At 35.6% G+C, this 72,089-nt stretch overlaps 3 protein-coding genes across 4 annotated transcripts; 2 read left to right on the forward strand and 1 right to left on the reverse strand.

The window, feature by feature from the left end:
* The first annotated feature begins 17,204 nt into the window (after positions 1-17,204).
* Positions 17,205-23,957, forward strand: LOC126691640 (cation/H(+) antiporter 20-like). The gene is made up of 4 exons (XM_050386683.1): positions 17,205-17,466; positions 17,749-18,762; positions 21,347-22,240; positions 22,348-23,957. Exons 1-4 carry the CDS (start codon positions 17,287-17,289, stop codon positions 22,717-22,719), a joined length of 2,460 nt encoding a protein of 819 aa, XP_050242640.1. The 5' UTR covers positions 17,205-17,286; the 3' UTR covers positions 22,720-23,957.
* Positions 23,958-36,962: 13,005 nt separating this feature from the next.
* LOC126691638 (cation/H(+) antiporter 20-like) lies at positions 36,963-48,225 on the forward strand. Its single transcript, XM_050386682.1, has 4 exons — positions 36,963-37,195; positions 37,466-38,482; positions 46,352-47,245; positions 47,355-48,225. Exons 1-4 carry the CDS (start codon positions 37,016-37,018, stop codon positions 47,724-47,726), a joined length of 2,463 nt encoding a protein of 820 aa, XP_050242639.1. The 5' UTR covers positions 36,963-37,015; the 3' UTR covers positions 47,727-48,225.
* A 686-nt stretch (positions 48,226-48,911) lies between these two features.
* Positions 48,912-55,244, reverse strand: LOC126691641 (probable ADP-ribosylation factor GTPase-activating protein AGD6). 2 transcript variants are annotated; one of them, XM_050386684.1, is made up of 5 exons: positions 55,060-55,244; positions 54,089-54,928; positions 53,902-53,991; positions 49,635-50,136; positions 48,912-49,347 (listed from the first exon to the last, which is right to left on the reverse strand). In XM_050386684.1, the coding sequence occupies exons 2-4, from the start codon at positions 54,893-54,895 to the stop codon at positions 49,636-49,638; spliced, it is 1,398 nt and encodes a 465-aa protein (XP_050242641.1). In that variant the 5' UTR covers positions 54,896-54,928; positions 55,060-55,244; the 3' UTR covers positions 48,912-49,347; position 49,635. The 2 variants fall into 2 exon arrangements, with proteins under 2 accessions (XP_050242641.1, XP_050242642.1); XM_050386685.1 differs by having other exon boundaries at positions 54,089-54,931; positions 55,060-55,227.
* Between the last annotated feature and the right edge of the window lie 16,845 nt (positions 55,245-72,089).

The raw sequence follows: 72,089 nt of genomic DNA on the forward strand, positions 1-72,089 counted from the left end.
GTGCTTGGACTTTCTAATGGGTTGTGATCCTATGACTTGAACTTGCATTTGGAGTTGATTTAGGGCTTGAATATTCTTGATTTGTCACTGGTTTAATAATCTTAAACATTTTAGGCCTTTGAGTGGAGGCGATTACCCAATTCCATGTTGCTGATTCAGCGAAGATAACATCATGAAAAATCACCAACTTATTGGTTTTGGGGTTGAACAGGAGCTAGCCTTTTGATTCATTGTTGTGGCTGCCAAAGATATTCATCTCTCTTTTTTATCAAACTTTTCTCTTTCTTGCTTTGGAATTTGAGCATAAGCAATACATCCAGAGTCCAAACACTTTTGTTGATGGACCTAGGGTTTATGTCCATGCCAAGCTTGATATAAGTCTTGTTCAGAATGGCCTTTGTAGAAGGCCAATTTAAAATATATATAGCAATGTTAATTGCTTCTGCCCAAAAACTATTTGAAATTCCTTTCCGTTTCAACATGCTTCATGTCATTTCTACAATTGTATGATTCTTGTATTATGCCATGCCCTTTTGCTATGGAGTGTGTCATATTGTGAGTTGTCTTTGCTCTTTGCAATATTTTAGCTTGGGTTCATAAATAAATTCTCTGCCACGATTTGTTTTGAGAGACTTTATTGGTCCGCACCACTTTGTTTTGTTTTTTTTTTTCTTTTTTTTAAAAAAAAAAATTATAGAAGTGCTTCAAACTAGAGAAGAAACTTAGTGTGCATTTGAAACGCATGTTTTCCATGCATTCCTGTATTTTGCTGAAAAACAGTAGGTCCCATGCACTGTTTACAGGACACATAAGTATTTTTTTCAACAAAAAAAATTTTAAATTTGGGTCCCATGCACGGTACTATTCACACATTTAAAAATTAATTTGCTATAATGTTTTCAGTTTTCAGTTTTTAACAATAAGCGGTATCTAAACAGACCCTTAAAGCCTTTAATTTTTGTTTAATAAAATAGACCCATTCGAGTATAGTCATCAACAAATAAAAGAAAGTATCTATTATCATTGAGTGATGGGGTGCTCAGGCTCTGCATGCAGTATTTGGAAATAGGAGCATGTGCATTTTCCATAAATGCATCCTTCACAAACTTGATTTACTTTGTGTTGAGGGACGTTTTGTGGCAAGGGCCAAAAAATGGGTGAACGGCTCAAACCTCCCATTGGGTTCTTTAGAAGTGATTATTTGTAGAGAGTATTAAGCTCAAAATTCCAATATTTAGTAAATAAAGGCTGATGGTGCTTTAATAAGAAGGAAATCAAAATGCCAATAAGTAAAATGAAGTAAAAAGTATAAAAATAATAGATTTGAAACTTCAACCCATAGTTAGCGAGAAGAGGAAATTAAGAGAGATTGTGAGGAAGAGAGGGAAGGTTCCCTTGTACCTATATTTCCACCCCAAACTTCGAAATTGTAAGAATGTTAGTTGGCTGAATAGCCTTTTGCTTTAAAGTTTCAGCTCTAAAGATAAAATGTGTTTGGTTTTGTTTTGAGCTGAAGGGAGAGTTTTATAGTAGTCTTTAGGTGTCCTTAATGATTGGTTTTTAGGCTAAAAGATAAGACTATGGACCTCCAAGGTGCAAGTTGACGTTTGGTTTAGATTTGTTTTAGTTGGGTAAAAGAGTTAGCTTGCTTTATGCAAAATTTTGGAAAGATTTGACTAAGCCTCCATTGGCTCCTCATTTTAAGTTGTTTCAGACTCTTGGGAGGCTCACCTAAGTGAGGGCTAGCAGCCAGAGTTGGCCAATGAGAGCCAACTATTTTTAAAGGGAAAAATGGGTTCAGGTAGAAACTTTGGGCCACAATCACCAGAGCATAAAAACTCTTTTGGAGTGGAAATTTCGGGTATAAGACCTCTTCCATGAGCTTGAGATGCTACCAGTGTCCCTTGCCCACTTGGTAGCACGCCTAGGTTGGGCACATGCAAAAAGTTCGAAAGAAAATGACCCCTACCCTTCAAACTACACTTATTCAATTTCCCTAATATGTTTCATGGGCTTGGGCCATACTTAAAGAATTAAATATAATGGTACTTTTGCCACTATGGAAATTTTCTTCTTGTCTATAATGGTACCTTCAACATCATCAAAATTTATTTTGTAGCCTTATTTTAATAGTTGTCCAAGACTTAATTGATTTGCAGATAATCTAGGAACATAATGCACATCAGAGAGTTATCTCCTTTTGATTCAACAACTACAGATTTTCCTTTGATGTCGTGAAATTCTACTTCTCCAAGCTTTTACTTTGTATGTGAAGCCTTCGTCAAGACTCACGAAAAAATTATATGTTCTCTGTCATATGATTACTGCAAGTACTATCTAGATACCATATATATTTATATTCTTGTTGAATAGACACGCATGAGAAAAATACTTATCTTCAACTTCCTTATAAGTGAAGTGGCTTCATTTTCTTCTTTTGCATCTTTGTACTAATAGACTCTTTGGAGTGAATTGGGATTTTACATTTAGTGCGTTGAAAACAACAATTTTTGGACTCATGTCCTAATTTTTATTATTATTTATCTTTACAAATAATGCATTAAGAGTCAAAGTGACCTTAAGAATTTCTCTTACTAGAAAATTTTCTTTTTCATCTGCCTCAACCTCTAAAACTTTGTTTTCCATATCCTCTAAATTGGCTCCTTTGTTGAGAGGAGCTACTGGCTTTGATTTATTTTTTATTTCTATTTTTATTTTTTGCAATTTAAACTTTAGATTGGAATGCTTGTTTTAGAGGTTGGGTAGAAAATCTGCCCATCTTTTTTTCATGTGCTTCAAGGGATTCATAAAGCTCATCTAATGTAAGCTTTGATAGATCTTTAGCTTCTTCAATTGTAGCAACCAGATGCTCAAATTTCAATGAGAAGCTTCCTAATATTTTTTCTACAATTTTTTTTTTTATCAGCCACACTGGAAAAAGGTATCTAAACCCTTGTTGTTTTATTTTAATTAGGTTTAAGTCTGATGAGAATAATATTCTACAACTAGCAATTCATTTATTTTCAAACAGATCCATTTACTATCTATTATTTGATTGACTAATCCTTTATATTGGAATGGGTAAAGTGTAAAATAATTTATTTTATCTCCATAGCCTTTAGAGAAAAATTATTGCACAATTTCAATGCCTTTCATTTGAAAATTATCAAATTTTCTCCAAAGATTTTGTAGTTTAATAGAAACTACTTTATTATAGTCACAAAATTGTTTTTTTTTTTTTTTTTTTTTTAAATTCCCGATGCTTTTTCAGATTTAGTTGCACTCGAGATTCTAGGAAAAATAGTTTTACTTACCCCTTTTTGGATGAAGAGTAGAACCCTTGTATCTCTTTGCTTATATTCTTACTACTTTGCCATGTTTCCTGAACTTGCTGGTTCTTTGTAGCCTTCTTCAATTGAGTGTTTTCATTTGTGTGCTCTCACTAGTGAAAGATGGAAACAATTCATTGGGTATAATTGTAGGTGGATGTACTTTAACTCGCTGCCATGGTTATAACTTATGTAGGAAGATTTAGGACAATAGGGGCTCGCTCTAATACCAAAATTGTTGGGTGCAAGGTTTGAAATAACAACTCAAGTGGGTAAGAATTTAAGCAAAATATTGAACTAGCAGTTTTTAAAAATTTAGATGGTAAAGAGCACCGGGTAGCAACAATAGAATAGCAATTATAGCATTGCAAAGAAATGAAAGGCAAAGCAGTTGCAATACTCTGATTTGAGTGAATGTTATTATTGTGGTATCCTCAATTATTGTGTATTGTCAAATGAATCATTTGATATAAAAATTAAAAATAAATAAATAAATAAATGGAACATGGTATAAAATTAGTTTTCGATTGAAATCTAATTTTAATTTTTATTTTTATTGAATATTTTCTCTATTTCAGCTTTCATACTATAATAATATATATGATTAATTTTTGCGATACTTTTTAGGCAAAATTACTATTGGGAATTAAATTTGCAAAGCGATACATCTTACATGAGAGGGTGTCTTTATCAAGGATGTCAATACCGTACAGGAGGCCGTACCGATTTGGCCACCGGTACGGTATATTTCGGATACCGATTAATACCAGTGTACCGTTTCAGGTTTACCGCTATTTTTTATATTTAATATATATATATATATATTAGTTGTATATCCATTAGTAAAGGCCCATATGATTTGTTTATAATATTTAAAATTATCAACTCATATCTTATTTATTGATTTAAGCTCTAGCTAAAATGTTAATTCATTATACTAGTAATATATAATATAAAGTATTCTCGGCAAAAAAAAAAAAAAATCTATATATATATATATATAATATAATATTTATAATAGAATTGATATTGATACTTATAAATAAAATAAAATAAATTGATATCGATGTATTAAAATACTAAAATAAGCCTCAAATAAGTAGTCTTGATCATTGTACTTGTAGTGCTCTGATGTGTGGCAGAGCACACATAAATAGTTATAATGTTATATTAATTAAAAAAAAAAGAAAAAAAGAAAGAGGTAGAGTTTGAATTTTTGACTGATGTTCACGTGAGTTGTAAGTGACTTGTCACTTATCAAGCACACAAAACAACAAAAAGTTAAAAGATTAAAATAAAAGGAAACATAAAAGGTAGAATAAGATGAAGAAACGTGTGTATAAGCCTCTGAGCAGACAAAAAAGAAGAAGCAGCAGCAGCAATAGAAGCTGAAGAGAAGATCGCCAAATGGGTTGCTACAGGCAACGTGGTGGCGACAACAGCACTGTGTTAATGACGGCAGTGACCCAAGAGTAAGAGCAAGTTAGTAAGTTATTGAGAAAGGAGAGAGATATTAGATCTAAAATTTTTTTGTTTGTTATTTCGGTCCGGTATGAAGTTTTCGGCCGAAATCCGGTTTGCTTCCCGGTATGACCGAAACGACCCGGTATAGCCGGTATTTAAACCGGTATGAAACAAACACATTTCTGTACCGTTTCAGGCGCCGGTGCGAAATATTTCGGCCATATCGGTTGGTACGGTACGAGATTAACATCCTTGGTCTTTATTGCAATCATTATTTTATTATTATTAATATATAGATATAAAATACTTAAGGTGAAACTACACTATTGGTCCCGAAGTTTACCCTGTAAGTGCAATTGGTTCCTTAAATTTCAAGTGAGTGCTATTAATTCCTCAAGTTTTGAAAATAAGCGACATTAGTCCTTCTATTAACAAAACAGTGTCTAGGCATTTTTCTTAATGATGTGGCAATTTTTTAATGAAAAAATTACAAAATTTATTTTACACATAAGAAACTCATTAACACGAAATTTTGTACCTAATCAAACCTAATGATTAGGTTTGGCTAATGACAAACCCAGTGCTATGGTGAAGAACTTCAGGAGGACCAATGGAGAACTGGGTTTAATTGGCTAAATTAAACAATAAACCAATGCTTGTTTCTTCAAGAGCTTAATTATCTAGTCAAAGTTCTCACCTGAAGCCTGATTCATCAACTCCACGCAGTTGTTGGTGAACTACCAAGTCATCGTCGTCGATTCAGTGGATATCTTATTTGAATCATGTAGACCAATTTGTTTGGGGACAATGTGGGAGAGCAATTCTAATTTTAAAATTTTGATTTGACATTTTTTCTTGATTAGTTTGTTTTGATTTCTTTGTAAAAAGCCCATATTTATATTTAGAGCTGTGTAGGGCATCGCTGCCACTACCGTCGCTCTTTGGCTCATCATCAGGGACGTAGCTATGCTTGGACCAAAGGGGGCAATGGCCCCCCTTGGCCCAGTAGGAAAAAGCAAAATCTAAATATATAAAGCATGGTTTTGAATTTTCATGCTTCATTTTTGTTCAATACTTCCTGCTTTCACAGAAAATACACTTTTTTTTATTCAAATTTTCATTAAATTTTGATTCTTTTTGTGAGTTTCTATCTAGGTTCTAAATGATTTATAAAATTTATCTTAAAGCATTAGCATAGGATAATTGTAGCTTAAGTGTTTGATGAAGTTCCCAAAAAAGTTTGGGATAATTAAACACACACACACACACACACACACACACACATACATATGTATATATTCTTTTATAAGTAGTTTGGATAAAAGAAAAACATGGTTGTCTTTGGGTTAATCTATGGCTATGATATGAAGGTTTAGGCTATAACAAATTTTTTAAGCATTTGGGTTTGAGTGTATCTCGCCCCTCTCACTCGAAATCCTCGCTTCGTCCCTACTCATCATAGTTCCTTTCTATTTACCTTTCAATATTTTTATATTTAAAGCTAAACACTGTAGTGGTGAAGGCCAATCTCCAATGAACCCACCCGTGTTCTTTCTTCTAATTTCTTGATTTTTTTTTAAAAAAAAAAAAAATATATATATATATATATATATATATATATATATATATATATATATATATATGGGGGTTAATGGGTTTTTGACATGTAATATAAATTTTGCAATTTTTTAATAAAAATGGTTATATTATTAAAAAAAAAATGCTAAACCACTATTCCGTTAGTGCCACATAAACAATTTTTTTAATGGTAGTTAATAGAAGGACTAATACAATTTTTTTTTTTTTTTTTTTAAAACTTGAGGGATCAATAGTGTTCACTTGAAATTTAAGGGACCAATTACCCTTACAGGATAAACTTTAAGGACTAACGGTGTAGTTTCACCAATATTTAATTTATAGCTATCACTCTTTAACAAAACCTCACTAAAGTTTTACAATACTAAAACACAAATTTTGCATGTTTCTCTTTATATATAGATATAAATATATATATATATATATATATATATATATATATATATAAATAAAGTTCTGGCACAAATTTTGCCTGCTACTATCATCTAAAAGTTCAATTACGAGGCCACTTTTGGTACATAGATTTGATACCACTTGAGCCAAACTGTTCCATGGTCACTCTATACGCACAGATAGCTGGTCATTTTTGTGTAAGAACTTTTTTCCTTCTTTCTTGTATATGTATTTGTTTCTTATAAAAAAGAAAAAAAAGAAAAAAAAAAAGAGGTAATTGTCTCACATTGCTTAAGAGAGTGTGTTCTGTGTAGTATAACTTACTTCACCCTCCCTTAAAAGTTACCATAGCCTTTGAGTGGAGTTGTGGTATGTATTTATGTTAAAACCTCTTTCCGTCTCTCGCATGTGTATGTTTGTTTCTAAAAAAAAATGAATAGGTAATTTTCCTACATTACTTAAAAGAATGTATTGTATGTAATATAATTTGGTCCACCTCCCCTTAAAAATTACCTCAGCTTTTGAATGGAGTTGTAGTGTATATTTATGTTAGAACCTATTTCCCTCTCTCTTGTGTGTGTTTGTTTCTCAAAAAAAAAAAAAAAAAAATATATATATATATATATATCAAATTCGTCATGTGTATATATATTATTATTTTTGTATATGAAGATAAAAAATGGTCAAATCCATTTTTAAATATTCAAATAATTATATACAAATGTAACAAGTAACAACCGTCTCATGATTACTAGAGTTGGAGATGTACCTTTTTATACAAAATTTCTTTTTCATTATATACTATATAATAAAAATTGGCCTAAAAATTATGATTAGTTAAAGTGAATATCATGTTTAATTGTCAAGTGATTGCAAAAAATTTCAGCAATTTTTAAGATATGATATCAAAAAGAAAGATTTGGCACTGGATCCCGATAAGATTGACCAGATTTGTTTGCATGAAAACTTATCTTTCAATATTTATCTCGAATCTAAAAATATTTTTGTATTGACGTTTTTAGCATGGAAAAGTAGCTTGGTACTTGAAGAATAACATGTCTATTTGATATTTTAATCGTTCCGATTCCTTATGTGTGTATCTTTGAATCTCATCTTGTTGGTAACTTCGGTGTGCTGGTAGATGACTTCATGTTCATATCATTTCCTCTAATATGTGTCTAAGTATGCATCTTCACTATTTGATCTTTAGTATGATGTCTTAGAAACTAAAAATGAGAGGAATTTGAAAAATTCAGCTGAATGGGATCCTTTCCCATATCTAGAAAATTCAACTATGATATTTTCATGTGGCTACAACTAAGTAACATTAGAATTGATGAGCTATTCCAATTAAATCAAGTATTTGAAATCCAAAATTGAATCTGATAAGAAAAAGAAGTTTGTTCACCTATGTTCAACTATCCTAGAAGGTTTCTACAACTCATAGAAAAGTTTAGTTTCGTTCTTATCCAAAGTTTTTTTTTTTTTTTTTTTTTTTTTTTTTTTTTTTTTTTTTTTTTTTTTTTTTTTTTTTCAGTTGACAGATGCATTGTTCTCATTATGACTGCCATTAAAAAGTGTTGGTGTACGAGTGTATTCCAAATCAAGGGAGTCAATACCGTACTGGAGACTGTACCGATATATTTCGGATACCGGTTAATACTGGTGTACCGTTTCGGGTTTACCGCTATTTTTTATATTTATAAATAAATAAATATATATATATATATATATATATATATATATATATATATATATATATGTATGTATGTGTGTGTGTGTATATTATAATAAATATAAAAGTTTACCATAAAACATTTCCTCAATTCAGAACTAATGATTCATGGTTTTAGACTTTAGTATCAATTAAAAGAAAAAAAATATATAAAAAATAGAAAGCTTAAAAGTTACTATTGCATACTAAGAAAACAAATAATACTAATAAGTTAATGCAAATAAGTTACTAATCTATTGTGGTTGCACGATTTTCCTGGCCCAACTTCTATTGATCAGGCCTTGGCCCAAAGCGCAACCCACAATAAATAGTTGTAGAGGATGGGTCAAAGAACTTAGCCTCAGTGAACCTATTCGGTCTGATACATGGACAGTATTGTTTGCAAAAATAAAAACACAAGAATGGACCTCTCACGTATGATTCTATTTCTTCAGTTTCTGATACAGTTTTTCCGTCCCTTCTTTTAGGGACTCCACTACATTATATAGTTCCCCTCCTCTCATCTCAACCTTACACCTGTTGATCATCTAAGCATCTACTGGAGCACCTGTCCCATCAGCCGCCCTCATCACTCCCCTTGTGAGTTGCAGAGGCCAAGGTGGTACTGTTCAGGGGTCTTTTCCTCATTAATGCGGCCAAGAGGGTGGTTGGGGCGCAATTAATGTGGTGGTAGCTTTCCCTCAGATATTTTGGATTTTATTCATTTTATATGTTGGGAGGATGAACTGAAGTGGCTGGGGAGAGTTCCTCGTCTGGGCTTCGTGATGTCCGAGGAGGAGTTACTCCTCTGACAGGTTTCCTTGGCGTTATTGGGATTGAGTAATGCTTCATATGTGGTTTTTCTTCGGACAAGACGCTCCTCAGACGGGCCTGAATGTGGAATAGCCCATTATTTTTGGGCCGGGCCCCATATCTATCCTAACAAAAATTCAAAAATTACAAAACTTAAAAAAAAAAAAAAAAAATTGTACCAGCCGGTATTTCCCGAAATTGGCCAGTACATGGCTGGTACGGTTGGTATTTAAACTGGTATGAAATGTTGATGTTTCGATACCGGTATACATACCTGCCAGTACCGGTACGGTATTGACTACCTTGTTCCAAATACTTTGTTTATTGCTCCCAATGTTCCCACATTGGTTTGGAGTAAGCTCCATATTGTGTTTATTACTCTTTAAAACTGGGTCCCACGGCATTATTCATACATTTAAAAATTATTTTATTACAGTATTTTCAATTTTCAGCAATAAGCGATATCCAAACATACCCTTTGGTTTTTTGGTTTTTTGTTTTTTTTTTTCAGCCCATTGAACATTAATGAGCCATCAGTCACTATTGGATCAACCCATTGGAAATTAGTTTACTTGTTTTAAGCTAACTTATTATTTTATTGTTACCGGTGGCTTGTTTAATGTACCATTAGAATACTTATCAACTAGAATATATTGCTATCTCTGTTTCAAATAGAACAATCGAGCTCTCCTACCTCCCTCCCTCCCTCCCTCCCCCCCCCCCCCCTCCTCTTTAAAAGTGCTATCTTCTCACCATTATACTTTCTCTTGGGCAATGGGGTTTTGCTCAATTGTGATTAAGGAAAGGCATTGAAAGGTTATTTTTGAATTTCCGTAAGTGGAAGTGTGTCCATTGCTAAGGTCTATAGTTTGATCTTGGGAGATTTTTTGGCTAAGAGAATTAGTCGCATCAAGGTTTAATACGAATGACATGAATCAACCTTTAAGAATAATGCTCTTTGCATGATTCCATAACTCATGAGATTGTTCCTAAACTCTTCTTTATTGTCCATTCTTGCTTATTATTTGGGATTTTTTTTTTGAGGAAATTATTTGGGATGTTATTTGTTAAATTAATTCTTGTTTTTCACTAAAATATTTACAGTAAAAGGAACTATGTTGACAAGGATGAGTATTTTTCCATCACTAACCTCTATGCAAGTCTTTTTTAACACTTTACTTGCTGACCATTAATATGAAATTGATGATACTTAAATTACTTAATAATCATTCATTTAATTATTATTTCTCAATAAAATTATATATTCTATAAATTATATATTTGATTAATTTTACAATAATTAACATAAATATCAGATTCTCATATAAAAATATCTGTAAATAAGAGGTGCTTTATAAATTAAAAAAAAAAAAAAAAAAAAAAAAAACCTAAAGAACCTACATCTTAGACAATCAAATATATACTTCAAACTTTTTCTTTTTATTTTTGGATGAGTTATTTCTTATTGGATGAAAGAAGAGTGGACAAGATTCGAACCATTGAATACCTCAACCATTATGCCAGCGACATAGCCAAAAATATTTGTTTGAAGGAGACAAGTTGCAGCACTAATATATTTATTAAGACAACTTCCCACACACACATATATACACACGTTTTTTTATTATATGCACACACCTTTTTATTTTATAAGATATATATACACACACCCAACAAAAAAAAAAAAAAAAGGCTTAGTTTTTTCAATCAAAATTATGTTTGATGGCGATTTTTCATAAAATAAAATTCATATTTACCATTTTCATAATGAAATTCTTAAAAAGTTTCATTTTCAATACAAATTATCAAATTTTATACTAAAGTAAGTAAAAAATCTTTCAATTAAACTAATGAAATTTTCAAAAACATGAATGATCCAAAACTTGGAGGAACAAGTTAGGCTCCAAATTTATTTGAAACTATCTTATTTTAACCCATTATGTGTCAACTAAAAAGACATTTCATGTGTAATTTTAGTGACAATATTTTTTTAATGAGTCAATGACTTATTAATCACCACATAACTGGTTGAAAATTATAAATTCAAACATGTTTAGTACCAAACTTTATCAAATATTTAACAGATATAAGAGCACATTTTACAATAAAAAATAAAATTATGAAAAATAAAGCTATGTCTCTATAATTATTGGACCATTTTTTAAGAGCATCATTGGACTAAGTGTGAATGAAAAATGAAAATTATTTCACTATTCAGCTTATTTTTGCTCTTATTCATGGGCCCCATTGCACTTTTTGGCACTATTCATGGGTCACACTATACTATTTCAACTAATTTTTATCTTTATTTACAGTATTTTCAACAATAATTTTTCAGTTTCAGCAAAATAAGTAGTATTCAAACACACCCTAATTCAAATACTTAGGGGGGAGGGAGCAACTCTTATTTTTGTAGTCTAAATTTTGAAGATATTAAAATAATTATATATATATATATATATATATATATATATTTATTTATTTATTGTAGGGACGCGTTTTAGACCCTAAACCCAAAGTCTAATTGGATCCAAGCCCAATAAGCCTAATACAATAAATTTGTAGAGAGTGAATTAGAAAACTAGGCTTTAATGAGTGAGATAACAGTTAGAATGAATTTTAAAAGATAATTAAACAGAAATGGACTGGAGTTATCTAAGTAAATTTGTCCTCGACACAATCTGAGGAGGTTTGTTATAGTATATATTGCTTGGAAATGGTTAAAGATGTGGTTCAAGCTGCTATAATGCTTTCTCTTACAAATTTCCGATCCCTCTCTCTCATTACTTCCTTCTTCTTTTATACTCTTTTCTCTTTTCATCTCCACCCTCCACATGCAGGCCAGATGATTAGTCTTGATACTTGTCCCATCAGCACATTCCTAGAATCTTTAGGTAGTAACTGTAAGACTGAAAGCCACTGTTCAAGTATCACCTCCACATTAATGTGGCCAGAGAGTTAACTGCAGACCAATTAATGCGGTGGTAGCAGCTTTCTCTTTAAATATTTTAGGACTCTCCTCTGTACTTTGTTTTTGCAATGCTTATCCGTGCTAGCAGAACTTCCTGGAACATCCCCTGGACAGCAGACCACCTAATCGGGCCTCGGCTTTGGTTAGCCGAGGTGACATTTGTCCTCGGCCTACCCTCTTGTGCCATTATGACCAAAACTGACCTCGTCATCTACTAACATGGACTCCCTTGACAATGTTTACTCATTCTCAGACGATCTCTAGTCCTAGGGTTGACGAAATTGTCTATAGACGAGATAAGCCTTACTAATGAGACCATTCCCCAGTGAAGAGCCTACCCCATACTCATGTCACTGACGAAGACATCTGGATCATCCAATGCCACCAATAACGTCTCGGACGGTTATAGGACCAATTGTACAGACCGTTGAGAGCACATTAAAAGCTCCATTACAAGGCAGGAGGCGTTACCAAAGGAAGACATTAACATCACAATGCCAAGCACAACGGCTAGAATCCAGAGCAACATATATAAAGCTCCCTACATTGCCACCACAAGGTACACAAAAAAACACATAGATACTCTAAAACAATACCGATTGCCATTTTACTGTTTTATTTCATTTTACAATATATTCTCCCGTTCTGACTTTGGCATCGGAGACGCTGTGACAGGCACCACACTGGTGACCATCGTTACGGAAGCAGTCTCGTCAACTTCACAGGTATCCAGGCAAGGATTTGGGTCCATCTGGGAACATTCGATTCAACTAACGAAGTCGCGCTTCATCAATATATATATATATATATATATATATATATATATAAATTTCAAAATTTTGGGCCCCCACCCTTGAACATAGCTCCGCCCAGTAATATTCCCTACAATAACAATCAAATATATACCTCAAAATTTTCTTTTTGGGTAATTATAGGTTTATATTGCATTAGCAATATCAATTTTACATTATAGACTAAACAAATGTGTATAATGTTATACACATTTGTTTAGTGTACAATATAAATTAAGAATTTTTCTTTCCTTTTATTTGAGGATGAGATTTGAATCACCGAGTACCTCAACCATTATGCCCTACAGTATCAAGGCAATGCCCACGGCCATAATTGGATGCCTGACTTTTACGTCCTAGGATAATTTCAATAGCCACCGTATCAGTTTTTAACAATTTATTAGTTAATCACTACCAATTTCTGGGACTTGACACTCTAGTGGGCAACTTTAAAAAATAAAAATAAATAAAATTCACGGCAATTTCATAAAAGGTTTCTACAACTCATAGAAAAGTTTAGTTTCGTTCTTATCCAAAGTTATTTGTTTCTTTTTTCTAGTTGACAGATGCATTGTTCTCATCATGGCCGCCACATTAAAAAGTGTTGGTGCAGGTGTGTATTCCAAATACTTTGTCTATTGTTTCCCACATTGGTTTGGAGTAAGCTCCATATTGTCTCGTGCTTTATCCATATCATGCTCTTAGCTCCACCTTGTCTCGTGCTTGTGAGGTTAAGATTTTTTCTTTTTCTCTTTTTCCAGCCCATTGAACATTAATGAGCCATCAGTGACTGTTGGATCAACACCCATTGGAGTTTTTTTTTTTTTTTTTTTTTTTTTTTTTAAGATAATTACAACATGCTGCTAATCCTGTAACTTGAACCTTTCCTAAAAGTGTTATCTTCTCACCCTTATACTTTCTCGTGGGCAATTGAAGTTTTGCTCAATTGTGATTAAGGAAAGGCATTAAAAGGTTGTTCTTGAACCTCCATAAGTGGAAGTGTGTCCATTGCAAAGGTCTATAATCTGATCTTGGGGTATTGTTTGGCTAAGAGAACTAATCGCATCGATGTTTATTACGAATGACATGAATCAACCTTAGCCAATATATGTGATGGTAAAAATAAGTTACTATAAATTATTGGATTACAGTGAAATAATATAATGGGAAAAAAGTTTAAAAAGATTAAATGGAAGCTTAGGGCCTGTTTAGTCTATCATCTCAAACTCATATTTTTTACATTTTAAACAACATTACACATATTTTCACACACTTTTTCATCCACGCGTATTCAAAAAACTACAAACAACCTTTCTCAAACTACTCTACCAAACACCCCCTTAAAGTGCCACATGGCAGGACCTCATGCATTCCTACATGAGGTCTAAACAAAATGTTTTCTCCAAATATTTAGCTAAAATTATTTGAATATATTTGCTTTCTTGGATTCTAATTATTTTTATATATAAAAATTTATTTGTGAACTCTTACAAAATTTTCATTATTTTTATTTTTATTTTGTTGAAAATAGATGTACTTTTTTTTTTGAGAACCCGAAAATACATATACTTATGTAATTCCCATATATTTGCACGGGTTTAGAAGCAAATATATATAAAAGCAGAGACCTCATGTGGGAATGCATGAGATCCTGCCATGTGGCACTCTAAGCTTCCATTTAGTCTTTCTAACCTCTTTTCCCATTAAATTATTTAACTGTAACTCAATAATTTATAGGAATATATTTTTACCATCACATATATGGGCTGAGGTTGATTCATGTCATAAACCTTGATGCGACTAGTTATATATATATATATATATATATATATATATATATATATATATATATATTGTAGGGACATGATTCTCAAACGGCCCAACAAGGACGTTGGGCCCGCACGTGAAGGATCCCTCACAATAAGATTTGTAGAGAGTGGGCTTGAAAGGCTAACGTTTGGTCACAGGGCGTTGGGCCAGACCGGACTTTAGGGAAACTCAGGTAAGAAAAGGCTTCAGCCTGGATATCCAAGCCTTACAGCTTTGTAACTTGAGGGATTGGACTCCTCGGATCATGTCCGAATAGCACTAATGCCTTTCTCCGGTTACCCGGCGGTGGGTTTTTCGTGGTGGTGTACATATATTATCCGGGCGTTCTCATTCCTGGAGTTTTTCCCAGGAAGTGAGATGGGGATCCCCTCCCCTCCCTCTTTATAATTAGTTTACCTTTCCTTTTATACTAGCCTACGTTTGTTGTCCCTCGTCCACGTGTAGGGTCAACTTTTCCAGGACTGATAATTGTCCCGTCAATCTAATCCCAGAATTGTTGGGGATGGTTAATAAAGCCTAAAAATCAGGTTCTGTTAGGTGTAAAGTCTTATCAGTGAAGGGTATTAAGGACAACTTCCCTGAGATATTTTAGATCTTCTTACGGATTTGTTCTTATAGCTCTCTTTTACCCCTTTTGTCAAGGGAGCTTTAGGCTTGCCGAGGACTAAACCGTCCTCGGCTGCATATCTGGGCCATCCTCGGCCTTATACTTTTAAGCTTGGGCCATAACTTTTTTCAGCTTGGGCTTGCGGGCTCCCCACGAGCAAGTGGGCCTAGCCCATAAACTATCGGGCCCCACATATATATATATATATATATATATATATATATTGATGTTCTTTGCATGATTTTATAGCATTGTAAAATTGTTCCTAAACTCTTCTTTATTGTCCGTTCTTGCTTATTATTTGGGATGTTATTTGTTAAATTAAAACTTGTTTTTCACTAAATATTTCCAATAAAAGGAACTATGTTGACAAGTATGAGTATTTTTCCATTACTAATCTCTATGCAAGTCTTTTTTAACACTTTACTTGCTGACCATTAATATAGAAATTGATGATACATAAATTACTTAATAATCATTCATTTAATTATTATGTCTCAATAAATTATATATTTGATTAATTTTACAATGATTAACATAAATATCAGATTCTCATACAAAAATATTTGTAAATAAGAGGCCATTTATAAATTTTATATATATAAAAAAAAAAATCCTAAGAACCTACATATCTTAGACAATCATATACATACTTCAAACTTTTTTTTTTTTTTGGATGAGTTATTTTTTATCAGATGAAAGAAGAGCAGGACGAGATTCGAACCATTGAATACCTCAACCAATATGCCCTACAATAATAGTCAAATATATACCTCAAAATTTTCATTTTTGGTAATTATAGGTTTATATTTATTAGCAATATAAATTTTATATTATAGACTAAAAAAATGTGTATAATGTTGTACACATTTGTTTAGTGTACAATGTAAATTAAGAATTTTTCTTTCTTTTTATTTGAGGATGAGATTCGAATCACTGAATACCTCAACCTATATGCCCTACAATAACAATAACAATCATAATTCATATATATATCAAAATTTTCTTTTTGGGTAATTATATGTTTATATTGTACTAACAATGTAAATTTTAAATTATAAACTAAATAAATGTGTACAATGCTAAGCACATTTGTTTAATTTACAATATAAATTAAGAATTTTCCTTTCTTTTTATTTGAGAATGAGATTTGAATCACCGAATACCTCAACCATTATGCCCTACAGTACAAGGCAATGCCCACGGCCATAATTGGATGCCTGACTTTTACGTCCTTGGATAATTTCAATAGCCACCATATCAGTTTTTAACAATTTATTAGTTAATCACTACCAATTTCTGGTACTTCACTCTCTAGTGGGCAACTTTTATTTTATTTTATTTTAATTTCACAACAATTTCATCGTTTATCACTAGAAGTAGTAAAATAGTACATGGGTTAGTCATGTCAGTTTCTTCTTAGGGTAATTTGACACTATATTATGCTTTGCACCACAGGTGTTTTTTTTTTTTTTTTTTCCTCAAAAAGATCATGTTTTATCCATCCATAATGGTTTAAACTCATGAGTGCCTATTGCATCCCACTCAGAAGATCAATGCCCATATAAATGACAAACTATCGTGTTATATATATCATACATCTAATGGTCCACCAACTATGTGTCTTCATGATTCCATTTCTCCCCCATATAAATTCATATCCACTTAATACCTCCTCCAATCTTCTATAAAACCCTAGACATCTCACACTTGTCTTCACCAAAATTGTTGACAAGAGCCCCCCTTCAACAAGTATCTAATTGTTTCATTTAGCAACCATGCATTCAAACTCAACCACCATTAAAACTTCTTCGGACGGAGTTTGGCAAGGTGATAATCCTTTAAACTATGCCTTCCCGTTGTTAATAGTCCAAACCACCTTAGTCCTCTTTGTCAGTCGCTTCCTTTCCTTTCTCCTCAAACCTCTCCGCCAACCCAAAGTCATTGCCGAAATCATAGTATGTTTTCAAATTAAGATTTCATTTTTCCATTTCATGCATGTTACAATTTTTCCAGAGTTCTTCTATAGATACAAATTTTGTTTTACATTTTGACACAACTTGCATATCGTATTACATCAATTACACATGAAAGCCACTATTGGTACTTGTAAAAATTATAATTTGGTTATTTTTACTTGACATGTGTACTAACTGTGACAAAGTGTGTGCAAAAATGTGCGTTTATAAACTTTTTAATTTTTCAGAGTTCATTTCTAATGAGTTTGCTATTGGTTTCAGGGGGGAATTTTGCTTGGACCCTCCGCACTAGGACGCAACAAGCAATTCGTCCACCTAGTTTTCCCTTCATGGAGCACTCCAATACTGGAATCGGTAGCAAGTATTGGCCTCCTCTTCTTTCTCTTCCTTGTGGGTCTTGAACTCGATTTAAGCTCCATTCGCCGCAGTGGCAAGCGAGCTTTCACAATAGCACTTGCCGGAATTTCCCTCCCATTCCTCTTTGGAGCCGGAATCACATTCCTCCTCCGCAAAGCCATCCACGGCGAAGACATAGTCGGTTACGGCCAACTCCTTATGTTCATGGGTGTAGCTCTCTCCATCACAGCCTTCCCAGTCCTAGCCCGCATATTGGCAGAACTCAAACTCTTAACAACTCAAGTAGGCGAAACTGCCATGGCTGCTGCAGCCTTCAACGACGTAGCTGCATGGATTTTACTTGCCCCAACTGTGGCAATATCTGGAAGTGGACACAAGAGTCCCTTAGTATTCATTTGGATTCTCATCTCCAGTCTTGCCTTTGTTGCTTTCATGTTGTTTCTAATCCGACCAATCATGAACTGGGTCGCGAGAAAGTGTTCCTCGGAGCATGATTTTGTTAACGAAGCCTATATATGTTTGACCTTAGTTGGGGTTATGGTGTCTGGGTTTATGACTGACCTTATTGGTATACATGCAATTTTTGGTGCATTTGTTTTTGGATTAACGATTCCAAAAGGTGGTGATTTTGCTGGGAGAGTGATAAAGAGGATTGAGGATTTTGTGTCGGGTTTGCTTCTTCCACTTTACTTTGCTTCCAGTGGGTTGAAGACAGATGTGGCTAAAATATATGGGGCTGAGGCTTGGGGGCTTTTGGTGCTTGTGATATCCACAGCTTGTGCGGGAAAGATTTTAGGAACATTTCTGGTGGCCATGCTCTGCATGATTCCTGTCAGGGATTCCTTGGCGCTAGGTGTGCTCATGAATACTAAGGGCTTGGTGGAGCTTATTGTTCTCAACATTGGCAAGGAAAAAAAGGTTAGTCAAGTATATATCTATATTTATATTAAGTCATGTTTATTATACACGTTAATGCATACATCTTTACACATACGCTATAAAGCAACTAAAATCATGTCACGATTTCAGTTTTTTTTTTTTTTTTTTTTTTTTTGCGTGCATTAACATAATGTGCAACAAGTTTTTGCTTATATGTATATATTCACACATCTTATATTCTTATATAAACATATAGGGTACAACTAATCTTATATAAACATATAAGTTACAACAACTAATTAGTGCTTAAAGTCTGCACACAATCCTCTATTTTTTAATTCAATGACCTAGTTTAACACACACACACACACATATATATATATATATATATATATATATATATATATCATTGTGTTTGGGCTAAACAAATTTTGGAAAGTGAATGATTCAACTTAAGAAAACAAAGTAAATGAGGAAAAACTTTGAGGTGGTTTTCTTGCCTATCAATATTTTTATAAATAATTCATGAGTTTTTGTACTAATTGTAAAGTACACCTGGGGGAATGAAGAAAACTAATCCAGGTTCTCCCCATTGCAAGGAGAATCAGCTAATGACACAGCGAGTTATGAAGTTCTCTTTTTTGCTCAAGAGTCATAAAGTTCTCGTTAATTGTATTAAAATTGATATACAACAATATATACATTAAGATCTAGCACAAATTTTGCCTGCCACTATCATCTAAAAGTTAATTTACGAGGCCACTTTTGGTACAAGGATTCGATACCACTTGAACCAAATTGTTCAATGGGGGTCACTCAACGAATATACTCACAGATAGCTAGTCAATCATGAAATTGTTCATTGTCATATTAAATAGTAAAAAAAACGAGAAATACAATTTATATTATTAATTTTGCATATGAAGATATACAAAGTGTTCAACTCCATTTTTAAATATTGAATAAATATATACAAATGTAACAACTGTCTCATTATTAAAAGAGTTGGAGATGTACCTTATACACAATTTTTTTTCTATAATGTAATTAACTTTACAATAATTAACATAGAGATCAGATTCTCATACACTTAAAAATATCTGTAAACAGGGGACCTTTTATAAAGTCCAAAAAAATATATACCTCAAACTTTTATTTTTATTTTTGGATGAGTTATTTTTTACCAGATAAAAGAAGAGCAAGATGAGAATATTCCTTGAGGCAATGCCCACGACCATTTTTTTTTTTTTGCTAAATGACAAAGGATGTCTTCAGTGTAAACTCATCGACTCAACGCCACATGATGACGATGGATAAATACCATGTGTACCATCAAGCCACACCCCTACAGTGGTGCCCATGACCATAATTGGATGACTGACTTGTCCGTCCTTGTATAATTTCATAGCCACCATATCAGTTTTTAACAATTTATTAGTTAATCACACTACCAATTATTACCGGAACTTGATGACTCTCTATAGTGGGCAACTTGTTTTTTTATATGTCACCTCAATTTCTTTGTTTATCACTGGAAGTAGTCAATGGAGAATCACGGAATGGTGATTGTTCTGAAAGTCTAATAAAAAAAAATAATTATATGGGTCACGGTCAGTTTCTTTTAGGGTAATTTGACACTATACAAGTATACTGGTCTTTTGAGTGTTATGCATATTATGCTTTGAACCACAGGTTTTAATATGATAATATGTCTAATTCATCCATAATGGTGAATCTCATGAATTTTTTAAAAACTCATCGTATGTTCTTTCTCAGTGGCGCTCCTTGCCATTATTCCAAAAAAAAGGGCTTTTATTTGTTGAGATTTCCTCCATTTTCATATTCATATATTCATCATATATTCATATGTTGTCACTTCCTCTTCCCTCCAAGATGGATTGTATCCTCCCCACTCCCCAAAAGATTCCCTCCATATTCATAGAATATATTCATAATATGATGTGTTTTCTCTTCCCTCCAAGATAGATAGCATTCTCTCTGCCTCCTAAAAAATTTGGGAGATTTTTTTTTAATACATCGATAATTAGGAATGGAAGAAAAATATTACTAACAATCTCCCAATTCAATTAATGTACTCTTCATACTTCAGTATCATGTTTTATAATTATCGATTTTTTATTTTTATTTTTTTCTGTGTAACTTTGCCATATAAATGTAATTTTTTCCGTAAGCGTAGAAGTATAGAATATGTTTATCAAAAAGAAGTATATAGCAATAGCATGTTGAAAATTTGAATTCTGTTTTTCATATCCCCTGCTTTTGTCCCAAGTGGCAAATATCTCTGCTAAAATGGTTTGATTATACAAAGAAGACCGGTGACTACTATAACAAATAGGTAGCTAGGTTCAACTTAAACCGAGACCACACACCAGATGGATAGGCAGAAATGGATGCCTATATGTAATAACAATAATTATAATTTTTTTAACCAAAAAAAAAAAAACTATCTATCAAGAACTATTCAAGTACAAAACCTTATCAATTGATGATTGCAGGATTCATAAACCACTGTCCTTATAATGATTTTCTTTTTTTTTTTTTTTTTTTTTTTTTTTGCCAATAACATACTATTGGTGTGTTAAATCTTATAATTGCTCCACAGGTTCTAAATGACGAGATTTTTGCTATATTAGTCCTCATGGCACTATTTACCACATTCGTGACAACTCCAACAGTCATGGCAATATACAAACCCTTGCGTGGAATTTATTCTCAAACTAATCGCCGACTCCAGCGACAATTGCCTCTCACAGAGAACACACAAGATGAGCTTCGAGTCCTTGCTTGTGTCCATGGACCTGAGAATGTTCCCTCATTCATCAATCTCGTGGAGTCAATTCGTAACCCCAAAAGATCCCCACTCAAACTCTATGTCATGCACCTTGTTGAACTGACTGATCGCTCATCCTCCATCATGATGGTTCAACGTGCTAGAAAGAATGGTTTTCCCTTCATAAACCGCTTCTGCAGAGGTGCAAGTGCAACACCAGACCAAATTGCTGCCGCCTTTGAGGCCTACGGCCAAGTCAACCGTGTCAATATTCGTCACTCAATAGCCATCTCGGCATTGTCCACGATGCAAGAGGACATTTGCCACATAGCACAAGAAAAAAGGGTGGCGATGATCATATTGCCGTTCCACAAACATTGGAGAGGAGAGGGTGAAGAGGCTATGGGGAATGTAAACAATGGCTGGAGAATGGTCAATCAGAGTGTGCTTAAGAGGGCACCATGCTCAGTGGCAGTGTTTGTGGACCGTGGATTCGGTGGTGGGTTAAAGCAGGAGGCAGAACACAGTTCCCCAACACTGAGAAGAGTTTGCATTTTGTTCTTTGGCGGATCTGATGATCGCGAGGCTCTAGAGTTGGGAGGAAGGATGACAGAACATCCAGCAGTTAGTCTAACCATTCTGAGGTTTCTGGAAAAAGCTAAGGATGAGAGTATGAAGCAGAGTCATAGCAGCTCAACTGTTCCAATAAACGATGAGAGAGAGAAGGTGACCTTTTGTTCCTTGTGATATCTTAATTTTAAAGTTTTCTTAACTTTATTGAGGGCTCCAGTGTAGCAAACTTAAAGTTTTTTTTTTTCCAATGCTTGGACCAGGAGATAGATGAGACTACAATGGCCATATGGAGGTGTAATCAATCAGTCAAGTACGAAGAAAAGGTTGTGGACAACATCACAGAAGAGGTGTTAAAATTAGGCCAGAGTAGGGAGTATGAGTTGGTTATTGTGGGAAAGGGACAATTCTCATCAAGCATGGGGGCAGAGTTGCCAGAGAATCAGATCGAGCATGCAGAGTTGGGGCTCATTGGAAACATTTTAGCTTCATCGGACTGTGGCATAGTGCCCTCAGTCCTGGTCATACAACAGGATAAACAATATGCAGATGAGACTGCTACTTCAAGGATGGTCCAGGACAAACATGTAACAACAATTGATGCTTCAATCACAAATAATGAACCGTCTGTGTGATCAAAAAGAATACGGATGCTCTAAATGTAGTTCTTGTTATAAATAAAATAAATAAAAAATAATTTTTTTTAAAAAAATATGCTCATGGTTCTGTGTGATTTGAAAGAATAAGGACACCTGAATGAAGTTCTTTGTAAACAAATTCCAATCCTGCGTGAACTGATTCGGACTCCAAATGGAAGGGAAAATACAGGAATTAGAATCTGGCACATTTGGGGCAAGAATTGAGAAAGTGAACTTGATGGAAGGAGCACCAAAGTCAAAAGAGCATTTATTTTAATTTGGAAGCATGCGCGGATGGTAAATGCATGCTTAGCTGAAACTGTTGACTTGTTTTTCAAAGCAAGCTTGTTGTGTGGCAATCTTGCAGCTTGATGTGCGGCAACTTCCCCCCTATTGATGAAATCCCTGTACCCTATAAAACTAGCACTGTTGTAATGGTGAAAGATTGTATTTTGAATATGAATTTTATGAGCTGGTAATTTGCTCTTCTTTTGTTTGGTGGTGTGGTGCCTAAGGTTTCTAGGCAAATTCTAGGTTGTGAAGCTTAGAATATGTTCTGTTTAAGTCTTTGTTACCCTTTTATCTATATTCTCCTACACGTCCTGCATCAGAACTTAAGTTGACATGGCAACAAGGTTACACAGATTAAAACTATTGGCCAACATAGTTGATGAGAACATTTTAAAGGATGTAATAGTTATGAGCACTCTTTGGCCCAGGACAGAAGACTGTGGAACCGTATATGGCAGTTAAATATACTCCCTACTCGCACAAACTTATGTCGAAGGAAAGTACCATTGAACCCGGCTTGTGCAATATGCCAGCAACATGACGAAACCGTGGCTCACGCTCTATGGGGCTGTCCATTGGCTAGGACTGTATGGGCGCTGGTAAAGGGTAAGTTGCAGAAACGTAGCTCTGAAGTGGAGGACTTCTATATCCTGGTGAGAGAACTGATGGTGGTCCTTACGACAAAAGAATTGGAGGTATGGGCTACAGTATCTTGGTCTATCTGGAATGCACGCAACAGGTACCTGTTTGACAAAAAACAATCTCAACCTTCGGACATTTTGCAAGGAGCGTTGTCTCTATTGCAGGAATACCGGAGACTATGTCAATAGAGGAAAACAAAGTGGGGTAGCAAAAAGTATGGTTGTACACACATGCCCATGCTGGGTATTTTGATTGGATTGGCTATACATGCCTAGCCACGTCCAAATGATGTGATGTAACACAATACTATTGTTTCAATAAAATTCTATCTCTTACTGTCAAAAAAAAAAAAGAATTGATGAGCTATTCCAATTAAATCAAGTATTTGAAATCCAAAATTGAATCTGATAAGAAAAAGAAGCTCGTTCACCTATGTTCAACTATCCTTGAAGGTTTCTACAACTCAGAAAAGCTTTAGTTTCGTTCTTGTCCAAAGTTATTTGTTTCTTTTTTCCAGTTGTCAGATGCATTGTTCTCATCATGGCTGCCATTAAAAAGTGTTGGTGTAGGTGTGTATTCCAAATACTTTCTCTATTGTTCACCTCTGGTAACGCCTTAACATGGTGGCCTAGCTAAAGCAGACTTGGGCTTTATCCATATCATGCTCTTTGCTCAACCTTGTCTCGTGCTTGTGAGGTTGAGATTAATTTTGCTTTCATTCACATTGAACATTAATGAGCCATCAGTGACTGTTGGATCAACCCATTGGATATTAGTTTGCTTGTTTTAAGCTAACTTATTTATTGTTACCAATGGCTTATTTAATGTACCATCTGAACACTTATCATGCTCTCTCTATCTCAAATAGAACGATCGAGCTCCCCCTCTCCACCTTCGCTAAAAGTGTTATCTTCTCACCCTTAAAATTGCTCTCGGCAATTGGGGTTTGGCTCAATTGTGACTAAGGAAAGGCATTGAAAGGTTGAACCTCCGGAAGTGGAAGTGTGTCCATTACAAAGGTCTATAGTATGATCTTGGGGGACAATTTGACTAAGAAAACTAGTTGCATAGAGGTTTATTACGAATGACATGAATCAACTTTTAAGAATAATGCTCTTTGCATGATTCCATAGCATTGTAAGATTGTTCCTAAACTCTTCTTTATTGTCTATTCCTGCTTATTATTTGGGATTTTATTTGTTAAATTAAAACTTGTTTTTCACTAAAATATTTCCAAGAAAGGAACTATGTTGACAAGGATGAGTATTTTGCCATCACTACCCTCGATGCAAGTCTTTTTTAGCACTCTACTTGCTGACCATTAATATAGAAATTGATAATACATAAATTACTTAATAATCACTCATTTAATTATTACTTCTCAATAAAATTATATATTTGATTAATTTTGCAATAATTAACAAAAATATTTGTAAATAAGAGGCCGTTTATAAATTTTATTTTAAAAAAATCCAAATAACCTACATATTAGACAATCAAATACATACTTCAAAAAAAAAAAAAATTTTGGGGATGAATTATTTTTTATTGGATGAAAAAAGAATAGATTCGAACCATTGAATACCTCAACCAATATGCCCTACAATAACAATCAAATATATACCTCAAAATTTTCTTTTTGGGTAATTATAGGTGTGGGGTACAAGATTTTAAATAAGGCACTTGTGCCACATGTTATATCCATGGCCGAGGAGTCCATTGCCAAGCCGAGGAGGCCACACGCTCGGACAATAAGGCCACATCAGTGGCACATTGCCAGAGGAGGTCCTACTGCTGAGAGAAAGTTTCGGAGAGGGGTTGGCCCTGACATGACTGAAGGGTCGGTAGTTGCCCCCACATTTAATGCATCCCACCAAACTTCCTGGTTGCATTTATGTGGAGAAGACTCCTGAACAGTACTGCCTTGGCCGCCGCAACTCACAGGGGGCTTGGAAAGGTGTCTGATGGGACAAGCACTCAAGTGGTGTACTGGACAATCAACAAACGAAAGGCTAAGATCGCCTGAAGGGAGCTATATAATGTGAGAGACCCTCCAAAGGCAAGGGGAGACAAAAATATGTAGTAAAAACACTGTAGTATTAAGAAAAGTGATTGTAATCAAAGCTAAGAAAAATAAATTCAAAAACAACTCTCCTCGGACATTGCCGAGGAAGAATTTCTGTGTGTCACATTTGTCTATTTATTGCTTTTCCTTGTTCTCTTACCCTCTTTAGCCCATTAAGGGTGTCGTCCACTTCATGGGAAGCCTAGCTTTTCATCTCACTCTCTACAAATTTATTGTACTAGGCTCTTTGGGCCTTAGTTCATTCATCTTTTAGACTTAAGAGCTAAAGCCCGCTCTTACAATTGGTGCCATTTGTGGGAATAGCTTGAGCTTCAGTGAGTTCGACGTCCAACCATAGCAGGATCAAGGTAGGACCAGGAGGAGTCTATCGGCTCCCAACGTTAGGATAGGTTCCTCAACGTTGAGCAAAAGAGGGACTATGAGGTTAGTGCGCACATCACGCGTACTAGTAGGAGCCAGTCCAAAGGGAGAAGTCACATCTCCGACTAGGAGAATACTAGAAGTTTGCAGTTGGAGATTGACCGTCTTCGCAGGAGGCAGCGCCACAAGTGATGAAGAAGGACTCCCTTAGATTTTGACCCTTCCTTTGAGAACAAGGAGGATGGTAGCTACAGGCCTAGGTCTAGGACTCCTCCCAGTGAGTCTTTTTCATGTGACAAAGACCGTTACTACGAGCGGAGGAGTAAGAGTCCACCACACAAATGTCTAGGCAATGACGCTATGAGCAAGACCCTTAACCAGATCTCCAATTCACCATTTACACGTAGAATCGAAAGGGGAAAACTTCCCTGATGTTTTACTCAACCAACTTTCACCTTATACAATGGAAGGACGGACCTAGTGGAACATGTAAGCCACTTCAACGAAAGAATGGATGTGCACTCCAAGAGCAAGACCCTGATGTGCAAGGTTTTTCCATCTAGCTTGGGGCTTGTGGCGATGAGGTGGTTTGACGGCCTGAAGGAAGGCTCTATTGACTCCTTTAAAGGGCTTATTTGAGCGTTTGGGTCCTATTTTGTGACCTATAGTAGGGTTCCTTAGCCTTTGGACTCTTTGCTATTGATGGCAATGCGGGAGGGGGAGACCTTGAAAACGTACTCCAACAGGTATTGGGAGATGTTCAATGAGATAGATAGGGACTTTAATGACATGGCTATAAGAACCTTCAAGCTTAGCTTGCTAGCCGAGCATGATCTAAGAAAGTCATTGACTAGGAAACTAGTTAAGAGTGTGCGTAGGCTCATGGATCGCATTGATGAATATAAGCGGTTCGAGGAGGACCAACAACAGGGAAAAGGGAAGGCTAAGGTGGTCCCTCAGGACAGAAGGGATCTCAGGTCGGAGAGGTACAATAATAGCCAACCTCGGAGAGACTTTGCGGGACACTCTAGATTAACTACTCCTCAGGTAGTCAGTACTGTGCTCCGAGAGTCGGTACACCAAATCTTGGAAAAAATCAACAACGAGCCATATTTTCAATGGCCAAATAGGATGGGGGGAGACCCCACGAAGCGCAACTAAATTCTTCATTGCCAGTAGCACTAGGAACGGGAGCACACTACCAAGGATTGCAGGACTTTGTGGAGCCAATTGGAGCAATTAGTTAAGGCAGGAAAGTTGAAGCAATTCCTGTATTAGCCCAACAAATAGGGCGGTCAAACAAGGTTAGGGGCTCAAAAGGACGCTTCCACAAGGCTGCCTTTAGGTACAATCAGCGTCATCCTAGCTGGCCCGGGAAGGACTGGTTCTCAACCATCCCGAGTGATGTATGTGGCTCGGCCACCTGCAGATGGCTCATCCCCTGATTCGAAGAGGAGTAGAGTGGAGATCCAACCAACATTGAGCTTTTCCGACGAAGACAAAGTGGGGACTTTGCAGCCACACAATGATGCCCTAGTAGTTACCCTCAGGATATGAGGGTACGTTGTGAAAAAGGTGATGGTAGACTAAGGCAACGGTGTAGAGATCATGTACCTTGACCTATTTAAAGGACTGAAGTTGAGGTCCGAGGACCTGACACACTACGATTCCCTTCTAATAGGGTTTGATGATAAGGTTGTCTTTCCAAAAGGCTAAATTTGACTGCTCGTTCAAACAGGGATTGTGGATGTGGAAGTGAACTTCATCATGATAGATGCCTATTCCCCCTACACTACCATTATGGCAGGGCCTTGGTTTCACGCCATGGGGCCTGTACCTTCCACCCTGCACCTAAAGGTGAAATATCCGGGGGACGAGTCGAGAAACTGGTGGGAAGCCAATCCATGGCTAGGCAATGCATGGTGGCCGCAATTTGACATCAGACTGGGGGTGAGTTCTCGACCTCCGCAGCGAGGGACTTATAGTAATCAAGGGTGCCGGAGTTGTCTCCAGGGGTAGCGGTAGAAGGGGCTAAGTGTGAGCAACTGGATAAAATTGTTATTGGCAATGACGAGGAGAAATTCTTCCAGTTCGAAGCTCAGTTGCCTCCTCGGGAGAAAGAAGAGCTGATAGGTTTTCTCAGAAAAAATATCGATGTTTTTGCATGGAGTGCTTACGAGACCCCCGGGATGGATCCGGACTTCATTTATCACCATTTAAATGTCAATCCATCTGTCTACCCCAAAAAACAACCACCTCAACGCTCATCCAAAGAACATTTTGATGTTGTCAAGGAAGAAGTGCTCAAACTTAAGCGAGCTGGGGCCATAAAGGAAGTGTTTTACCTCGAGTGATTGGCTAACACAGTGGTGGTGAAGAAGAAAAATGGAAAATAATGGGTATGTGTAGACTTCATAGACTTAAATAAGGCTTGCCTAAAGGATCATTTCCCCTTACCTTAGATAGATCAGCCGGTGGATGCGCAGGCCATCCTCAATGAGCTTCTTGGATGCTTTCCAGGGATACCATCAGATACCCTTGGCTCGGGGTGATTAGGAGAAGATTTTTTTCGTCACACCCACAGGGAATTATCATTACAAAGTGATACCCTTTAGGCTGAAGAATGCGAGGCCTACTTATCAGAGAATGATAACTAGGATGTTTGAACCACAACTGAGCAAGAACATTGAGGTCAATATAGACGATATGGTGGTAAAAAGTAAGGTGGAGTCCAAGCACATAAATGATCTCGGAGCTATTTTCGAAATACTAAGGAGACACAAATTACGCCTCAGTGCCGCTAAGTGTTCTCTTGGAGTGGGCTCGGGCAAGTTTCTAGGTCATATGGTTACCCACCGCGGAATTGAAGTCAACCCAAATCAGATTAGAGAAATCCACGACCTACAGCCTCCTAAGAATCCCAAAGATGTCCAAAAGTTGACAGGAATGACTGCCGCTTTGAATCAATTCATTTCTTGATCAGTGGACAAGTGTAAGGCTTTCTTCCAACTGTTGCATAAGTGAAAGGAATTCGAATGGACGGAGGAGTGTTCCTCTGCCTTCCAACAATTGAAGTAGTATCTTTCTCAGCCACTTATTATGTCCAAGCCCGAGAAGGATGAGGTTCTGTTTACTTACATTATTGTAGCCTCGCATGCAGTGAGTCTGGTACTGGTGCGAGATGAGAATAGGGTGCAGAGATTGGTTTATTATGTGAGCAAGTCTTTATATGAGGCAGAAATTCGCTACTTACCATTGGAGAGGGCTATCTTGGCAGTAGTGCACGCTACGCGAAAGCTCCCACACTACATCCAGGCTCACATTGTTATGGTTCTAACCCAATCCCCTCTCCGATCACTACTTCGAAAAGCTAATTACACAGGGAGGGTTGCAAAATGGGCAACGATCCTAGGAGCCTTCGATATCAAATACATGCCTCACATCGCTATAAAGGGGTAGGTCCCCACCGACTTAGTAGCTAAGTTCGCTGAACCTTCGCTTGAAGAAAGCGGTGAGAGGCCGAGCATGGATAGAAAATCAGTTGGGATGATCTCCTTGGGGAACCTCTACCTTGGAAGGTGTATGTTGATGGCACGGCAAACTAGAAGGAATCAGGAGTGGGGCTAGTTGTGGTATCTCCTGAAAGGATTATTATCGAGAAATCCTTAAGTCTGGGCTTCTCGGCCATAAATAATGAAACCGAGTACGAGGCTTTACTAGAAGGGATGGCTATGGTTCAAAAAAAGGAAGGAAGAGCAATGGAAATGTTTTCAGATTTGATGTTGGTTGTAGGCCAAGTAAAGGGGGAATTGGAGGCCAGGGATGTGAGAATGCAAGAATACTTGAACCAAGCTAGACACTTGCAATTAGGATTCAACTCTTTTTCCTTACACCAAATCCCTAGAAGTAGAAATACACATGTTGATTCCCTTGCCACTCTTGCAACCTCCTCGGCATAGAGTCTACCTCAGGTCATCCTGGTCGAGGACCCATGCAACCCCACCGAGATGGAGAGGAAGAAGGTCCAGGTTCATCAACTGAGGATGGAACCTAGTTGGATGGATCCTATTGTCTTATTCCTTAAAGATGACATCTTACCCGAGGAGAAGGGCAAGGCTAATAAGTTGTGAAGGAAGGCTCTGTAATTTTGGCTGTCCAAGGACCAAAAGTTGTACAAACGCTCTTTTTATAGGTCGTATCTGCTATGCATCCATCTTGAAGCAGTAGAACCACTCTTAGAAGAGTTGCACGAAGGAATTTGTGGAAGCCATACAGGAGGTATATCCTTGTCTCACAGGGCCTTTACGTAGGTATATTGGTGGCCCAATATGCAAGGGGAAGCACAAGAATACGTGAAGAACTGTGACCAGTGTCAAAGATTTGCTCCCAACATTCATCAACTAGGGGGTTTTCTTAATCCTCTATCTAGTCCTTGGCCTTTTGCTTAGTAGGACTTAGACATTGTGGGACTCTTCCCAGAGGCACCAGGAAACAAGAGATGGCTTCTGATCGGCACTGATTACTTCACCAAATGGGTTGAAGTTGAGCCACTGGAAAACATTAGGGAAGTGAATGCCAAGAGATTTGTGTGGAAGAACATTGTAACTCGGTTTGGGATTCCTCATACCCTCATCTTAGACAACGGACTTTAGTTTAATAGCAAGGCTTTCAGAAGGTACTGTGGTGAATTGGGTATCACTGATAGGTACTCCACCCCAGCTTACCTCTAGGGGAACGGGAAATTCGAGGTTATTAATAAGGTTATAGTGAACGAATTCAAGAAGAGGTTGGATAATGCAAAGGGCAAATGGGTGGATGAGCTTCCACATGTCCTCTGGACATATCAAACCACTCCTCGCAGGTCAACAGGGGAGACCCCCTTTTCAATGACCTATAGGGCCGAGGCTATGAATTCTTTGAAGATTGGATTCCTAACGCTGAGGACTAACTTATTCACTCCAAACAGCAATGACATACTACTAGAAAAGAGCCTGGACCTAGTTGAGGAACAGAGAGAAAACATCATGGTTCAATTAGTGTATTACTAGCAAAAACTCAAGCAAGTGTATGACTTTGGTGTGAAGTTAAGACCGTTGAACCCAGGAGACTTAGTTTTGAGGAAGGTGGTGGGCACTTCAAAAAACCCAGTATGGGGGAAGTTAGGGCCCAATTGGGAAAGGTCGTACCGTATCACCTCAGTAGCAGGTGTAGGAGCATACTTCCTAGAAGATTTAGACAAAAAAGTTGTGCCACGACCTTGGAATGTAAATAACCTGCTAATATACTATTATTAATGAAAGACAGTTTTGCCATGTTTTCATTTATGACATTATGTGTTGCGTCTATTGCTTGTTTGAATATTAAACAAAACCTTGGTTATGCCTAACTCCTCGGACCACATACCTTAGGTAAACTAATATTCTTGGTTATTTTTCTAAGTGTTAAATAGAATTTTTGCTATGCTTGGCTCCTCAGACCACATGTCTTGGGTAAATTAACACTCTCCATTATTTTTCTAAGTATTAAACAGAACATTGGTCATGCCTGACTCCTCAGACCACATGCTTTGGGTAAATTAACACTCTCAATAATTTTTTTAAATGTTAAACAGAACTTTGGCCATGCCTGGCTCCTCAGACCACATGCCTTGGGTAAATTAACACTCTCCAGTATTTCCCTAAGTATTAAACAAGAACCTTGGTTGTGCTTGGCTCCTCAAATCACATGTCCTGAGTAAAGTGATACTTCTCATTATTTATCTAAGTGTTATATTTCTCTTTAAAAACTTAGACCCCCCTTGTTGATTGCATAGTTTTTGGTACCAGCATATAGCCATTTTTCTCATTGTTTAATTCATTTGAATTAGTAACAATTCATTACTGTTAGCTTTTGTTAAAGTTTGGGTATTCACCCTTAAAAACATTATCAATCTCAAGTCTCATCAAAGGGCAAAATGATAACTACACCAATCGTAGATAAATATTGCAAAGAAAATAAAGATTCATAAAGCAAAAATTGATATCTTTTCATTAAACAAAAGAAACGGGGTACATTAAAAATAGTGGCAAACTACTAACAAAAAAAAAAAAGTACAAAAGAAGAGAAAAGTAAAGGAAAAAGATCCTAAAACTACGCCTTGGCTCGGAGAGGGTCATCTTTGGGATCAGTTGGCTTGGACTTGGACTCAGCATCCTTGGCCTCAAAGACGACATCCTTGATCGTGAGAGTAGCCTCTGTACCCTTGGCCTTTGGCAGGGGCTTGACCTCCTTACCTTTGCCCTTGTCCTTGGGTCAAGGACCATCCTAGCCAGCCCCCTTGCTATTGGCCGCTTCAGCCTCTTGGCCTTAGTCACTAGCCTTGCTAGACCTTTTGAAGACTTCAGAAGGAGGAAGAGAGGCCTAGGTGGTGGAGGGTTGCTCAGAGGGGGGTAGGACAGGAGCAGCGGGAGGAGGGAGCATGATTGGAAATTCATGGATGTCCTTGGGGAAGAAGACGTTCTCAGCATTCCTTCACTTGGAGGCAGCAGGGACTCCCACCCGGTTGAGCGCCTCTACCAATACTTCCCTACAGTAGTCCCTGCAAACCTCTGCCAGCCGAATCTCAGTTTCTTGCACCCCACGGTCGTAGGATGCCTACTCCAAGGCCTCTGTAGCTTCCTTGGCCTTCTGAAGCTCTACCTTTAGCTCCAGGACCTGCGGTTTCCTTGTGGCCAGCTCTATTTCGGTGTGATAAAGTCTTTTGCATTGATCCTCAGTTTGGTCCTGAGCATTTTTCAGACCAGCCTCAATGCTTTTCCGTGCCCTCTCCTCCGCAATCAGCATAATGACGAGCTCTTGGTTTTCCTGTGTGGCGTCTCCCAAGGCCTTATTGGCCTCAGCACGGAGGTTGGCCTCAACCCTAGCCTCATTCCTGACATCCTTGACCCATTCCTCGGCCACGAAAACCTCCTGGATAGCTTGCATATAAACAATGGAGGAGTACAATAAAAAATAAAATTAAAAAAAAGGAAGAAAAGAAAGGAAAACACTCTTATTGAAGCATGTTGAGGAACTTACTAGGGCTAGATCCTTCTTTAGGGACAGGAAGAGGTCTGGTTGCCTCATGCACTTCAAAACATCCATGTTTTTAGGCGGCAAGAGGGGACGCTCCAGAGCCTTGGCCACGTAAGAGGCATGGCCTCTCTAGAACTCTTTGATAAAGGAGCTCCAGGGTACCGTCACGCTGTCCAACTCCAATCGAGGATTCCAAGTTGGATGGCGCTCGTCGGCCGAGTGCTCGGCCTCCTTACTCTAAACCGAGAAGACCTGCCTTTTGTCTTTGGTCATTTTTTGTTATTTAGGCTCCTTTCGGGGGACCACCTCTCCCTCCTCGGCTATCTCCTTCTCCTTCCTCTTCTTTTTCAAGTTGGGGATAGAGAGTAGGCCAACTATAGGAGGAGGAAAGGGGGGGGGGGGGAGAGCAAGCAAAGGTTGGGACCCTAAGATGCCCTTATTCCTCCCCGTGAGGAGCTCCTTTAGGCCTCTCCTCTATTTCAAGGCCATCTCTTCTTCCTTCTTGAAACTGTCGTCCACCCGGGCAACTATAAGTTTAGGAAAACAAGCGACAGAGGACCTATCAGGCTCACCCTCTGAGTCTAATATCTGAACCACGGGCTCTTCTTGCTTCTCTCCTTCTCCTTCAAGACGAAATTAGTCTATCTCAGTATCAAATGACAGGCACGAGGAGGCTGTCTCTTCCCTTGGAGCCGCTACCTCACGAGGAGAATGGTGAAGGGGCAGCTTAACTAGAAGGAGATCTTCTCGGGCTAGAAAATTGGTCACTCAAACGTCTATCTAGGCTAGCCAAGGATCCCATGTTATTATCGAGTGGCCTACGTCTTGGAAATTATCTAACAGGGGCTTAAAATCAAGGATGAGGTGAATACCTCGCATTTGCCTGTCTTCACTCACGAATACTTCAGATTCAGCACCTTGTTGAGACCTGTGACATTAACGAGGCTAAGTTTGGGAGTTACGTGTCTTTTATTTGCAAAAACATCCAAGAAGCAAAACCATGGTCAGGAGTGAACAAAATACTAAAGAAAGAAGAAAACGGTGAAATTACAAAGCTAATGCCCATGTTTAAGAAAAAAATGGGAAAGACCTAAACCTAAGGTACCCCATCTAGCTCTCCCTCTTAAATTGAGTAGTGAAGACCGTTGTGTCATTCCCCCAAGACTATTAAAAAGTCATCCTTCATGCCCTTATTGGATTTAGGGAGGCACGAGATAAGCCTGATGACAGAGGATCTGGACTTAAGATAATACCCTAAGTATGCGAGCTGGTGGCACTCGTACATCCAAATGACGTTGTGCTAGGTGAGGTTTAGCCCCATGTGCTAGTTAAGAGTGTTTACACTACCCAGAATCCTAAAAAGGTTGGCGCACACTGGTAGGGGCATAGCCTAAGGGCGATTAAGTAATCTCTGGTTACCCTACCCATGGGAAGCGTCATTCCTCCTTCTATGAAACGATCATAGGAATGACAACCTCCCCTTCATTCCTATGGGTGAGCAACTGGTCCGAGGCACAGTACCTTAGGGAAACTCCCTGGGGAATGTGATACTTAGCCCTAAATCCCTCCATACCGGTGGGAGAGTCTACAAGGTGAGTGAACCTACCCATCTAAGCAAACTAAGGTGAAGTGAAAGAAGTTTTCAAGGAAAGAAAACAAAGAACAGAAGGCCGAGGAGAAAAGATCCTAAAAGAGAAAAAAAACTTACGAGAATGAACACGAGGGTTGATTCCTGAACTTCTTAAAGTTGTAAAGGATTTTTTGAAGAACCTGGAAGACTTAGAAAATTAGAAAGTCCTGAAGGTTTGCGAGTTTGTAAGTCTGAAGAGCTTGAAGATTTGTAAAGTGGAGAAAATAATCCCTTAAGGCGCCTCATATAGTAGGCAAAATTGTCCCACCCAAATTTTGAGGAGAATCACCAGTCGTAGGATCTCCATCTCACTGTAGAATGCGGGAACAAAGCATCGCCTGGAGCATTTAATGGGACATTGCAAACTCCGAAGCGCCAGAATGGTTGCGGGACACGCGAAGTGATGCTTTCACGTGTGTAAATGAAAGAAACTTGCGGAGTTAATACTCCAAAAGTCAAAACCCCATTTTTCTCCTCAATCGAAAAAAAAAATTAAAAAATCGAAGTTTTGTGGTGCTATTGTGGGGTACAAGAATTTAAATAAGGCACTTGTGCCATATGTCATATCCATGGCCGAGAAGTCCATTGCCTAGCCGAGGAGGCCACACGCTCGGACAGTAAGGCCACATTAGTGACACATTGCCAGAAGAGGTCCTACTGTTGAGAGAAAGCTTTGGAATGGGGTCAGCCTTGACATGACTAAATGGGTGGTGGCTACCCCCACATTTAATGCATCCCACCAACCCCCCTGATTGCATTTATGTGGAGAAGACCTCTAAACAGTGCTACTTTGGCCGCCACAACTTACAGGGGGCTTGGGAAGGTGTCTGATGGGACAAGCACTCAAGTGGTGTACTGGACAATCAACAAATGAAAGGCTAAGATCACCTAAAGGGAGTTATATAATGTGAGAGACCCTCCAAAGGCAAGGGGAGACAAAAATCTGTAGTAAAAACACTGTAGTATTAAAAAAGTGACTGTAATCAAAGCTAAGAGAAATATATTCAAGAACTACTCTCCTCGGACATTGCCGAGGAAGAATTTCTGTGTGTCACGTTTTTCTATTTATTGCTTTTCCTTCTTCTCTTACCATCTTTAGCCCATTAAGGGTGTTGTCCACTTCATTGGAAGCCTAGCTTTTTAGCCCACTCTTTACAAATTTATTGTACTAGGCTCTTTAGGCCTTAGTCCATTCATTTTTTGGACTTAAAAGCTAAAGCCCGCCCCTACAATAGGTTTATATCGTATTAGCAATATAAATTTTATATTATAGACTAAATAAATGTTTATAATATTGTACACATTTGTTTAGTGTACAATGTAAATTAAGAATTTTTCTTTCTTTTTATTTGAGGATGAGTCTAATCACTGAATGCCCTACAATAACAATCATAATTCATATATATATATATATATATATATATATATATATATATATATTTATTTATTTATTTATTTATTTATTTATATTGTACTAGCAATGTAAATTTTAAAGACTACATAATTATGTATAATGCTACACACATTTGTTTAATCTACAATATAAATTAAGAATTTCCCTTTTATTTTATTTGAGAATGAGATTCGAATCACCAAATACCTCAACCATTATGCCCTACAGTATCAAGGCAATGCCCACAGCCATAATTGGATGCCTGACTTTTACGTCCATGGATAATTTCAATATAGCCACCATATCAGTTTTTAATAATTTTTTAGTTAATCACTACCAATTTCTGGGACTTCACTCTCTAGTGGGCAACATTTTTTTTTTTTTAATTTCACAACAATTTCATCGTTTATCATGTAAAATAGTAGATTGGTTAGTACTGTCAGTTTCTTCTTAGGGTAATTTGACACTATATTATGCTTTGCACCACAGGTTTTCTTTTTCTTTTCTTTTTTTTTTTTTTTTTCTGTTTTTTTACCCTCAAAGAGATCATGTTTTATCCATCCACAATAATTAATCTCATGAGTGCCTATTGCATCCCACTCAGAAGATCAATGCCCATATAAATGACAAACTATCGTGTTATGTATATCCTATATCTAATGGTCCACCAACTATGTGTCGTCATGATTCCATTTCTCCCCGGCCCATGTAAATTCATATCCAGTTAATGCCTCCTCCAATCCTCTATAAAACCCTAGACATCTCACACTTGTCTTTCACCAAAATTGTTGACAAGAGCCCCCCTTCAACAAGTATCTAATTGTTTCATTTAGCAACCATGCATTCAAACTCAACCACCATTAAAACTTCTTCGGACGGAGTTTGGCAAGGTGATGGTCCTTTAAACTATGCCTTCCCATTGTTAATAGTCCAAACCACCTTAGTCCTCTTTGTCAGTCGCTTCCTTGCCTTTCTCCTCAAACCTCTCCGCCAACCTAAAGTCATTGCCGAAATCATAGTACGTTTTTAAATAAAGATTTCTTTTTTCCATTTCATGCATGTAACAATTTTTCAAGAATTCTTCTATAGATACAAATTTTGCCATACATTTTGACACAGCTTGCATATTGCATTACATCAATTACACATGAAAGCTACTATTGGTACTTGTGAAAATTATAATTTCATCATTTGTACTTGATATGTACACAAGTGTGCAAAAATGTGCGTCTATAGACTCTTTTAATTTTACAGAGTTCATTTCTAATGAGTTTGCTATTGGTTTCAGGGGGGAATTTTGCTTGGTCCCTCCGCACTAGGACGCAACAAGCAATTCGTCCACCTAGTTTTCCCTTCATGGAGCACTCCAATACTGGAATCCGTAGCAAGTATTGGCCTCCTCTTCTTTCTCTTCCTTGTGGGTCTTGAACTCGATTTAAGCTCCATTCGCCGCAGTGGCAAGCGAGCTTTCACAATAGCACTTGCCGGAATTTCCCTCCCATTCCTCTTCGGAGCTGGAATCACATTCCTCCTCCGCAAAGCCATCCACGGCGAAGACATAGTCGGTTACGGCCAACTCCTTATGTTCATCGGTGTAGCTCTTTCCATCACAGCCTTCCCAGTCCTAGCCCGCATATTGGCAGAACTCAAACTCTTAACAACTCAAGTAGGCGAAACTGCCATGGCTGCTGCAGCCTTCAACGATGTAGCTGCATGGATTTTACTTGCCCCAACGGTGGCAATATCTGGAAGTGGAGGACACAAGAGTCCCTTTGTATTCATTTGGATTCTCATCTCCATTTTTGCCTTTGTTGCTTTCATGTTGTTTCTAATCCGACCAATCATGAACTGGGTCGCGAGAAAGTGTTCCTCGGAGCATGATTTTGTTAACGAGGCCTATATATGTTTGACCTTAGTTGGGGTAATGGTATCTGGGTTTATGACTGACCTTATTGGTATACATGCAATTTTTGGTGCATTTGTTTTTGGATTAACGATTCCAAAAGGTGGTGATTTTGCTAGGAGTGTGACAAAGAGGATTGAGGATTTTGTGTCGGGTTTGCTTCTTCCACTTTACTTTGCTTCCAGTGGGTTGAAGACAGATGTGGCTAAAATATATGGGGCTGAGGCTTGGGGGCTTTTGGTGCTTGTGATATCCACAGCTTGTGCGGGAAAGATTTTAGGAACATTTCTGGTGGCCATGCTCTGCATGATTCCTGTGAGGGATTCCTTGGCGCTAGGTGTGCTCATGAATACTAAGGGCTTGGTGGAGCTTATTGTTCTCAACATTGGCAAGGAGAAAAAGGTTAGCTAAGTATATATCTATATTGAGTCATACTTATTACACATTAATGCATACACCTTTACACATACACTATAAAGCAATTAAAGTCATGTCATGATTTTAATTGTTTTTTTCGGTGTAAAGGACAAATTTTTGCTTTTATAAATATATATATATATATATATATATATATATATATATATATATATATATATATATATATATATATTCACATATCTTATATTCTTATATAAACATATAGGGTACAACTAATCCTATATAAACATATAAGTTACAACAACTAATTAGTGCCTAAAGTCTGCACATAATCCTATGTCGCACAACTTAATTAAGAATCATGTGTAAATTAATGAAAAATTAAATTTAATTAAAATTAAATAGAAAATAAAAGTAAAGTAATCTTTTACTCTATTTTTTTTATAAATAAAATAACCTTTTACTTTAAGTTATATAATGAATGCGTATTGTGTAAAAATAAGTTTTTATATAAAACAAAAATCATATATAAGTTCAAAATTAATTGAATGGAATATGGTAGATAACTATGCAACTAATATAAAAATGAGCTGCCTAAAAAAATATAAAGGGAGTTTGCATAATTAAAGCGCATATTTAAATGAAAAACCTTCAATATATTCAATAATTAAAAAAAATTATTGAAAGCATATTTAAATAGTAACCTCAATGTAATAGTTAAGAATTATGAACATTCCAAATTGTAAAAAAATTAAAAAATAAAAGTAGATAAACTTACATAAGAATTGAATTTTTGTTTTTGAAAGTGAGGGAGGAAGCACCGAATTTCACCCTATCAAAACCAAATGTGTAAATATAAACTTCAAGAAATTTTTTTGAGAAAAACTCAATACTAAGAAGGAGAAAAAAAAGGGACCGAAAAAAAAATGAATAATAATAAAATAAAAAAAAGTGGGAATTCATTTTTTGAATAAAAGAGGGACTGAATTTGAGAGGGGAAAAAAAAGGAATAACCCTAAAAAATGATAGATACTTGGATTCAAAATATTAATATAAAAAATTATGAATCTGGCCTTATTATTTATTGTCATGCCAATTGGGTCTCAACTACAAATTTTACTCCTAACTTGAAATGATCAAAGAAGTAAAATTCACCAAAAAATTGAGGAAAAAAAGACATGCGATAACATACTCAATAAAGAAAATATAAAAACAACCTTGCATTTTATGCTCCACATGTTTGGTTACCCTTTATGAATCTGCAAAATTAAATATTTATGAATCTCAATAAATCAATAATAGCAGAGGCGAGTAAGTCTTAGAGAAAATCTAAGATTTGAAACTTTTGGTGTGTATGTATATGTAATGAAACTTTTGGTTTTAGTTAGAATTAGTTGAATTATATTTCTATATCTTTTAAACTAAGCGGAGTTTATTTTCAAGAAAATTTTATTTAAAAATAATCTTGGGTTTATCCAAAAAAAAGTTCTATGGGGATAATTTTTTCAAGATAATTAAAATAAATAAAAAAAGTTCTCTAGGGTTTATATATCCATAAAATCTCTTAGCCGTGTGAATATATCTCCTGCCATTAAAAAAAATAAAATCAATTCCAATTAAACTCTTTGTCTTAAACTCAAATTCTTAAAAATTAAACTTCCCACCATGTCGAAGTAAAAGAAATGTTGATGTCAACATTAAGCTTTTGTGTCTATCCAAAAATAAATGGAGGAAAAGTTGATGAGAAAAATTAAATTTTTGTGTCTATCCAAAGATTGGTAGATGAAAAGTTGATAAGAATAATATATTTGTAATAAAATTAAAATTCTAATTAACTTAAAAATTATAAGAGGAGAAGATAAACACGGAAAAATTATATCTAAAAAAATTTCTGCAATTTGGTGCAACCACTTGACACAACCACAACTTATAAGCTCAACTTTTATTATATAGTATATGATATAAGTTACAACAACTAATTAGTGCCTAAAGTCTGCACATAATCCTATATTTTTCAATTCAATGACCTAGTTTAACATAATATTTGCATTATATTTGAAAGTTTGAACTCTCACTCCCAACTCCAAGGAGATATATATATATATATATATATATATATATATATATATATATATATATATATATTATTAGGTGAAACTTTCAAATGTAAGTGTAGGATAAAGACCTAACAATGGTCTTTGCATATTACTTTCAGAATTCATTATTAGTTCTTGAACAAGTTCATTCATGGGAGAGTCTTTCTTATAAGACAAATTATCAATATCAATTTCAAACTTTGAAGCAAATTTGAATTGTTATCAGTCCCCTTCCCCCTTTTATATATATATAAAAGGAAAAATGAGGAAAAACTGAGAGGCGGTTTTCTTGCCTATCAATATTTTCATACATATGCAAAATTTAATAATATAAACGAGAAATACAATTTATATTATTAAATTTTGCATAGGAAGATATACAAAGTGTTCAACTCCATTTTTAAGTATTGAATAAAGAGAAATGTTAACAAGCACTTTGCGGTGCTTGTTAATATTTCTCATTATGGGTCTCACTTAAAAAAATAAAAAATTGTCAAAAAAACTATCAAAAAAGATAATAAAAAAAAAAACTGCCAAAAAAATGGTTGTGCCTGTTAACACAATCCTTGAATAAATATATGCAAATCTAACAATTGTCCCTTGATTATAAGAGTTGAAGATGTACCTTATATATTCACAAATTTTTTTTTTCTATAGTGTAATTAACTTTACAATAATTAACATAAAGATCAGATTCTCATACATGCAAAAATATCTATAAACAAGGGACCATTTATAAAGTCCAAAAAAATATATACCTCAACCTTTTATTTTTATTTTTGGATGAGTTATTTTTTACCGGAAAAAAGAAGAGAAAGATGAGAATAACTCAACCAATATTCCCTGAGGTAATGTCCATGACTATATTTTTTTTTTTTTTTCTTTTTTTGGGCTAAATGAAAAAGGAAGTCCTTGGAATAAACTTATCACCCTCACACCACTTGATGACAATGAATAAATATCTCGTGTATCATCAAACCACACCCCTACGATAGTGCCCACGACCGTAATTGGATGGCTGACTTTTACGTCCTTGTATAATTTCATACCCACCATATCAGTTTTTAACAATTTATTAGCTAATCACACTACCAATTGTTACCGCAACTTGACTCTCTATAGTAGGCAACTTGTTTTTTATGTCACCTCAATTTCATTTTTTATAGTCAATGGAGAATCACGGAATGATGATTGTTCCGAAAGTCTAATAAAAAATAAATACTTTCTAAAAAAAATAAAAAATAAATAAGTATTTTGGGTCACGGTCAGTTTCTTTTAGGGTAATTTGACACTGTCACGGTCAGTTTCTTTTAGGGTAATTTGACACTATACTAGTATACTGGTCTTTGAATGTTATGCATATTATGCTTTGACACTATGCTAATACTCTAACCCATCCAGAATGATGAATCTCATGAATTTTTTAAGACTCATCGTATGTGCTTTCTCAGTGGTGGGCCTTGCCATTATCCCATAAAAAAGGCCTCTTATTTGTCGAGATTTCCTCCATTTTTATTTTTATATTCATATGTTGTCACTTCCTCTTCCCTCCAAGATGGATAGTATCCTCCCCAGTCCCCACTTCCCAAAAGATTTCCTGCATATTCATATTATGATGTCTTTTCTATTCTCTCCAAGAAAGATAGCATTATCTCCTCTTAAAAAATTTGGGAGTTTTTATCGTCTTTTGCTCCCAAAAAAAAAAAAAAAAAATATATATATATATATATATATATATTACTAAGAGAATTCCAGTTGTTTCTCTATATTTTTGTACTGTTTAGACAGTGTGACATTTATTTTTTACTTACTTACTTTTTAAATACATCTTCCAACAAATTTTCTATCATTTCTTTATTTCATATAAATATTATTTCTTCATTCATTATTTATTCATTTTTTAACACATATTCTCATACCTCCGTCCCCACTCCTTTTTTTGCTAATTTTTTTATTTAGATTTATTCTTTTGCTAATGTACAGTAACCCATCAGATTTAATGAGCTATTGGTCATGAGCCAATAAAAAAATATTATGATTTAGAGAATCCATTGGAGACCATTTTTTGGATCTCATTCTCTATTACAGAGATTATTTTGCTTTTACCTAAACTATTGGAGATGCTTTAATAATCCCCCAATTCAATTAATATACTCTCCGTGCTTCAGTATCATGTTTTATAATTAACAATTTTTTTTTTCTATTTTCTGTATAACTTTGCCATATAAATGTAAATTTTTTCCGTAAGCGTAGAAGTATAGAACATGTTTATCAGAAAGAAGTATATAGCAAGTTGAAAATTTAAATTCTGTTTTTCATATCCCTTAGCTTTTGTCCCAAGTGGCAAATATCTCTGCTAAAATGGTTTGATTATACGAAGAAGACTGGTGACTACTATAACAAATAGGTAGGTTCAACTTAAACCGACACCACAACACCAGATGGATAGGCAGAAATGGATGCCTATATGTAATAACTAATCGCTAACTCGTGCAATGCACGGAAAAACTATTAACTCTGAAAAAAATAATAATAAAAATAATAATAAAAAATCCAACAATGGGTAAATAGACATTTTGCTAGTTAGTATTTTTTAAAATATATATATATATATATATATATATATATAAATTCTATACTTTTTCATAGTTTAGAAGTGTTGTCTAACATTAAACGTTATTGATTTGCAAGTGCATAGTCACCGAAACCTACAAAATAATTTATAGTTCTTAAATTAATAAAGCAAAACTCTCAATAGTTATATACACACACTCTCACAACTAATATAAACTACAAATATATAAACAAAGACCATGATATGAGGAAAACACCCCAAGTTTCAAATTTGAGTAGCTATATAACTTTCTCATAGTAATAACAATATAAATAATTCAAAACATGGAACAATATCAAAATTATAATACCTAATTCCATTATCTTTTATGTTGAATCCAAAAAAATAATTAATTGAAATTAATCCAAACAAATAATTAATCAACCAAAAATCATAACTTTTAATAAGAAAACCAAAAACCACATGAACCTAAATAAAATGCATTTAAGGTGAAAAATTAAGATTAACTTACTGGGACGCAAATACTAAAAATCTCAAGACGTAAAATTTCAAAATTTATAGAATCCCTAAATTCTATTTCAAAACCAAACCAAATTCAAAAAAAATTTATATATAACATATCAAATAAAAATTTATCATTCCCTAAGTTGGAAGACATAAGTTGCATCTTTAATTTTTCTCCAAAAAAATAGAGATGTTTTATTTGCCATGTATAATATAAAAAAATAATTAATAGAAATCTCAACCCAAAAACCACACGATTTTCAACGTGAGTCTTTTTTTTTTTTTTTTTTTTCAACGTTAGCCCTTTTTTTTTGTCCTATCATATTTTTTGTTTTTATATAGATTATCAATGTTTGAGTTTGAGTCTAAGTTGGACTTGTTAGAAAGATAGAGTTTTACACATTGTTAAGTTTTGATTAAATAAAAATAATTTTATTTAAAAAAAAAAAAGATAATGATGAGTTTGAGTTTTTAAGTTGGATTTATTAGAAAAATAGAGTTTCACTCCTTGTTAAGTTTGAATTAAAAAATAATAATTTTATTTATATAAAATAATTATTTTATTTTATTTTTTTGAAGAGAGAATAATTATTTTATTTAAATATTGTGTTGATGTGAAAAAATGTGAGAGTTTCAAATGTTTTTTTTTTATATATATATAAGAGCATTATGCCCGTGCGATGTACGACTTAATCAAAATTCATATTAAATAGTTTTTTTTTGTTAATTTATTTAAAATTAGATAATAAAAATAAATAAATATTTTACTTTTAATTTATATAATAAATTCATATTGTGTGAAACTAAGGTATTATTAAATGTGTGTGTGTGTGTGTGTATAAGTAATAACTTATTAAAAGAGTGCAATAAATATGTTTGTTTTCAGAATGCATAAGATGATTTATTCTTTTTTTTCATATATTATTTTTTGTCAATATCATAAAACAAAATTTGTATGCTTTTCTTCAAACTTTCTTGGATTTGAATTTGTTATTTATTTTTTTGCCAAATTTTTCATTATGTAAAATATATTCTTCTGGGTTACTTTATCCCCTTTTTTTTTTTTTGACGTTATATAAATTAGATTTTTTTAAATTAAGTTTACATTAATGTTAATACATATTAGCTATTATTTGATACTTTATCCACCAAAAAAAAAAATACAACAATTAATGCTTAATTAGGCTAAAAGTAAAATTGTTACTTTATAAAAAAAATGATACAATAGTTATTATTACTTTATCCAAATAAATCGATAAGAACAAATAGAATTAGAGTCTTATTTAAACTTAAACTTTTTTGTTAAATGAATTAGATGAAGAATTTGAATTGTAATCAAATTAAAATTAAATAAGAATTAGATGGATTAGATGAAGAATTTGGATTGTAATCGAATTAAAATTTTTATTAACTTAGAAATTATAGGAGAAGCAAAATTATATATATATTTTTTAAATCTAAAAAAATTTCGACAATTAAAGATGCATTAGAACGTGTAATGTAGTAATTAAAAAAAAAAATTTGTTGTTGTTTTTATAATACACTACACATAAAAAAATAAGGATTAGATGAAGAATTTGAATTGTAATCAAATTAAGATTAAATAAGGATTAGATGGATTATATGAAGAATTTGGATTGTAATTAAATTAAGATTTTTATCAACTTAGAGATTATAGAAGAAGAAAAATTATATATAAATATATATATATATATATTAATTTAAATTTGTTTTTAAAATTTTGCAATTTGATGAAGCCACTAGACGCAACCACGGCGTCTAAACCCAATTTTTATTATATAGTATTGTAGGCACACGATTTGCGTTAAACCGCAGTTGAGTTGGGTTCGCACGTAAATGGGCCCATACAATATCATTTGTAGAGAGTGGGATCGAAGGGCTAAGTCATGTTTCCCCGGCTGTGGTTTTGTTAAGATATTTATGCATGGTTCCAATATATTTGCCTCTGAAGCCCTTTCTCCTTTTAGTGGGACTGGAGGAGCCTTTTCTTTAGGTTACATATTTTCCTTTTATATTAGCATGCATTCAATTTCCTTCGTCCACGTGTAGGGTCGAACTTTCCAAGACTGATACTTGTCCCATCAGTTTCAGACCCGAGTTGTTGGGAATAGTTGAGTGGGCTAAAGAAACACGACTCTGTGAGAGGCAAAGCTCTGTCTAGGGCAGGTAGTATGGGCAGCCTTTCCTAGATATTTTAGATTTCTTACAAGATTATCCCTATGCCGCTTTTGCCCATTTCCTTAGTGTAGCTCTAGGCCATCCGAGGGCTGTACCCTCCTCGGCGGCTTCTCTGGCCCATTGGTGCTTTGCGTTATTGGGCTTGGACTACTATCTTCTTCGGCTTGGACCTTAAGTCTTCCTGTGAACAGGTGGATCTGGCCCAATTGTTGTCGGGCCCCACAAGTATATTATATGATTTAATATGATATGATATATATATAGATAATAATTTTTATTAAAAAAAATTGGTCTATTATCATTAGAATTTATAATTTTTTTTAACCCAAAAAAAAAAAAAAAAAAAATCTATCTATCAAGAACTATTCAAGTACAAAACCTTATCAATTGATGATTGCAGGGTTCATAAGCAACCAACCAATCAAAAAACCTTTTTTTCTTCTTATAATGTTTTTCAATGTTTTTATCTTTTGCCAATAACATACTTTTGGTGTGTTAAATCTTATAATTGCTCCACAGGTTCTAAATGACGAGATTTTTGCTATATTAGTCCTCATGGCACTATTTACCACATTCGTGACAACTCCAACAGTCTTGGCAATATACAAACCCTTGCGTGGAATTTATTCTCAAACTAATCGCCGACTCCAGCGACAATTGCCTCTCACAGAGAACTCACAAGATGAGCTTCGAGTCCTTGCTTGTGTCCATGGACCTGAGAATGTTCCCTCACTCATCAATCTCGTGGAGTCAATTCGTAACCCAAAAAGATCCCCACTCAAACTCTATGTCATGCACCTTGTTGAACTGACTGATCGCTCATCCTCCATCATGATGGTTCAGCGTGCTAGAAGGAATGGTTTTCCCTTCATAAGCCGCTTCTGCAGAGGTGCAAGTGCAACACCAGACCAAATTACTGCCGCCTTTGAGGCCTACGGCCAAGTCAACTGCGTCAATATCCGTCACTCAATAGCCATCTCGGCATTGTCCACGATGCAAGAGGACATTTGCCACATAGCACAGGAGAAAAGGGTGGCGATGATCGTATTGCCTTTCCACAAACATTGGAGAGGAGAGGGTGAAGAGGCTATGGAGAACGTAAACAATGGCTGGAGAATGGTCAATCAGAGTGTGCTAAAGAGGGCACCATGCTCAGTGGCAGTGTTTGTGGACCGTGGATTCGGTGGTGGGTTAAAGCAGGAGGCTGAACACAGTTCCCCAACACTGAGAAGAGTTTGCATTTTGTTCTTTGGCGGATCTGACGATCGCGAGGCTCTAGAGTTGGGAGGAAGGATGACAGAACATCCAGCAGTTAGTCTAACCATTCTGAGGTTTCTGGAAAAAGCTAAGGATGAGAGTATGAAGCAGAGTCATAGCAGCTCAACTGTTCCAATAAACGATGAGAGAGAGAAGGTGACCTTTTGTTCCTTGTGATATCTTAATTTTAAAGTTTTCTTAACTTTATTGAGGGCTCCAGTGTAGCAAACTTAAAGTTCTTTTTTTTTTCCAATGCTTGGACCAGGAGATAGATGAGACTACAATGGCCATATGGAGGTGTAATCAATCAGTCAAGTACGAAGAAAAGGTTGTGGACAACATCACAGAAGAGGTGTTAAAATTAGGCCAGAGTAGGGAGTATGAGTTGGTTATTGTGGGAAAGGGACAATTCTCATCAAGGATGGGGGCAGAGTTGCCAGCGAATCAGATCGAGCATGCTGAGTTGGGGCTCATTGGAAACATTTTAGCTTCATCGGACTGTGGCATAGTGCCCTCAGTCCTGGTCATACAACAGGATAAACAATATGCAGATGAGACTGCTACTTCAAGGATGGTCCAGGACAAGCATGTAACAACAATTGATGCTTCAATCACTAATAATGAACCGTCTGTGTGATCAAAAAGAATACGGACGCTCTAAATGTGGTTCTTGTAAAAAATAAAATAAAATAAAATAAAAAATAAAAAATAAAAAATATGCTCATGGTTCTGTGTGATTTGAAAGAATAAGGACACCTGAGTGAAGTTCTTTGTAAATAAATTCCAAGCCTACGTGAACTGATTAAGACTCCAAATGGAAGGGAAAATGCAGGAATTGGAGACTGGCACATTTGGGGGCAAGAATTGAGAAAGCGAACTTGATGGAAGGAGCACCAAAGTCAAAAGAGCTTCTTCTTTTTTTTTCTTTTTTTTTTTTTTTGGAAGCATGCGCGGATGGTAAATGCATGCTTAGCTGAAACTGTTGACTAGTTTTTCAAAGCAAGCTTGATGTGTCGCAATCTTGCAGCTTGATGTGCAGCAACTGGCCCTATTGATGAAATCCCTGTACCCGATAAAACTAGGACTCTTGTAATGGTGAAAGACTGTATTTTGAATAAGAATTTTATGAGTTGGTAATGAGCCCCTCTTTGTTTGGTGATGATGCCAAGCACCCTAAGGCAGTGTGATGCCTAAGGTTTCTAGGCAAATTCTAGGTGGTGAAGCTTAGAATTTGTTCTGTTTACGTTTTTGTTACTCTTTTATCTATATTCTCCTACACGTCCTGCATCAGAACCTAAGTTGACATGGCAACAAGTTTACACAGTCTAAAAACTATTGGCCAACATAGTTGATGAGAACATTTTAAAGGATGTAATAGTTAATCCCCACATTTCTATGCTACAATTTGTGCCATTCGCACACCAAGACTGCCTAAAGCCACATATTCATTTTTTCACCCATGTCCCACAGCAGACAATTGAGATGTGCCTCTACGCCACCCCCTTTAGAGAGCTGCAGGACCAAAACCTTAACTCCCTGAATGGCTCAGTGTTCATTTTTAGCTTAAGCTCTTTGGTGACAAAATTTAGGGCATGAGCATTTTTAACCTGACCTTTTTCTGTTGGCCTCTCATACGGCTTTAATTTGTTTCTTGGCAATTATCTTTAACTCCCATCAATATGAGAACAATCCCAAAAAAAAAAAAGTGTCGATTTTTCTGAAGATCTGAACCGACCACATAGTACAATTTCCATGAAATTTTGAAAGGAAAAATGTCTTCTTATTGCAAAAATTCAATATGAAACACACAGGGCAAAAGATATTGAGGGAACAATTAGTCATTACAAATCAAAAGCAACTTTGGACTTTCAAGTCAACAAATAATGTTTCTTCACACACAGACAGCAGTCCTCTTTTGAATGGGCAATTACCCTTTCCTGAATACAGTTGTACAGATATAAACTATTCTCAAACAGACAAGATGTCCCCCAGAAATAACATAAAACTTTTAAAAGATTTAGAACATAAAAAGAAAATAGAAGAGACTTGCTGAAATATGCTAACCTTGGAAAAGCATATCACCTATCCACATGGGATATGACCCAATCACAACCAATTTTCCATCAGCTGAATTCTAATTTTCATATTCATCATCTTTGGAATTTCCCTTACCAGTCACTAGTTTGAACACTACTATAATTTTTGTCCACCGTATACGGGTAAACCGAGAATTTGGTAAAATTGTGAGATGATTCCACCTGGCCAGACAAGAATGCGTTTAGTTTCAAATAAAGCACAAATGGATGACAACAAGAATGAAACTGAAGAACAAATAACTGTCACATGTCCAGAATGACTTTGAATATTAACACTACTAACGAATGATTCTCAGTACTCTCATATAAAGCTATCTAATTTTCCCCCCATGTTGATTGTTGTAAATACATAAAGTACTTCAAAGACAACCCCTTTCGAACGAGTCATCAAAAACCTTTAAAAAAAATGAAGGGAAAAAATAAGAGAGGAGTTTTCATTGTGTACTAACCTTAGAGAAATCCTCCCCCCGTCCAAGTTGAATCTGGTTTCCCATTGTGACCAACAGCTTTCTTATCTGAGGCACTCTGGTAGAAATTATCAAATCCATCATCTTTGGCATCATCCCAGCCAGCCCAACCATCACTGTTATGAGATGCTGCTCCCTTCGTTGATTCTTCCTTCCTATTGTCTTTGCTGTCCCAATCATCCCAAGAACTTGAACTGTAAGAATTGTGCCCAGTTGATGACGACTGCCCTCCTCCAGGTGAAGAATTCCATCCTTTGTTCTCCTGTTTAAACTCTTGATAATATCCATTCGTCTCACTATCATTTCGTTGCCAGTTATCAGTCTTCCAGTTAATGCCTTCTTTAGTGTACTCTTCAACCTTCTGAGAAGCCATTGCCATGACCCCCTTCATGATCCCCCATGTCTTCTGTCCAATCTCTGATGTCTTTGCAGTGACAACAGTTACAGTTTCATTTACCTTGTGATCATAACCGCCATCCTTCACCTGTAATAAATGTTTTTTCATGCACCTCGTTTGTCTAATTTCATATATTGTCCATCCTTAAAATCTATAGTAAAAAGGGGGGTGGGGGAGGCAGATAAAGCAATAACTATAACAAACAAGGTTAAGAGCTGCAGCAAAAAAACTGTGCTCATGTTAAGCAACATAGTATTGATTATACATTGTGTGGAAGCGTAATGGGTCCATAAACCATGGCTCCCAAGATCAAAACTTAGCTTTTATACCAAGTTGATGCAGGATAATATCAAAAGGAAGATGAAAATAACAAAAATTAAAAAGATAACCCTAAGAATCAGCACTTAGGGTTGCCTGGAATCAACACCAAGCAAGAAAGTTAGGAATCAGCACCAAACAGTTTGGAAAATCTGCAATCTGAAATTTTATTCATCAATCATCTAATTAAAAGAAAACCAACTGAAGCCTTTTTATAAAGCTTCCAAGAATAAAAGATCATGTCTATAAAACTCTCAACTGATAATAATCTAAAATACTAATCCCTATCTGAACTCAAAATAATGAAATTCTAAACTAATCCAACTACATAAGAAACCAAATCCCATAAGGTGTGTTGTCCGCAACAAATGCAAATCTGAATATCTTCACCTTGCAAAACACAAGCTTAAGATACACCAAATAAATAGTAAATTTTATTTCTTTTGCATGCTTGATGACCACAATAAGGAGAATAAAAAAGAAAAACATTAATATATACTTAAATGCCAACATAATTTCCATTTTACCATGTTTTTGGGATCCATACAAAGGCTTGATAGATAAATGTGCAAGTTAAAAATATATTAAATATCAACCAAACTTAAAAATAAATGAAATTGGAACGTACAGTGTTAGGGTCTGTTTGGATTGACGGTGAAGGGAGGGGGGTAGAGTAGAGTTGACTAAAAATAAGCTAATTTTGGGCCATTTCTACTCTACTCGCCCCACCCCCCCCCCCCCCAAAAAAAAAAAAAATCCAAACACACAATTAGTTACCACAACATGTGTCTCAGAGGGTTTATCCATCAACAGCTTGTAATTTGATAAATCTCTCTCTCTCTCTCTCTCTCTCTCTCAACCACCCACAAGAGCTAGTCTCCATCATCACATAATTCCCATCAATCCACCAACTTAATTGTAAATTACCCATACATCACCAATATTACATCCTACTCTTTTGCTATTAATGGCATGTTTGGTAGACCGTAATAGATACTGTAATGTAATAGTTATTCCTATAGTTTAACTATTATTTAGTTTGGTAATGTTTTTACTACAAAAAATAGTCATTCCTTATGAATAGTTATTTTTCAAAATGAGGAATAACTAAAAGGGTTGTAATATTTATTCTTCAAAATTACTCATCTCTCTCTCAAATTAAAAAAATATTATTTTTAAGGAAATATAATTATATGAGTAAGATATTTCCTAAAATAAATCTTAAATTTTATTCTAATGTTACAACTCACAACCAAACTTATAAATAGGTTTAGTTATTCCATTACAATTCCTAGTAATAAAGATTGCAATTCCTGTTGTAATCCCTATTCAGTGTACCAAATGTGCCCTAAGCCTAACTACTAAATAGCCAACACCAAAAAAAAAAAGGTGGAACCATAACTTCCATCAACCAGCGACCAAAGATCTACCATTTTCACTACTAGTTCAATCCCCAAGCAAATATTAAATTACAATCACAATTATTGTCAATTCCACATCAAATGTAGTTCCCCACTCTTAACCTTCATGGTATGTTTGAAATAGAGAGAGAGGGAGGAAGAAAAGAGAAAAGTAGAGGAGAAACTGGCTAGAATATACTAAAATTCAGTACATTCGGCAATTCTATCCATCTTGCCCTCTCCTCTCATCTTCCCCACATCTCCCTCCATACAAATATAGGGTTAGCTAATCCCCTGGCAGCCTATTTCACTGTCACTACCAAAGTGACACAACCACCATCATTGCCAAGTCACAATTTTAGTGTTGTTCCACCACTGATATTAGTAACAACCAACTTCAGGTATGCGCAACTCTTGGCAAATGTCATCCAAATCAACCCCAATTCTCTTCATACTCAGTCCCTTCGAGTCACCCATCATCTTAATTAGTCAAGATTCCCAAATCCCCTCCCTCATACCCTCTCTTATTAATCTGATAAGAAAGACTGACCAAATTAGAATTGATCATGTGATCTTAAGTGCCTGGGACATTTGGTGTCACCAAGAATGGAAGCCATCATGGCAACAGTGTCAAATATAAGAAGGCTAAAATGACTTGTTTATGGCAGATCTCGTCGTTCAGCTACATGACAAACACTAAATGGCTTTATCTTCCAGTTCAGTAACCCAAATTTAAGTATACTAGCTAAAACAAGTCAAATAAGTTTGTTCATTGGTAACAGATGTGTTTTGGAAAAAAAAAAAAAAAACAAACAAATTTCCATGATTCATTGTATGGGAAAACAAATTAGCGGGCTGTGTCCACATGACATCAGTGAAATTGAAAGACATCTCATTAGAGGTACATATACTTCACCTGTTATATGTTATAAGAGTTGCTTTCCCTGCATCAATTTTATTTATACTGTAGAAGGGGAGATAAAAAGAAGTTGGAATGTCAGTTTTCAAAGAGCTTTCAATGATTGGGAGTTGGACTCTTTTTTTTTTTTTTTGGATAAGTTAGAAGTTGGACTCTGCAAGTACTTTCCTTAATTTCTTCAATCTAACACCCCTAGGTGAGAGGATTATGATAGACTGAGTTAGAGGTTGCAGGGGAGTGGTGTTTTTACTGCAATTAGTAGTTTGTTGGAGATACTGCAAATTGGAAAATATTGCCATCAAAGTAAGTGTCATAGTATTAATTTTTGAAGTCTTAACTGATGATGCAGCTCCATGTAGATGGAAAAATTAGATTGTCAAAAAGAGACAACATATGTAATTCTTTACAGATAGTGTATTTTGTTTACCTTGTGATGTCACAAGTCGATTGTGGTTATTTGCCTTAACTTGTGCATAGGGTTGTGTCTCAAAGTATGAGAAAAGGTGAGAAGGCATGCTGGAAAGGGTGATTTTTATTGTGGGTTTTTTTTTTTGGGGGGGGGGGGGGGGGGGGGGGGGGGGGGGTAGAGCTGAATGGGAACACAATTAAAAAGCATTAATTATGTTCTCTATTGGACCAGCTGTGAGGTTTGGGAAGTATACATTGCAATTCTATTTTGGAAGGCAATTCCTCATTGTTAGATGTGGTGCATGCCGAGAGAAAGGAATGCAAGATGCATTGAGGAAAAAAAGGACCATTTTAGATTTGAAATTACCATTCTTCATATATTTGTTATAATGTCCATTCAAAAAAATATAAAAAAAATTGCTAGAATGGATGGCATGGTCAGGATTAATTTTATTGACATTTATTAGGTTTGATTAATCATTGTAACTACCTAATTTAATTGTGGGTCATTGTGCACTTCTTATGTATATGCGCTTTACACCCCCCCCCCCCCCCCACCCCCCTTGTTTCAAAAAAATCTGTAATTTATCAGCCATAAAACAAAACATTTTTTTAGATTTCATAGTTCTTTCTAATTTTAATTTGCTGAAAGGATGCCTTACAATCCTAAATCATCATGTTTATTACTATTAATCCTAAACATCAAGATTAGAGATCACAAACTAAGAACATGGAATGAATAGGCCCTAACATAAACACACAGATAAATGATCATATCAAATTATCAACAGAACCAATTCCAAATACCTTAGTAGAGATCTCTTTTGTACCAGCTTGGACAACGGTGGCAGCCGACTGCGCCGCGGCAGCAGCAGCCAAAGATAGCTTACCAAACCCCTACAAACAAACCAATAGCATAACATATTAGATCAATTCAAATCATTCAGCACCAATAGAAACAACAACACATTCAACGGCAAAAAAAACATGAAACCTGAGAAACAACGGAAAAGACATCTCCCTGAGCGTCATTCCTCTGGGAAGAAGGCAGAGGTGTGGATCCAAACCCGACATACTTGCCGCCTTGCGACGGCGGAAGCCCGTCGGGGCGGGACTCGTTCTCGGCCCGCTTTCGCGCAAAGAAAGTCTCCTTATTGGCCGCTGACGCCTCCAACTGCGCCCGCGTGTAGATATCCTCGGTCGATTTCGATCTCACGGGCCCACCGCCAATGCCTCCGGCGCCTCTAACATCGCCCGTCGACTGGTTTCTCCTCATATCGCTAGAAGATCTAAATCCATCGTCGGTATCCCAACTATCCCACCCTCCTCCTCCGCCTCCGCCTCCGCCTCCATTGCTCCCATAACTACCGTTCCTGCCGCCGCTCAACGGCGGCTTCGATTTGCCGAATCCGGTGCTCTCCTTCACGACCGGCGGGTCCCGCCAGGGTTTCCCTTCGGCCAGGGCCTGGATTCGGTCCCTGTAAACGCTGGCGGCGTTGGTGTTGTACTTGGTCACGATATCGGTCTCTTTAGCGATCCCGTACTGCGCGAAGAACGAGTTGAGCTGCTCGTTGCCGCCGGACTCCATTTTCTTGATCTGGATCTCGGACCAGGAGTCCATGGTGACGGATCGGACGAAGGAGATGTGGACGCCGAGGCCGCGGTGCTTGCCGGAGCACTCTAGGCACATGAACACGCCGTACGACACCGACGCCCATTGCGGATTCTTCTGCGAACAGTCCACGCAGACCTTGTTCCCCGCTTGCGATTGCAAATCCCGTAGCCGCCTCGACGCCGCCATTCGGGTCCGATCCGACCGTTCTCAAATCGGATTCTGCTGAACCGAATCCAAAAAATAAAAAATCAGAGCAGAAAGAGAAATGAATCGAAATAAGAGAAAAAGCTTTTGGAAAGTTTTTTATATACGTATACGTTGGAGACAGAGAGAGAGAGGTTTGGGCGTACCTGATTTGTTTGTAGCTTGCTTTATCGGAGATAATTGGGGATCACCGACACCGTTAGTTTTGTAACTATGTTTTTTTGGTGTCTAAATTCGATGACAGGTACTCCTGTACAATTCCTCAATTAAGTAAATTCATTTTGCTCTTTGGTAGGTAACTACGCATTCGTTACCAAAAATATATTTATGTTTTACAAAGCCTTTTTGTCAAAATGGCTCCTCTACTCCAATAAATACCATTTAAGAATAGATTGATTTTTTTTTTTTTTCGATATTTAAAGATTTTTTAATTTTGGATGTAATTATTTTAATATATACATTTGATTCTATATTTAAACTTTCTATTAGAATTTTTGTGAAAACTTAAAAAAAAAAAAAAAAAAGCTAAAAAGACCTCTTTAAGTGAGGTGAGACAAGAGATAACCAAATCTTGGCTTAATCCCACATTGATATTGGAGTCATACGCTTTATATAGAATATCTTGGACTCTAATTGGTATAAGACATTTTCCCACAAAGTTCTTTGTCTCGTTAGAAAGAGTAAAACTAGGGATGGTCATGGGTAAGGTATGGATCGGGTATACCTATACCCTACCCGAAATGTTTGCCCATAGATACTCATACCAATACCCATTATTATCCATACCCAATTCTTACCCGAATTTATTATCCATAGATATCCATATCCTACCCGAAACCCATTTAATTTTTTATTTTTAAAATCCAAAAACATTTTAACTTAAAAACTCTACCTTTTTCAGACCCAAAAAAAAAAAAAAAAAAAAAAAAAAAAAACTTAAAAACTAACCACAAGCAACTCCGACACGTGCACGTCTTGGTAGAGCGTGACCAACCCGCTTTTCCGAATCGGGAAGTAAGAGTTTTGGACTCCGAAATGGTCCGGATCGGTCGTGATGCCGCACTGATATATCGAATTGTCCTCACATTTCGTGAACCTCATTTCGAGTAGGAGCGATGCGGCCAGTTTCGGATGCTTGCCGAGTGAGTTGAGTATCGGCAGCCATTCACTGATGGTTTCGCCGGAGAGGATCCGGCGAGTGGAGATGGTGGCGACGCCGATTAAATCGATGCTGAACACATTGTTGTCTTTGACTTCGAAGGCCGGGTGTGCAAGGGGGATCTTGAAGCGCTCATTCCACACGGGGTTTTGGGAGTTGGAGGTCACGCGCGTGCGGGCCACAGTGGTGCCGACAAGATAGAGAGAAAGTTCAGATCCTCTCAGCAAGGATTAGAGAGAGATTTTGAGGTTGAGAGAGTTGGTTCGAAGATGGAGAAGACCACCATAGTGGTGGTGCTGGTGATCGAAGTGATGAGTTCAAGGTACTAGGCCATGGAGGCTCGGGTGAGAGAAACAAATAGAGTGATGGTGAGGATGGAGGCTCAGGTGAGAGAGAGAGAGTCTGTGACTGTGTGAGTGAAAGTGAGAAACTTAGGTTTTTTTTTTTTTTTTTTTTTTTATGGGTTGGGTATGGATAAAGAACCGGGTATTACCCAAAACATTTGGATCGGATAGGGTAGGATATCCATTATCCAATGGGTATGGCCATCCCTAAGTAAAACCATGCAACTTGTGTGGCCAAAGCCAATAATATATTTCCAATTGGGATAAGAGGGCTAAGGTACGGGAAAACCAAATCTTGGCTAAGTTCCACATCACCTAGTTAAAGAGAGGTTATGCACCTAATATGAAATTACCTTCGACTCTCACTAATAAGAGGATTTTTTCCACAAGGTTGTATGTCACATGAGGAAGAACAAAATTGGTAAGGAAAATGGTAAAAGGCATTTTCCCACAAGGATGTATGTTGGGGTGTGCGCGAGTTGGATTGGATAGGTTGAGGGGGAATTTTTTTTTTAACTTGCCGAATTGGGCAGGTTATGCGAGTTAGTTTTAGTTATGTGTTATATACTAAAATTCAAATACTATTTTTATCATTGAGTATTTTTCTTTTTCTCCAAAAAAAAAAAAAAAAAATCAAACGTTTAGGCATAAGTATATCATTATGTATGCTTACTAGTTACAAATATGTTGAAAAAAATATCACATTTCCATATTAACATATGTAAATTTATAAAGTTAATAAAAATAAATAAATTTAATATGCGACACGTATCCGGATCAGGCTGGGTCTTTGCGTTTAAAAAAAAAATCAACCCGCCACCCAACCTACCCCGCTACTTTATTAATTGAACCCGCCCAACCTGCTTGGAAAGAAATATAATATGGCAGTGTGGATCAAAATGGGTTGGGCGGTTTTGGCAAATTGAGTGAGTTGTTACACACACTTAGCCGTATGCCTTGGACAATATCTTCCTAGTTGGGAGTTGGGGCGTGACAATCTTAGCACAAACTCACGTCGCTCAAATTTTTAAGGAAAAAATTATTTCTGACAAAACATTTATTAACATGAATTTTATGATTCACACAAGTACCAGTCAACTTTGGCTCAATTTTTTTAAAATTATTATAGTATTGTTTAAGAATTTGAGCAAATAATCTAGCTTGTGGATTTAGTTTCATAATCAAGAAAAATGTATTATACAAAATTCGACTTACTAACATGATAGATATGTTTTTTTTCACCCTATCTTCTACACCAATGAATTTTAGACAAACAAGTATACATGAATTAAGAACACCACGAAAACAAATAGATCATAACAGTGACGAAGCCAGACTATTTTCTTAGGAGGGGCTAGTGCATAAAAACTAATATAAAATTTTTATATTTTATAGAAATTACAAAGAGTAGGAGGGGATTTTTCAAAACCTAGGGGGGGCCATGGCCCCCCTCTGCCCCCCTCCCTCCGCTAGTGATCGTAACTCTTGCATGCTGGACACCATAATTATTTTTTTTTCATTTAAAAATCCTCATTGGTTTGCAGTTGTCGATCCATAGAATTACGAAGTGTACTTATTTGCAATTGTATGATGGCAAGGAAAATCTGATATGGATAAAAATTATGACACATGCCAATAAAAGATTCATATAGAGGTTTTATATGAATCTTTTTAATACATGATTCCATTTGAAACTAAGACTTATCTAAGAACCTAACTTCTAGCTCATCCCAATTGATTCCATTTGACATTCATATGTGCCCTAAGAAGCCAATGTAACAGATGAGTGAGGTTTTACTAGATTTTGCTTGTCGCCTGCAAAAAACCAATAGCAAATTTGCCATAAGAAAATTTTCAGATATCTTGCCAGCAAGGACTTGGAATTGCAAGAGACAAGTGATGATGTAGAAACACAAGTGTTTGGTACATATTATCAAACATCAATTTTCAGTTTTTAAACAACATTATAAGTATTTTCACACATTTTTTCACCCACACGTATTTTCATATATGTTTTCAAACAACAATTTTCTGTTTTTAAGTGCATGTACTAAATAGCCGCTCAAATTTTGAGTCACTTTGAGTTCCTGACAGAAGCCTCATTTGTAATTTGGATTCAAACAATGAACAATCAAAATTCATAGACTGTAATGCAAAATTTATATGTGATTTTTTAATCACCTACATTCTAATTTTCTAAATTTGGAAGAGATTGAAATTTTGTATTAAAAACCCAATAAATCTAATATCAAACTTCAGAAGCTAACTTCAAACTCCTATCGTAATAAGCTTTTAGAAAACTATTCCTAATTCCAGACTTTCAAGGGAGTAAACATGGACAAATCAAAATTATTGAAAACTCGTATTTCAAGGCTACAGAAACTTGAGAGTTTCTATGAGTACTTTACAGATTTTTATATATTACATATTCGAATAGAATTTATTTTGCTGAAACTGAAAATTGAAAACTAAAAATTGAAAACATTATAGTAAAATAATTTTTAAATGTGTGAATAGTATTTTAGGACTCATTTTTAATGAAAAAGTTACTGAAAAGTAAGATTTGTGAATCCCGTGAACAATACATGGGACCTACTGATATACTGAAAAGTCAAATATTACGACTATTGTTCATGAACAATAGCCGGTTATTCGTTCTTGAAACGCATGCCAAAAAAACAAAAAAAAAGAGTAAAATGCGCAAACACACAATCGTGGACGCAAAAATGTGTATCCAAATGGATAAAGGGTCCAAAGGTAAGGAAGAATCTGCAGATTAGCCATTTAAAGGTTATTCTAATGCTAAATCTAACTTCTATCATTTTCGTCATACAAAGAATGCTATTTTGAGTCAGACTCCATTATCTAAGTTGAATATCATCCTTTTTATCATCTTGAACATTATTTGTTTATCATTCTCTATTACCATTTAAATAGAATGGTAAGTTAATAGGGAAGAGAACACCCAATTAGAAATTCAAAAACCAAATTAAAGAAAAAAAATAAATTTGTGTTGTTGTTGGGTTAAAGTATCAACCACAGAAAATAAATAAATAAATAAAAGCCAACAATGGGCAAAGTAGTGTCGTATAATTATTAAACAATTAGTGACGTAACAATAAAACTAACGAAAGTAATAGAATACTAGATTTATAAGTTCTTAATACAACAATGATAAAGAAATACAACCTACTATTTTATATAATCAAGCCATCAATCATACGAAAAATTAAACCAAAAAAAAAAAAAAAAAAAACACCTAAAGGCTAAAGAAATTGACAAAATCATTCCAATGACAAAAGAAGTCACATCCAAATTGAAAGTGGTAACAAGTGAAATAATTAAGGAAAAATAATTGATATGATATAGGACACAACCATGCACAACTAGATAAAAAAAGAAAAAGAAAAAAAAAAAGAGAGTTCTAGTTAGTTCAACTATCTCTGATTGTAAAATAAGATATCTGAGATTCAATCCCTGCCTACATAAAAAACCGATTAATGTCTTGATATGATGATAAAGAATTATTATTAAGAGTAGATGTGATAGATTGTAACTCTCTAAAATATATATCTATATATATATATATATATGCATATATATTTGATGAGGGAGTTAAATGAGCTATTCCTTAGTTAATTGATAATGCAATATAACAAAACTTTTCGAAAGAAAATAAAGAATTAATCCACAGGTTGTAAAGCAAAAGTTAAAATGAAAAAAATTAAAATTAAAATTAAAAAGAAGTGAGTACCAATACTGGGCATTTCAAATCAAACAAAGTACTAAAGAATTCATGATTTGCTTAGAGATCAGTTAAACACTTGGCAGAAGAACTTAACAAATACGAAAAAGAAAGTGTAAGGACTCAAAAAGAAAAGCCCAAGCTGACCTAGAATAGTGGCTCCTAGTCCTTCAAGTCAAGCTCAACACAATGAATTTTTTAAGAGCGTGCTTCTAAGTCAAGTACAATGCTAAGGAAATTACAAACTTAGGACCAACAGAACCAAAGCGGTTAGTATGATTGAAAAGAACGACAATTTAATATAAGCTCCTCCTCAAGCAAGTCCGAGGATGGGTTTCTTATTAATAAACAGGAGTGATGTGTTTACAGAATGATGTTGTGCTCTCTCTCCCTCTGTCTTTTTTCTTGTAAGGTGTTCCCCCCTTATTTATGTGGGGTTCTTTTCATTATATAGTCCCCTCCATTGCATCTCAGGCCTCCATTTGTACATTTTAGGGGAACCATTTGGATGCTGTGAAATCACTGTTCAAGTGTCTTTTCCCCATAAATGCAGTCAGTTCAATTGTTGCAGTGCATTAAATGTGAAGGTGGCAATCACCTTCCCAGATATTTCCTCTTTCTGTTGCTTGCATGACTCTGTAGTCTTCCTTGAGGCTTTACTTTCCGATGTAGGGAGTTACTTAAAGTATTCCCAAGGTGTCTTTGCTCCTCAAGATCCTCGGTCGGCAAACCAGTCTGCCTTTTCTCCTTGGAGCTCTCATTCACAGCTTTCATCTGTTTCGGAATGATCTTGACGTCTTCCCTCCTCGGACTTGGTCCACGTATTAAACTTTGGTTAACATATATGTGGATCTTTAATCATCCTTGAACAGGGCCCATGGCCCAAAAATGTGCTCGGATCATTTACTCTCACAAAAGGAAACAAAAAATTAGAACAGTGGGAAAGAAAAACTTATCAATGAAACGCCTCTTAACGGCTAGAAAAATTGTCATAGGTTTCACCAAAAAATTTGGAATGATATGATATTTTTGGAATATTTATAGCCTCATAGGTTTTTAGTGGGATAGCTTTTTATTGTATTTTAGCTATGATTGATTGCAGGAAGCAGAGAACATGAGGATTAAGGTGTTTGTTTGTATTGGGTAACTTTTATTAAATTGGAGAATTGTATATTTGTCGTGGTTATTTAAAAACCATTAGATTTTCCATATGTTATGTGTTTTTTACATTGTTAGAGGATTCACATACAAACTGCCAAATGTCAAATATATGCTAGATTTAGCATTAAAGCCCCAAAACCCCTAACACTAAGACTTGTAAAAGCTTAGAATTGCAAAAATTTTTGCAATACTGCTACAGTACCGTCTTACTTTTATGACAATACTTTAGACTATTGTTGAGGGCCATTTGCGGAAGCCCAGGCAGGCAGAAAAGCCCAATGATAAGGGCCACAAAGAATTGACAAGATAAATAGCAAAAAAGCCCATTAGGCCCAAGCGGCAGGAATAATGGGTCACAGGCCTAACAAATATATAAATGGGTCTTGAAAAGGCAAGCAGGCTCAAAGAAGCCAGGAAAGAAAGAAATAGCATCCCATGGGCAGAGTATGAGTTAGAAAAGTGAGAAAGGGCCGCCGCAGGCCCAAGGCAGTGCAAACTAAGAGAGTAAGGGGTTTATGGCAGGTCCATAAACCCCAAAGATAAGGATAAGGTTATTGGGCCGGGGAAACCCAATGAAATTAGTAAAAAGCCCATGGAAGTGTGGAATTAGCAAACGGACCGAGGAAACCCAAAGAAAGCAATCGGGCCGTGGATGCCCAAAGGGAAGCCCAAAGAAAGCAATCGGGCCGTGGATGCCCAAAGGGACATAGGAGCCCATGGGTAGAAAGAAAAACAGTGCCCATAATAGGCCACTGAGAAAAGGGATAAACAGCTGGTCCAAAAGGAGGTCCAGCAGGATTAAGTTATTACGGCAGGAATGACAATTCAACGTGGCAGGCAGTAAAGAAAATCAAAAGTGGGCTAAAGAAATGAAAAGCCCATTATCATACGAGGCCCAGCTCTTAAATGGAGCAAAAAACCAAAGGAAAACCCACATGAAAGGCCAGGAAACACAGACGGAGAGTCTCCAGGTCGCGGCAGATGCATGAGCAGCAGGCAGACTCTTGGACAAATTCGAAAGGGAAGCACGCGCAAGGCCCAGGCACCACCAGCCTGTACCCAGCCAATATAGGACATGGTGGGGCCATGGGCCAGAGGTAAGAGGTAAAGGGGGATGTGGTTTGGTGGTGGGGAGAGGGGAAAAGATCTATTTACGGTTCCTGCCCAAGCCTCTTTTGGGAGGTACGTCCTGCTGGGATGATAGACCACCCAAAAAAGGCAATTTGAGGGAGAACCGTTGGGTGCATGCTCTGAGAGTAGAGAGAGAAGGCATTAATATCGTGGCAGGAAGAAATGCTATGGCACACAGAGGGATAAAACAAATCCGCCTCTGTTTGGTGAGGGTGGATGTCGCACAGTATGGTCGGTAAATACACCCAGACCAAACAAAGGCGGTTGAGGGGCAAAACAAAAAAACACTAGCCACGGCAGGCATTATAAAAAGGGTCTTGCCGTGCCCTGTAAAGGGGATGGAAAAAACAGAGCAAAAAAGAAAAAGAAAAAGATAAGAAAGAAAACGGAAAAGAAAAGAAAGGAAAACTAAGAAAAACGAGAGTTATTTCAAAAAGGGCATGCACCCATAGATCGTTTTCTCTCTCTCCCCCTTCAAATCTTGCCTTCTTCAAAAAACTTAAACAAGGACCATCTTTCTTTTGGGCAACAACCATTCAGGTCCGACTCCCTCAAAGCCATTAATCCCCACGGTAGGATCCTTTTCCTGGGGGGTTATTTGCGTTGAGAAGAGGCGTTCTTTCCTCTTTGGCTTTGCTGCGGCAGACCAAGTTTAAAACTTAATTTATGACCATTTAAATTAGACAGTATTATTCTCTTCATTTTTTCTCTGTGATTGATATCATTGTGACTGTAATCATGCTTTACTAGCCGGGAATATATAGTTGTTTATTTAAGAAAGTCAAAGTACTCTGTTTTAGTTATTATTATATCTGCTTGCTGTAACTTGTCTGTAATAGTTCTGTTTGCCGTAAACTCGCTCCTAGCAGACACGGCATAAGTTTGTGCACAAACCGGCCCAAGTTGAGTTACAATTGGACCGGCCCCAACTACCTTACTCAGAAACACTAAGACCCATCACCGCAAAAGGCAGCCCAGCCCATTACCGCAGGAGGCAGCCCAACATATCATATCATACAAAAAAGGCCCCTACAACTATTGTATTGATTTTTTTAATCCCTTTTATTCTTTCTCTCTCCTTTACGTCATAATCACTTTCTCTTTCAACTCTCTTTCCTCATCTCAGAATTTCATCTCCCTCTCTCTATGTCTTGCTCTGTCGTCTCTCACTCTCTCACTTTGTGCTGGTGGTTGGGCCTTCACACCGGTAAGAAGCAGAGGCCGTGGGTTGCAATCCGAGTTCTTGTGGTTGGTGACTAGCGGATTTTGTTATGGTGTTTTTGGGTTCTGTGGGTCAAGTGGTGGCGTGGGTTTGGATTGGTTGTGGCCGGTGGGTTTGGATCGAAGTTGGGTTTGCTTGGTTTGGGTTAATCTGGGATGTGGGGTGATTTGTAATGGGGTCCAGTGGTTTGGGTGTAAAGTTTTGATTTGTGTGGGAGTGGGTTTTGGGTCGTGGTGATGCAGTGGCGGTGTGGGGCCGTGGTTTGTGGCTAGGTATTGATCTTGCGTGGGGGCTGTGGTTATGGAGACAATGCCAGTGGAGGCGTGGAGATCAGCTTCCGATGGATTTTGATGGGGTTCTAAATGGATTTTTCATCGATTTTTTGTGGGTTTCTTTGCATGGTGGTGGTGGGTGTGTTGTTGCTGTGGTGGTGTCTCTGGTTGTGGTGGCAAAGGGTAGATGTGGGTTTCATTTGTGTGGATTTTTGCTTTGATTGATTTATGGGTTTCTGTGCATGGTGGTGGTGTGGTGGGTTGTTGCCATGGTGATGTATCTAATGGGTTTTTTCATGGTGGTGGTGGTGATGGGATTCTTATGGCAAAGTTGGTGGTGATTGGTGGTTGAGAGAGAAATAGTGAGGAAAACATAAACAGATAGGGGATTTTTTTTTTTTTTTTTGAGAAGGGTGAGAGTGAGATTTGATTATATTATGTTATTGGGGAGTATATATATTATTTTAATGAGTTGAATAGGAAAATAAAAGTTGGGAAGCTAGTGTATTGTAAAATGAAATTGTATGATTGATAAAGTAGGTTTTTGAGATGGTAAAATAGAATAGGATTGGCATTCCGGATGTGAATGCTCTTAAAAAATGGGAGTTAATTTAATGAGAGGGGAGCCAAACCCATTTGCCCTTCCAGTAGTGTGTAACGAGCCTCTTTTTCTAGCTTTCAACGTATTTATAATTTTGTCATTCTCGATGTATCAAATTTGTGCACTTGATTGACAGCCTTCTCGACCTCCATTTTTAGTATTCTCGGTGTCATTGTATTTTATAACTTATGATGTCTACTTTTTAAAGATACCAAATTTGTGCAATTTGGTATAGTAATCAAAATGTTATTCAAGTGAGAAGTCGGATGGTTAAAACTATCAGATTTTGAAAATGGTCTTTTTTTTTTTTTTTCTTTTTTCATTCCAAATCGATTTTCAGCAATCCAAAGATAATCTAGTAATGCCATTTTTAACCAAAATGTAAAGGAACATAGTAATTTCCTAAACTTCAAGCTTTTTGGATCAAATATGCTTTGTTTGCAACACATATGTGCGCAAAGTAGGTACCTCAAGCTAAATTTATACACCAATATGAGATTTTTCAAGTTTTTTCCCCCACTTCCACAGACCTGGTTCTTAGCCTTCCTAACCTTGATTTGGCTTAAACAAGGTATCATCGGAAAGCTTGTTACACCAATTTTTTTAATGTATTAGTTTTGAAGTTCAATGATTTTGATTTGAAAAATTACAGGGTTGTGAACATGGGCAATTAAAGTTTCTCCCTTTTAAAAGTTGAATGATTTTGTTTTGGTCCGAAATCCAACTTTTCATCTTTTAGTAATTTTTCTTTGCATATGTGGATTTTCCATGATTCAATCCTACCAAATTAAAGCTTATCTCAATATCTTTCTGGTGACATCTCATTTGCACTAATCCGAGATCGTTTGATCATGATCAAGTCAATGATCAAATTTAGCAACACTTGAACAAAAATGAATAAATGTTGGGCAATTTTTTTATTTATTTATGTTTTTGCAATATTTCACTAGAATTAAGTTTGATTTGGCCCCATGAGCATTCATTTTAACGGGATTTTTTTTTTTTTTTTTGCATCAATTTAATATGGATATCAATTTAATTCCATTGGACGGTTTGTTTTATCAATCGTAGTCAAACCGGTCAACTTTGATCAAAGTGTCTCAGAAAATATATTTTATCAAAAAATCATTGAATTTCAAAGTTTAACAAACAAGTATCCATGCCAGAATTTCAACTTTTGATCAATGGTATTTTTTAAATATATTTTTCCATTCGACTGACTTAAATTAACTCATTTGGCTCCATTTCCATGGGTGAAATGAAGATATTTCTCCTAGGGTTGGGTGTAAGGCAAGATGGGTATTTGGTATTCTATGATAGCCAGAGTGCTAAGAAGTGCAATTTAAGTGTATCCCCATTCTATTCTCATAAAAAAAAAAAAAAAAAAAAATTGTACCCCCTTTCTAAATAATGATATATCAGGGAAAGTAAGAGCATGCAAATTATGGTATTGGACACTGCATCATGTAAAATCATGGCAAAAAGTAAACAAAACTTTTATGTAATTTCTTCTTAAAATACAAAAGTTTCACTAAAGTTTTGAGTGTAGCACTTAACCTTTAATGTGATATTGTTTTATGCGGAAACTATAAATCATCAATAAAAATAAGTAGTAAATTTCCCATGTGATAACTTGTTTATATTTTAAAACTGCATTTTCATAAAGCCAATACTACATTGGGGATTTTAGTTACCCAAAAAAAAACTTTAGGGGTTTAAGTCATAAGCATTACAAATTAATAGTTTATGCTAGAAACAATATCATTGAGATGTTAAATGTTACACTCAAAATCTTAAGAAAATTCTATGTTTTGCGAGAAAATTACTGTGTTTTGTGTATTTTTTTTTTCAATTTTCTTATTTCAAATCAAGAAATGTTAATTAATTTTAATGACATGACATCATACTCACCTTTAGTATATAATATTTTAAATAGACACCTCTATTTTAAGAACAAATAAAAGGACATTAGTGGCACATCATAATACTTATTAACTTATAAATTTCTGAATTCAAAAAAAAAAAAAATATATATATATATATATATATATATAAATTTCTGAACATGATGTGAAATGGAATTATGACATATCCACAATGCAATACTTCAATCTTACGATTCTTTTATTAAATTTTATGTAGAGATGGATGTTCAAATGTTACTCACATGCTTATGTTGAATCTAATAATTTATGTTGTGTAGGAAATGGTAGAATGTGCAGTTGGATTTTTTTTTTTTTTTTTTTTTTTTTTTAATTCCGAGGAACTTGGCCTATGTGCAGTTGGATGATTTCAAACATATTGATCATAAATCTGTTTTGTTTTCCATCTCAGTAGGTAAAAGAACTATTGGCTGTGATTAATAGTTGTACACATTTAACCCAAAAAAAATAGCGGTACACAATGTTTTTGTTTTGGGCCGATATTTCCCTTAAACCATCTTTTTAGCCCCAGGTAGTACAAAGAATGGACCTCTCTCTGTCCAGCCTGCTTTATGCTTCTGCTGAGGACAGGTCCACATATGGGCCTGGAAAGAGCCTAATAAGTTTCAAGTCCATTTTAAGGGTCTCAATATGTGCATAAAAAAGGGGTCTCAATATGTGTATATTTTTATTTAGGATTTGAATTTGGAATAAAAATTGTTAATTCACAAAAGTTATTACAAATTTGGTTGTGCTTTGACAAATTCTTGAGAATTGCAATTCTCATAAACATCTCAATGCTAATGAAATGCAAAAAATTTGGTCACTTTTTAGATAGGAAATGTAAATTCTCACTATATTTGATAAATACTAAGCTTCAAGTCCATTTTAAGGGTCTCAATATGTGCATAAAAAAGGGGTCTCAATATGTGTATATTTTTATTTAGGATTTGAATTTGGAATAAAAATTGTTAATTCACAAAAGTTATTACAAATTTGGTTGTGCTTTGACAAATTCTTGAGAATTGCAATTCTCATAAACATCTCAATGCTAATGAAATGCAAAAAATTTGGTCACTTTTTAGATAGGAAATGTAAATTCTCACTATATTTGATAAATACTAATGTGATGCTTGAATCCAACATTTCACAAGTTCTTTCTTAAAACTAACCTTAACATGCATAGATTTAAATTTAGAACAGAAACATTTACTTTCATCCAAATGAAATAATCATTAATTATTTCAGGGAATTTTTGTCATTTATGTCTATGCTGCTACTAAAAACACAACCTTCCAATAAATCCGTGGGAAAAAGTGGCAAGGTATCAATTTTCCACAGCCATTTCCAATCTGGGATGAGTTTTTAGGTCAAGAGCGATCTTGTAGGCTGATTTGGTACTGAATTTGCCATTTTTGAAATGAATCCAGCAGAGGTAGTCAGTATGGGTTGGAGTGAGTGATTAAGGAATGGCCCATATGGTCTCCTTCAAGGTCACAGGACAGAGTAAAAGAGAAGCTGTTGAAGCTTGAAGTACCAATTTTCAACAGGGTCCCAAAGGTCACAAACTTTCAAAGATGCCTCATTTTTTGGTTTAAAGGTCTTGGGATAATTTTCTTGACAAGGGTAAGAGATGTACAATTATCGTTCCAGAAGTTAATAGATTGGTCATTTTTTACTAGCCATCCATTTCATATTCTCATAGATTGTTTCAAATGATGGATTTTCTTCTATTGGGGCCTTGTGTGCAAAATGATTGATAGCAAAGCAATGGGGTTGTATTTTGTTCTGTTTTACTCCATATTTTACTTTGATTTGTTGTCTGTCTTCCATGAGCATGAGTATCTTATTTTATTACACCCACCCCCACCCCCACGGCCCCACCCCCCCCCCCCCCCCCCCCACCCCCCCCCAAAAAAAAAAAAAAAAGAGGAGTATTTTTTTTTAATGTAATGGATAGTATGTATCCATTATTAATGTCGATTAATGGATGTTTTTCTATTAACTGATCACTACCTTGATGCACTAAATTTAGGATGTAAGCTTTATATGATGTAAGAATTCATTGTGGACTACATTTTAGATTTTTTAAGGTTGGATTTTATGTAATTTCTGTTATTTGCATGTGAATTTTTATGTGTTATTATAAAACATTGGTCGCGTACACACATGATCAGCTTAAATTTTCATAATATATTTAAGCTTGGTGAGAGAGTATAATTATGTGTGTGTGTGTTTAGCAATCAATTTGTTTCTATAAAAAAAAAAATAGTCCTCTAAAAAAAACTTAAATTTATTTATATATTAACTATACCTATCCAATAATATTTTCTTATTATTGAAAATAAATTACATTAAGTAAGAAATAATAGCCAAACATAATTACATTCAATATAATAATTTTTTAACATAATATCAAGTGTAATTTTTAAAATATACATTCTATCGTAATGAATTTTTAAAATGTATTATATTGTTATGAGCCTTGTAGCTTAACTATTAACTCCTCTTCTTTTCAACAAAGCCATTTAGGTTTAAATTACTCATTCTCAATATCTTTAAATCCTCAATTTCCTATTAATAGAACTATCAAATTATAAAATAAAAGCGTTATATTAGAATGCAATTAAATGGAATGTAGTTTACGAGTCTCATCCTAGTCTCCTGGAGGCTAGAGCCATCCTCCCACAAGTTTGTGGACAGAATTGCACCACATTTACTGGCCCTCAAAACTCAAAAGTCCAAACCGTGACTCGTTTAGTTATTATTATTTTTTGACAAACCTCAACTGCAGTGGTGGTGAGGTTTTCAACCGAAATTAAAAATGATATGACCCTTTCCAACGAAATCAGAGCAAAAGCATTCTAGAGCTATCCTCACAGATATTGGAAAGAATCTCCGTAATCAACATTAATGGCTTTTAGGATTGGGAGAGGCTTGTGTGTCTAGTGATCAATTTCATTGGACATGCTAGAATACGGATACGGATACGTATTTAAAATTGAATATGTATCTACATCTCAATGTGTACAGTGGAATTGACCACTGAACACAAGTCCAACCCTTTAGGATAAGAGACTTCACATTCTTTTATATTTAGACTTCTTAAATGACAAATCACTTAAAAAATCTTATAATTGATGACGACTTTACGTATTCATTCCAACGTGAAAAACCTCAAGAGGGAGTCAATTAAAGTTTAGAATTGACATACACCATATGAGAAAATTGTGTAAAGGTGGGAGAAATCTAATTGCTTAAGTGATCTCCATAAGGTTTGCGGGAGTATATTCCTCTTCCTAGTCTTATATGTATGCTTGCACTCATCATTGATTTGGGCTTGCTACATAGGGCATCCTATATGCTATGAAGTTACTAGATCTAAACGTACATAACGGGTAAGTCTCAAGGTTGTTGATTCTATAGTGCAGTCTTAAAAGATTTTCTATGATAACACTGTTTTAGTTTTCTTCCTAAAAATAATAATATTCTTATAAAAAATAAAAATAAAAATAATTTACTTATTTAGATTGATTGACCCTCATCAACTAAATTCCTCAAGTGAGGATAAATGATTGTTTTTGTGAAGTAAACAAATGTGCGGATGCAGTGGCTAGGAAGGGATCTAGTTCAAGTAAAGATCTTATGCTTTTTGATAGTTCATTTGTGGATCTATGTATGCTTTTATTTTATGATAACTATGGTTTATATTATGAGAGGCTTAGTCCTCTTAATGATGTTTCTGTCTAGTTCTATGTTATTCGATTTCTACCCAAAAAAAAAAAAAATTATTTGGGCGTGCATACGGGACTTGTTAGATTATTTGGTGTTTAATTTCACTTTATTCATTTTATGTTTTGGACATAAAATTTGGTTATTCTTAGAGAACAAAAGACATAATGTTAATTTTGTGCACAAAAAATATATGTGTACATTTTATTTATACTTTGGGATATATAGAGGAGGATCCGAATGATAGTCATTCATAGAGATTTAATGGCTCCTAATGTGCCATTAAAAAGTATAATGTATTACAATATATAGAAAGATACTGCTTACCTAATCATTTCCAAAAAAAAACAGTTCAAACATATATAGTAATTTCAATTTGTACCTGAGTTTTCCAGTCAGTTCCAATGATCATCTATCAAACTAGACACTTATTAATTTCTACCAATCGGGGTATGGAATTGATTACGACGTACACTCATATCATGTTGACTGGTATTTTTCAATTTTAAGTCAAGGGTCCCAGCCGATTTATTTGGGTGAAGGTCGTGAGGGCGACAAGTAGTGTATTTTCATAAAAAATAATAATAATAATAATAAATAAAAAAATAAAACACTGATTGCATTGTAAGTTATAAATGAGGTTGTCCATCCACCATTTATAGCTTATAGGTAGGATGTCATTTCCAATTTTCCACCACTCTTTGTGGCATCTGCTACTGCTATAGTACTACATCAGTAAAAGCTTTTGCTTCAAACATGAAGAAGTTGTGTACGAATCTTCATACGTAGTTACGTAGCACATTTGCTTGTATACCATGCGGTGATGCTGATGATGATTACAACATCATGGTGCTTCTTTCTTTTTAGCTGAATGGTGCTTTCTTTATTTGTTTTTTAGGGAAACTACATAAACATATAGTGAGCGTTTGGGCTCCGCGTTCGCTGCGTCTGCGTTTTTCCAGTTCGCGTTTTCTCTTTTTTTTTTTTTTTTTTTTTTTTTTTTTTGGCCCGCTTTTGTTGACTTTGGGAGACAAATTTCACTATTATGAACAGTAAATGTACTGTTCACGTACTGTGCTGTTACTGTTCACATATAAAAAAATATTAAAAATGGGTCCCACGGTACTATTTACACATTTAAAAATTATTTTGCTACAGTGTTTTCAGCAACAATTTTCAGTTTCAGCAACAATAAGCTGTATCCAAACGGACCCATAGAGTTTATAGCCTGTTTCATATTAGGTCTTAGACTTTTAATTTTGTCAAAATCTCAAATGAAAATAAGGAAGCTGTTTCATATTGAAGTCTTTTTCCATCTCCATTTTTCATTTTTGTTATTCTAAGTAGTAAAGGAATGGATAAAAAAGGAAAGTGGTTGATAAATCTTTGAATTTCACCTATGTAACTAGCTTTTGATTATTTGGAAATCACTTTCCCTTTCTATACTCCATATTCAATGGCTGTCTAATTTATTTATAGACATGTTATAAGTGAGACTCATAGGGTGTGTTTGGATAGAACTTATTTTGCTGAAACTGAAAACTGAAAACTGAAAACACTGTAGCAAAATAATTTTTAAATGTGTGAATAGTGCTGTGGGACCCATTTTTAATGAAAAAATTGATAAAAAATGAAATTTGTGGGTCCGTGAACAGTGCATATATGCACTGTTCACTGCAGAAAGTCAGCTTTTGCGGTTACTGTTCAATGAACAGTAACCGCAATACCCAAAACGCATGAAAACAAAAAAAAAAAAAAAAAAAAAAAAAAAGGAACAAACGCAGACGCAAACGGAAGAAACGTGGATCCAAACATTGCCATAATTGTTGACCAAATAAATCATCTATTAATGAGTTGTCGGGTAAAGTCATGTGGGAAAGATAATGA

The sequence above is a fragment of the Quercus robur genome, chromosome 7 (assembly GCF_932294415.1).
Source record: "Quercus robur chromosome 7, dhQueRobu3.1, whole genome shotgun sequence".
Lineage (NCBI taxonomy): Eukaryota > Viridiplantae > Streptophyta > Magnoliopsida > Fagales > Fagaceae > Quercus > Quercus robur.

Excerpts from the sequence above, each read along its gene's own strand:
- LOC126691640 (XM_050386683.1), top strand. The coding sequence starts at position 17,287 with ATGCATTCAAACTCAACCACCATTAAAACTTCTTCGGACGGAGTTTGG. Across the intron at positions 18,763-21,346 it reads ACATTGGCAAGGAAAAAAAG|GTTCTAAATGACGAGATTTT; the intron begins GTTAGTCAAGTA and ends ATTGCTCCACAG. Across the intron at positions 22,241-22,347 it reads TAAACGATGAGAGAGAGAAG|GAGATAGATGAGACTACAAT; the intron begins GTGACCTTTTGT and ends TGCTTGGACCAG.
- LOC126691638 (XM_050386682.1), top strand. The coding sequence starts at position 37,016 with ATGCATTCAAACTCAACCACCATTAAAACTTCTTCGGACGGAGTTTGG. Across the intron at positions 37,196-37,465 it reads AAGTCATTGCCGAAATCATA|GGGGGAATTTTGCTTGGTCC; the intron begins GTACGTTTTTAA and ends TATTGGTTTCAG. Across the intron at positions 38,483-46,351 it reads ACATTGGCAAGGAGAAAAAG|GTTCTAAATGACGAGATTTT; the intron begins GTTAGCTAAGTA and ends ATTGCTCCACAG.
- LOC126691641 (XM_050386684.1), bottom strand. The coding sequence starts at position 54,895 with ATGGCGGCGTCGAGGCGGCTACGGGATTTGCAATCGCAAGCGGGGAAC. Across the intron at positions 53,992-54,088 it reads TCTTTTCCGTTGTTTCTCAG|GGGTTTGGTAAGCTATCTTT; the intron begins GTTTCATGTTTT and ends GTTTGTTTGTAG. Across the intron at positions 50,137-53,901 it reads CAAAAGAGATCTCTACTAAG|GTGAAGGATGGCGGTTATGA; the intron begins GTATTTGGAATT and ends CATTTATTACAG.